Genomic DNA, 72,089 nt, shown 5'->3' on the forward strand with positions numbered 1-72,089 from the left:
TCTAGACTGAAACCAATACTTTAGCTGATCCAGTTGCTAAATTTAGGGTGGAGTTAAGATTTGCTGACATGAGGCAAAGCTCCATGCTAGTCTGTGGTTGAAGGTTGCCTCTATGAGACCCAGCTGTGGAGTGATTCCTGATCATTTATGTTTTGGAATCAAGTTGGGCATGGCCATCAAACCCTTGTCTTTCTTGTTCTTGGATAGAGAAAGAGGTTTGCCTTAGCCACGCTGATCTTATGGTCCACACAACATTTGCGGACCTTAAATGGGTAAGTTTTGACCCATGCTCAAATGTTGTGAACCAGAAGTGAGAAACGGGGCCCTCAAAACATATGGCAAGATGATGCCAACCCATTGGCAGAACATGAAGGAAAGAATTTTCAGTCAAAAAGACTAAATCCACTTATGGACAAACTTAAGGCAGATTTAATATTGGGTTTTTTTAGATGAACAATGAAATAAAGAGTTCTGTGTTGAAGAACAAAAAAAAAAAATGAAAATCCCATGAGGCCTCTCTTAAGAGAATTTTGCCCAGAGGCAGCATGTAAGGTGTGACTGTCTCATGTTTTGGTGACTCTATAGTCACACAAGGGAATAGGAGCACGTATTGTCTTATTTGTTTAATATTTATGGCAGTTGATATTTAGAAATTTTGATTTTTTTCAACTGTTCTGTGAATCACTGACAGTTATTCAACACTGGACCCTGCTCAATAGTAGGTCAAGAAGGGCGTGTGCTGCTCTGCCATCACATTCTTCATTCAGAGTTTCTCATTCATATTGTTTCACAGGGCATTGCTCTGTTAACCAGCTGCTTCAGAAACTTCTCATATGACAACTGTCAAGACTCAAAATCTTATTTTTTTAACATCGAACATAAAATCTCATTTGAATGAGTCTGCCTAAATACATATATGAGCGCTTTTGCGGTTCGCTCTAAGGCTCTACCTCAGGACTTCCTCAATCCTGGTAGCTTTTCAGTGAAAATTAAAAAAATAAAAAAGAAAAGAAAATCATTATCCTCAGAAATGAGTCTCTTCTCACATATAGTAGTTTTGCACTAGCCTCCATGGGAGGAACTGTAAATGAAATAAATTGCAAAGGTTTCCCAAACAGCCAGGCACAGAGAAAATAAAATAAATCAAACAAGTAACATTTCTGTGATGAAATATGTTTTACAAGCCTAGCTTGGAAACCGGGGGAATCAGTCAAAAAATAGTAAACATCAGCCTGTGGTTAGAAATATTTTTTGAAAAAGGAGCTGCTTTTCCTTTGCACTTCTTGCTCCAAGCTCCCCCATCACAGGCTTGCTGGCAGTGGGACTCAGGGATAATCTCCTGGAATACCTGAGGCGTAGAAGCCAACAGGATTAAAGCACCTCGTGCTCCTCAGCACGGTCATGTGATGACCTGCTGATCCCAGAAAAAGGCATCGTTTCCCAGCAAAGTTCTCACTTTGTTTGCTAATGTATTATTCCTGCCCTGTTGGGATTCTCCCAAAGCGTAAGGAAATAATACACAATGTTTTTTATAAAAAAATGAAACCAACAAAAGAGCTCCTACTAATAAGAGTGGTAGCTGAAGAAAACTGTGGATAACTCATGTGCAAATTGCCCAACAGCAAAACAATCACTGTCCCTTTGTTTCAAGGGACAACTTACCAGAATTTATAACTTCTAATGCCACGCATACAGCTCTCATAAGACTAATGTATAAGAAGAAAGAGGTGGGTGGTCTGAAGGCTGCTCAGTAACATATTGAGTAAAGAATGTAGATACAGTGTTTGTAAATTGCCTGATTGGAGAAAAACAGGAGTCAAGATTTGTTTTCCAGCTCCAGAGACAACTGCTTTAAGTGCTTTCACCAAATCTATTGGTAGATTGCCTGTATTCCCCACAAAACTGCAGAGAATATTTGGGTGCAGATTTCTCATTAACTGTCAAAGTGCTATGGATTCTAAGGTAAAAAAAAATTATATTTTTCTGAAGAGTTTATTGCTTCTCTTGTAAAGTTATTTTGCTGTGTGCTGGCTCAGGAAAGGCAGCTTACACTGAAATATAAAACTGCCAAGCCAAACCATTTATTCTTGTTCTGACCTATGTTCACACTTAATCTGACCACATATTATGTTTACCTTCTCTTAAAAAAATAGATAGCTTACTCCCACATTGTTTTGGGTTTTTTTCTCATTCTTAGGTTTACTGTGCTTATTTAAGTGATCAGATTCTTTTGGGTCTTTTTTTTAAACAACCATTTACTATAAAGCATACAATCAAACAAGGAATCCAAAGAGCTGACAATTGTTGCTCTGTCTAAATTTTAATTTTTACTTCCTCTCCAATTGCCAGAGGAAAGTAATCATGTGCTAGGCAGAAGATGAAAGTTTATAATAAATGCCTGTAGGGGGTGGGGAAGAAAGTCACTTGGCTTTCGCCCAGAACATGTGATAATCAGATTAACCCTGAAATGTATTTTGTGTGTAAATGCATCCAGGCTAGGAATGGGGAAGGACATTGGAGGGTGCACTGTAGCAGAAGTCAGCAGTGAAGCATTCCTGGTGGAGGGGAGGAATTTCTTTCACAGCCAGGACTTTGGAGGGGTCAGAGAGAGCACTCCATGCACTGAAGCGTAACGCCTGTGCTCTCCTGCTGCTCTGTGAGGATGTTGCTGTTTGCCATGGGTTTTCTGCTAGTCATCCTTCAGCCGTCCGCCAGCCAGTTTCCCAGAGCCTGTGCAAACACACAGAGCTTGCTGAGGAAGGAGTGCTGTCCCCCCTGGGATGGAGATGGGTCCCCTTGTGGGGAGCTTTCCCGCAGAGGGTTCTGCCAGAACATCCTGCTCTCTCAGGCTCCGCTGGGACCACAGTTCCCTTTCTCAGGAGTGGATGACAGAGAGGACTGGCCCTCTATATTTTACAACCGGACATGTAAATGCGAAGGCAACTTCATGGGATTCAACTGTGGGGAGTGCAAGTTTGGTTTCTCAGGACCCAACTGCACTGAAAGGAGACTGAGAACAAGAAGAAACATCTTCCAGCTCACCACCAGTGAGAAGGACAAGTTTCTTGCCTACCTTAACTTGGCAAAGAGCACCCCTAGCCAGGAGTATGTTATTGCTACTGGCACGTATACTCAGATGAACAACGGCTCCAACCCCATGTTCAGAAACATCAACGTGTATGATCTCTTTGTGTGGATGCATTATTATGCATCTCGAGACACACTTTTAGGTGGATCCAACGTGTGGAGGGACATTGATTTTGCTCATGAAGCTCCTGGTTTTCTGCCTTGGCATCGGGTCTTTCTGCTGATGTGGGAACGTGAGATCCAGAAGATAACAGGTGATGAGAACTTCACCATCCCCTACTGGGACTGGAGAGATGCTGAGGACTGTGAGGTCTGCACTGATGAATACATGGGTGGCAGACATCCCACCAATCCCAATTTACTCAGCCCAGCATCATTTTTCTCTTCATGGCAGGTAAGGACAGGCCAAGGTGAAAGGGAAGGGAAAGGCTGATTTTGCCAGAATTATCCTGCCAAGTGAGGTGCATTGAGCTGGGAGTTTAGCCATGCTGCATTCCCTTAGATATTCCTGGAGAGAAAGTAAGCACTACCAGAGAGCAAGCCAGATTTTATGTGAACTTAATCTTCATTTAGAGCTGTTTGTTTGTCTCTCTGCCTCTTCCTGACTGTAGGATTTAGGCTGCTTAATTAAGAAACTAAAGTTAAGGTGGAACTTATGTCTTTGCGTCCAGACATGGCCTTTAGCAGACTAAACAGGCTTAGGTCTGTTGAAGCAATCAAGTGAGAAAAACTAGGATTTATGTACACAAATTGCTAGCACACAACCAAATTGAAAGACAATTGGTGACTGAATGATGGAAATAGAGACAAAGAGTTTTCAGAGGTTCTACCCCTCTCCCAGTGCCTTCCTCTCTCCAAGAGTCAAAAACTATCTAATGAAGCTTTTCTGCTTTCAAATGAAAAAAAACCCAACAAACCAAACAAACAAATAAAATAAATCTTTAGATTTCAGAGGAAGCAGCTGTGTAATTCACATCAGTAGTTCAAAAGATATATAAGAAGTAATCTCTGTTGGTCAAAGGAACTAAGAAGTAAAGTCAACACCTATTCCTGCCACTTAAAAGCACTGCAAATTAAACCAAGGCAAATTTTCATATTTACATAGCTGATGTGTTCTCGTATAGCTGAACTATACTGTGCTGTTCTAACACTGAGAGTCTCTACATTTTTTTGTCTCTTGCTCATTACTGCCACATAGCCTAAAATATAGTGACAAAGGTCTATTGGCTTCCATAGACACACTCCATCATGACAATAGCAAGAGTCCCTTCTGGCACTGAAGTCTATGATTATGTTGGTGTAAATCTATCTTTGTTCTATTTATTTCTGTAGCAACAGCCCAAATGAAGGTTGGGCATTTTTAGTGATTTAATGGAAAGTGAAAGAGATACAAGCTCCATCTGATATTCTGGCATTACAAAACAGCAACTAACTGGGCTGTTTATACTGTATTTACTCTTGATTTGTGTCCTCTGAACAATATAAACTTTGTATGGACTGTAAATTCAAACATTCCCATATACTCTAAAAGGCCTATTTTAAGACATTCTCCCCGAAACAGGTACCTTTCAGGTATCATTTCCAGGTGAATGTCTGCATACAGCCACCATGCTTGGGAGGCTAAGATGGTCTTAGTGGCATAGACATAGACCGTTTCACACTGTTTGGCCTCACTGCCATAAAGTAGATATAGATACAAGCAGGTATGTTCATCCCGTTTCCCAAGATTCTGCTCATTTCTAGCAGCATGAATTTGGATGAACTCTCCTAACTTAATTAGTTTGCATTACCAGAATGAAGTCGATCTGATGTTGTTCTGCACTGCACTGAATAAAGACTTAAGTAAAAATGGTACAAGTGTTAAAGTGCATCAAGTGAAACTAAAATTGCACTGGTTACATATGTCAAGTGGAGCTAGCAATACAGGGTACTGGATGAGGTAACCAAGGCAGTAGGAGGCAGGTAGCATAAAAGAATCCGAAAGTTGCTAGCAGAATTTTCTAAAAGACCTGGAGGGGTCTGATAGTTATGTTTATCTCATTTTTTCTAAGGTACTGTTAATCATATCCAAATTCTTAGACTTGATCCATCCCGGTCAGTTTTATAACTTCTAATTTAAGGTCAGCTCCCACAAATATATCCTGAAAATGTAGACAATTCTTTAAGAAACAAGTTGCTTTAACAGATATTTTTTGTATAACTTTAACAGGTGCAACAGTAACAATTGTGCTATGTTTAAAACACATTCAGTGTCAACATATTTATGTAAAAGCACCTCTAAGTCCTTTGCTGAAGTTTTCCAAGTAATTTGTGAAAATGAGTGCTTATCACTTATATTTTTCAGCCACTTCTGGAAATGCTACACTGTTATCAAAATTTCCAAAAGAGGACTACAATAACTTGACCTTCAAAGGGAATTATTCCCCTTTAACATCTTCTATCTGTGTATATCTCTGCTGCCTTATCTAGAGAAGGAATGAAAGACATTGAACAGATCTACATTTTCAGTCAGTGAGTTTGGGGTGAAGATAAAACACAAACTGGTATTTCTTTATTAGTTTTGAATCCAAATTGAAACAATTGCTTATGATGGAATAACTTGGTGAATGCAATTACTTCAAGTAGCACAAAGTAAGAGATCAGAATCTCACTCCAGAAAAACAAAAATAGCCTTAGCTTGAACCGGAAAACAGCTATAGATCTGCTGCAGAATATGTTGATTATCCAAGCTCTGTAGCTAAACAGCAAGAGAAAAAAAAAAAAAAAAAACAAAAAAAAAAACCACAGAAAATTTGAGTACAGCAAAGGTCAATACCAGTCTAAGATCTGGCTCCAGAAACCAGGAGGTAAATACCCCGGGATGACTTTTGCCAGTGACTTCTCTCCTACCAGCTCATCTGGAATTCCACCTAAAAAAAAAAAAAAAAAACAAAAAAACAAACCACCAAAAAGATCGGGATTCAGAAATGTGATGGAATTTTTAGGCTTTTAATAAGCATTCAAAATAAAAAGAATGCAAGAGAAACCTTTTGAATAACACATCTATAATATGGTGTCCTTTTTAGAATTTTAAGTCTCTTCCCAAAGCATAACAAAACAATGCCTGCTATGTTAGGAAATAGTTATAGATTTATTGAAAAAAAGAGAAAGTGCCTATTTGCAGAACAGCATCTCTCCCTTTTTTTTAATCCCTAAAGAAAGGAGAAAATACTTTATTCCATTGAGAAGTTGCCATGGCAACATGGATACTCATGAATACATGCTGAAATTCTTGCTTTCGCCTTACTTTTTCTTCAACATGCTGCTGTTACCACTGAGCTGAGTGAATTATCTGTCCACATTTTTCTCATGTTTATCATCTAAGTGAAACTTTTGATTCCTGCCTCTGTTTTTACCAGCAAGACTATCGGGAATTTTTAGTGTTTTTATTTGTTTGTTTGGCTCATGTTTTAGCGTAGGTGGAAAGGATTTTCTCATGTTTTTAGTTACTTGTTTGTGATGATTCAAGTGTTGCATTCAGAATTAGGACTGCATGACACCTACTAATGCTTTACCAAATTTCACAATTCCATGCCGACTTAATGGAAGGTTATGTGGGAAATGGAGATCTTCCATGATATTTTGATTTTTTTTGTTTTAGTGCCCATTTCTATAATTATTCCAGATAATGGTTTTGCTAAAAAGATAATTATTATGTCTCACTTAAATAGTAGTGGGTGAAATTCTGCTTTCCTCTGCACCAGGTCTAATTTGGAGAAATAACTGAAGTCAGTGGAGCCCCAAATGCATAAAAAGCCTTCTGCAAATAAAAGCAGAATCTTTCTGCTGGTAGTTAACATTAGAGTTTGGGGATCCCCACAGTGTGCTAGGCAGACAGTGAAGAAATAAAGCAGGAGAATTTAAGTGCTGGTTTAGGTTTGCTATTGCGGCAAGCAGGGTTTACCACCAACTTCAGCCCCCTGTATCTTGTCTTTCCTACAAGAAAATTTGCTTGAGAGAAGTAATTGCATAACGTGGAGAGCTGTCTCTTCTCAGATGTGCTGGTGTAAGCCTGCAGCCAATTCTTTGTTGCAAGCACTGAGAATTTCCCTTAGCACTTCATTCTGTATCGCCCTGCAGAACCACTTACACAAATGCAAAGCTACTACAAAAGGGAAAGAAGTTGCACAAATAGAAAATGGACATAATACTCCTGAACTAATAATGACAGCACTTTAGAGCCATTACCTGAAAATACGACTTCATAAGAAATACAAAATTCAGCTAGACAGACACAGTTATTTAATTCTAAGCACAGTTTATCACGGAGCTGTATTGCTAGATGAATAGTCTGAGACGAACATTTGAAGCACTATTTTATGTCCATCTTGAAGAACTGCAGGAGATTTTCAAAAATACAAACATCAGAAGCCAACAATTATTGATTCTTAAATCAGCCAAAGTCTTATATCCATCTGCTTGTGGACTGTGGACACCCAAGTATCTCATGAACTCAATGACTTCATTTTTTATTGCAACTTAATAGGTTTTGGTGACAGCTACAGGCTGGTAAATTAAAAAACCAACAGCCTCTGCAAAAGAAGAGTTTATCAAGATTGGTCTCCTGATGATATGGTTACATGGATCACAAATTTGAAACATTTCCTATTACAAAGAGATGTGTTCACATGCCACACCTCTGTACCCCAGCCTGAGGGAATCGGGATCCGTGCACAGCAGGAACAGCCACTTGAGTATCCTCGACCTCTTTATGTCACTGTAATCTCATAGTAATTCCCCTTCTTCCACGAGATCATGAGTGGCAAACAGCAGAGCTTGGCCTGAGGTTGCTTGTCTGTTCTCTAGCATGTAGCCATGCTTGCTCAGGAGTTGTGTAGCGTAAAAGATAAACATCTTCAGAGGTGTATAAATTAATAGATAATGAATTTCCTAAAAAATTGGTTTTGTTAATAATTCACCAGAAAAAGAAACCTACCCGTGGAGAGTTGCATCTTCATGAATATGGGCTAGACATGGAGACAACAACACTAACATTACAGCTTGGAGACAGCCAGAGAGCAGGGAATCACGGTCTGCCAAACCAGAAAGTGTAAATGAATACTTCAGCAGAAATGGATAACCGAGTTTCCTACTCCACCCAAGCACCTTTTTGAGGTGCTGAGAGTGGTGTAAGTTACCCCTCAGTTCTGGGCTGTCTCTGAGCAAAGAGATGGAACTCGGCCAGTTTTTACTGAAGGCTGAGAAAATACCTTGAAGGCTCTGGGTTTGTTTCAGTGCTGTCAATTCATGTTTGTCTCATCTCCTTTTTGCCTGAGTTTCACAGCTCCTCCAGTTAATGCATGTGCTGTGGGGGTCAGAAAGATGATTAATGACCTTATCCTTGCACAAAGATGTTTCTTAGAATTTCTTTGAAGCTTTGTTTTTCCAAATATTTTTTTTCATTCAGTCCTCTGCCCGTTTTACCTTTCCATTCCTGCTAATATTCAGGAGTACATGAAGAACCAAATAAATATAATCAGCCTTTTAAAATTTTTTTGATCTGCTCTAGATACAGCACCTTTTAAAGTTCTGTCTATAAAAGCAAGTTCCCAAAGAACACTTTGTTCTGTTGCAGGTTATTTGGGGATTTCCTTGCATTTTCCCAGTTTGGTGAGTAAATGGCTTCTGGATGCCACTTATTAGGATTAGATTATGCCAAGCCCTAATGCAGCCAAAAAAAGAAAAATTAAACCTCTTTACAATTGCCAAATATTTTAAATCCAGCATGAGGGCTGTACTTCAATGCCATTCCCAAGGGAAAATGTGAGAGTAAGTGGAGAAAGACAAAGACAGAGAAAGGCGATGAATCAATGCAAGATCTCTTTTGGCCACATAGTGGGAGCCAAGGCTCAGGAGTCTAGACTTCACGTCCACGTTCAGGAGTCTAGGCTTCACGTAGGACAAACGGAGATATGAGAATGCATCGAGGAGGGCCATGAAGTGCCCACATCACACCCTTGGACAGATGGGATAGGCGCCCCAGATAAGCAAGTCTTGTGGTTGCTCTGGCTGTAATCTGAAGTGGTTCTTTTAGGCTATATTCATCTGGAGCACTATGAAAAACATGCTGATATAGTTTCTGGGCAGGGACAGAAGTCCTGCTCAGTGGGTTCAGAAAAAAAGCAGAGCAAGGGACCCGCTCTAAAGGAAGCGGAGGTGTGGATTAACCCTTTGAGTGGCTGTACTTCCCCAGCAAACTAAGGAACTTCAGGTCACTTTGTAAGTGAGTGGCTATTTCAATACCATAGAAAATTACCTTTTTCCAAACGTTCAAGTATATATTACCTGGATTGCATGTCCCTGTGAGTACAGATCTGATAAATCCAAAGCAATTAAAAAGAATTTGTCACTAAAACTCCTAAAGCTTTTAATTTAAAAATAGCAAAGGACTGAACACTGCTGAAGACTCCTGTAATGTAATTCACTTTATTTAGGCACAGGGGCTAGTCTGTGCAAGCAGTTGCATGCTAAAAGACAAAAGGGTTTCCCATTTCTGAAAAAGTGTGAGACAGCAGCAACGCTTCCACACATTTACAGTCTGTTCTCTAAGAAACGATACAGAGATTTGTGCTAAAGATCTCAGCTGCAGTACATGGAGGAATTATTTGCTGGGTGCTACAAGACCCAGGAGCAATGCTGCATATTCTGGACTGCCATCTACTGGCATTTGCTCTTCTAACTACTTACATAAGCTTTTCCTCTGGATATCTTCCTAGCAATTTCCCTGGAGCCGGTGAATTTATGCATGCAGAAAAGTAGGCATCGGGTGTAGTTTCAGCATGAAGCTTTGTCCAGGGTGAACTGAGAAATTTGCTCAGGACTGTCCTGAAAGGCAAAAAAAAAATAAAATCTTGTGTTAAAACAGCATGTTTCTAGTAGAAATTCCTCCCACTGAATGAAAAGAAGGCAATGATGTGACCCAGTTTGTGTGTGCTTTATGCAGATTACATCCAGAAAGAACCATTTAACCAGCCTACGTTCTGTTACCACTTACATATCACATGACTGATAAAACAGCAATTATAGCTTCAGGATAGACCTGTAATTTATATTGCCAAAGTTACACCTTTTTGGAAAAGCATCCTATGGCCTAAACTATCTTATGGCCAGACTTTCATTTTTAGTTCAGAACAAATAGCAGAAGGTCACAGAGAAGCATTTTCATTCTTGCCCCTTATGTTGGCATTTCTTGACCATGAGTTACCAGGTGCCTTATAGCATCTGGCTTTTGTTTAGAATGAATTTAATTATTCAGACAGGGCTACACTGAGACAAAATGGGAAAAATAATAACACACTAAGCCTCATACCATTAACAGCTGCATGAAATCTCACCGAAATGGGTAAACAGAACTAAAGGGAAATGTTCTTTTGTTAGATAATTTTGAGCACTCATTTGAAGATTCCCTGTCTGAATATCTGAAAAGTTGGTCTTAAAGGCAACATATTATTCCTCTTTAGGACTCAAGAGGGATGTATCCCCAGGGCAGTGGGGAGAGGACAAAAAAACAGAAGATGACAGGGCAGAGAAGGTAGAAGAAGACATGGACCTAGTTAAGAACCATAAGAAGCAGAGCCGAACAGAAAATCCACATGTATGTAGTTTCTGAGCCAGGTACCAACTGAGAAATAGGTTGAGCTCCATCAGCCAAGATGCATTTGTTTTTGTCACTAATGCACTAGGAACATAGGGCTGTGCATTTTTATAAACAAAGAAATTACTAGAGCATCTCCTTCAGCCTGAATCACCCCCCTGTTTTCCTTCTGACAGGGATAAACTCTCTCAATAACACAAAACAATCATAGAAACAGCACAGTAGCTATGTTTTGTTTTTATAACTATAGGTCGCTCCCCGTCACTACCTCTCCCTTCTTGGTGGGCATTCTTAAAAAAAGACTTCTTAGAGGCACAGTCCTGACCCCAACCCCTCTTAGAGGCACAATCTTGACCTACTTGGTGAGCTTCTGGGGGGAATGTGTACATGGAACTCTCTGCTGGACTACCACCTTCAGCCCCCAAGGGCATCTTAGTAGTTTTAATAGACTAGGGTAATTTTCAGATAATAGAGAAGTCTCTAAGGACAAATTTCACCAGCTCCGTCATACATTTTCTGTGAATTTGTGGTCAAATCACTTAGAAAAGGATTCATCTCATCTCATTCCACTCTTTCAGAAGTTAGTTAGGCAGCAAAGCAACTTGCCTTTGGCTCTGTCTTTAGTCACTTCAGAGGCATATTCATGCCTTCAGGGTGTGATTCACCCCATCCTAACGAAGAAGCAGAGCATTAAGTTGAACACTCTTAATTTTGCTTCCCTTGCTAACTGCAGTCCAGAGACAGTTTCTGCATTGATTTTTTACAAATTTTATTTCATTGCCTTAGTCAATGAAGAGAGTCAGGCACCTCTAGAGATAAGTACATCTCACCTACCAGACATCTGGCTTAGAAGGGCGGAATCACACTCTGGAGATGCCTCTCTCTATTGACTACAGAGATTGTCCTATAAAGTGTTGTTTCAGTCTGGCAATTTGTACGCAGCTAGTGCTGGTGAAATGAATCTCCCACTCATTTCCTTCACTAACAGAGAATCTTGTGTTTTTCCATCCCATTCACAGCGTATATGATTGCTTTCACTCACCTTCCCATTCCTTATTTTGGTCCATGAAATGGAAGTATACCTCCAGGGTGAAAGAAGTCTGGGGGTTTCAGTGTTATGTGTTTTCTCCCCTATGATGTTTCACTCAGTAATGAGACCTGTTTTTTCTCCACACAAAATTCTCATTAACCACATTGATTACCTGCTAACCACAGAGTCCTATATTTTGAAGAAATCTCTGCGCTTTGGAGTTTTATTTTGTTTTGGTGTGTTTTTTAGAAAAAACCAACCAAACAAACAAAACAATAGAGACCAGGTTTAGTTCAGATTGATTTTCATAGACCCATCAGTTATGTCACTATGCATACCTACCAAACCCTCTTGCCTGATCCTTGTGTCATTATATTTTTCTCCATCCTCCATCCTGTCTCTGTGTCAGGCAGGTTCCTGAATATAAAGTAGAAATATGATTTACTACTCGTACTACATCCCTGTAGGTTTATTGTACCAGAATATGAAAAAATCCTCCTTCTTCCAATCACTGGCCAAGCAGGGGATGCAGTGAAAACTACTATAAAAGCTCATAGTCATCAGAGGACCCACATCCTTATGTAACAAATAAGTTTATTGTGGCTTAAAAAGATACTGAGCAGCACCTTAATGACACAGTCTGTGTGGGCACTTCCAATCCATGGAAAACGTGGAGGACTTTGACTTGGCCAAATCAGATATGATTTGAAGTTGCATTGAGCTACTTTGCTCTTCCAGAAGTCTCAAATTGGACTGGTATCTTTCACAGATCATCTGACCAATAATGACTTGTTCTGTCAAAGTAACTGGACTTTGCTTGTGAACCCAGAACGTTTATATAAATGATGCTGGATTCTGACAGTATTTAATATCTGTATTCAACTCTCTATTTAAGGTGCTTTTCCGATACCCATCACTATGGTATCTCAGCTGGTGATATACGTTCATCCCCACAGCAATGTCTTTCCCCATTTTGTACATATAGGACCATCAACACATAGTGAAACTAAATGTCCATTTGGTCTGACAAAGCATAGACAGATATTTTCAGAATAAAAGATTTTTTTTTCATATTCTAAGGCAAAAATTCCCCCTCTTACTGTGTGGGGAGGAAAATCTGTGATTATGGCTTTGTTCAGCAGCCTGCTGCAGCCAAAAGCCTCCATTTAGTGACTGCAGCAGCAGATTTAACTCCATTTGTGTCCTGCTGCATCGGTAGGTAACACTGATTTTAGCCTCAGTGACTTTTCAAGGACATAAATGAGAATTGATGCCTTAGTCTACATGAGTAGTTTCAGATACAGACTAGTGTATTATTTCCAAAAGTGCACTGTAGTAGAGGGATGTCTTCCATGAAACAACCCAGTTTATATTAAAATCATAAACAGAAAATTTAAAAATTAATCTATATTCTTGCAACATACTTTTAACATTGTGCATTTTCTTTGCTTCTTTAAAAAAATTATTAATCAAAGTACCTCTTTATTTACAATTGCAACTCTGCTAATAGAAAGTGTTTTATACAGGTAATTTGTACTCGGTCTGAAGAATACAACAGCCAACAGGCTTTATGCAATGCCACAAGTGAAGGGCCTATACTGCGCAATCCTGGGAACAACGATAAGTCAAGGACCCCAAGGCTCCCATCCTCAGCTGAAGTTGAATTTTGTCTGTCACTGACACAGTATGAATCTGGATCCATGGACAAAATGGCCAATTACAGTTTCCGAAACACTTTGGAAGGTAACATGTTTTATTTTTATTATGCCATTGCCATCTGTAAATTGATTTTCTCTGGGGTTAAAGTCTTTAAACTCTGGGCAGTTTGAGTTGATTCCATGAAACACTACTCAAAAAGGAAGGAAAAAAAAAGATAAAGAAACAGAAACAGAAAAGAAAAAGAAAAAGAAAAAGAAAAAGAAAAAGAAAAAGAAAAAGAAAAAGAAAATGCTTTCTCCCGGAATAGCAAGAGATAGAAAGAACCACGTTAAAGGCATTCGATAAGAAAACAGAAACTATAGACTAGATCAGATCCTAAATCCATTAGGAGATATTGTCTCCTGCTATTGTCAACACCAGACAGAACAAAGGCATGTAGCACTGCATGAAAGGAGATCATGTAATAAGCTACTTAAACATGACCATAACAGTGTCTATGTGAGTTACAAGTTTGCCCTGGAATCTACTGTCTTCCGGAGGCAAGGCTGGACAACAAGATTGAGAAAGGATGCTGCCAGTTGGCATGTTATGTCTGCCTGCTGCCACCATGAATTCCATAGAAGACTTCTCACCAAAATCTAAGGATTAAGGATTAAGTTATACCTCAAAAATGACCCTTAGTATCATTTCCAAAAGAATTTAGTTATTTATCTTCATTTTCTAACTATCCAAAGTGTTATGAATGTTCCTAATTCGCTAGTAAACAAGGGTTCTTTGCTAAAGGGAATAGTTGTTCTTAATTATCTGTCCATGCAGTCTCTTTTGAATCTTACTAAATTGCTAATAAACAAGGATAGCACATTACATATTTATCAATAAAAATTGTTACAGTATCATATATCAGCTGAATCAAATATGACCTATTTTTCACGTCCCAGAGATTTTTGCTTGCAAGGAACTGTGCAAAGGCCAAAACCATGTGATATAGGAATATTTAAATGTTAGTGTGAGGATAAGAAAGCAAAGCTTTTAATGTGTTCTACTCTTAATGTAGCGTGGAATGCCATAAAGATTTCTCAGGGGGAAAAAAAAAAGTGAACTAGTTGCTGCTCTAAAACCAGTCAAAAATGTGGAATTTATCTGCTGAAGCCAACGGAGAACTCAGACATTAATTGACTCCAGCTCTGGACATAGCTGTGCTTTCTACCTTTGATAAAGGGAACCCCGTGAAGTTTGGGAAGGAAAAAGGTGACATTATTGAGTAGAGGTTTGTTTACATTTTTCTTCATTAAATATGTGGATAGATGAAAAAGGTGGAATAGGAGGAGTAGAGAAAAGGGAATTAAAGCAAACAAGCCATGAAATAATGAGGGTCTACCGTCATGCTGCTAGTATTGTAAACAAAAGCAAAGGCACAGTCTATGGAAATTATGCAGAGTCACATAGAGTCAAAACAGACCACTCACAAAGCCTAGAATTCAGTATCATGACTGCTCATTAAATAACAATAATTCATGAGTACTTGCAGAAGAAGGACAAAACCTGCTTTTTGTTAATGTTAAGTCTAAGCTGACAGCTAAATAGTCATAGATCAAGTATGCCCCTTTGATACAAATGGAGACATTTCCCTATTGAAAATGACAGTAACTTAGTGAAAAAAGGCGGTAACATAGATGTTCAACAGAATTGCGCAACGATCAGGAAAGCACCTACAGTTCCCAAAGAACCTGGAAGAATTTATTTTAACTCTAGAATCAGAATCAGTGTTTTATCTGATTAATGTATCAAACCCTTTCTCTACTGCTGTCTCTTTGTCACGTTAATATCATGGCTAGCAAGCACAGTCACAGCTGGTCTTTGTTAACATTATAGTGTCATCTGCCAATCTCACTGAAGAGGGCCACGCTTTAATCTGAATAATGGCAATGTCACTGCATCTGAAAAGGGCTCTTCTGGATCAAATTTTCCTCTAACTGAGTTCTTTTGTTCTGTCTAACAACTCTTCAGAAGCTGAAGAGTGTTCATCGTTCTCCTAATTGAAGTTATGAAGCTCCAGGTCACCACCTGTGGTTATTTGGAGCCCTCCAAATGCCACATAAGTCATATCATGGTTGCCACCAATAGACTCTAGTAGATTTCACGTGATTTAGATGAATCTTCCAATAAACTGAGGGAAAATCTACATATTCTTGAAGATGTATGCAAGTTAGATATGATACAGAAGCCATACAGCTTAGGTAGCTACAGAAGCAGCATATACTAGCTTGATCATAGTGCTACATGGCTTCTGGATGCTTCCAGTTAGCTCAACACAGGGGCAGAGTGTGCCTATTTTATCAGCGCCCTCCTTGACACGCACTGTCAAGGATGTTCTCATATGTCATTTGAGAAAGGAAGAAAAGAGATTGAGCATCTCCTTTTCTCCTAGCAGTGAAGGTGGACCTTTGCAAGTTCTATGATCCATGTGGAGGGGGCCTGGGAAGCTGAAGCACAGTGAAGAAAAGCTCAGTAGGCTAAAACTGAGGAAATGAATGTCCCCCTCCTTAGAAGCTCCGTAGACGTGAAACCATAAAAGCAAACGAGAAATCTAACATTAGATCCTTTTTAAACTAGGGGAAATCCTGTTATGAAAGTGACTGTGATTGTTCATAGTCCAACTCGCCCACATTGTTGTCTAACTTTCATAGCCTTGCTAAAGGAAACCTACAGTGCCCAAGTGCTGGTATGTAAGAGACTAAAGGTCAATAGAGTGATGTTACCTTTCTTTCCACAAGAATATGTCATTAGAGCCCGAGATCACTGAAGTGAAACTGTCTCCACAGCCTTCAACGATAAGGGGCTCTTTTAGTGAAGAGTTTCTCTGAATGTGAGCCAGATGTGGCTCAGTGGGCATTTATCTGTACTACTATGGAGATGGAGCTTATTCCATCAGACACAGTGTTATTCTGAGACAGCTTTTTTCTTTTTTTTTTTGAGGCTATTTTATTTTTTAACCTGAATTATTTCAACACTCAACTTTACACCACAGGACCACAAATGTTCCTGTCAAGAGACCATTTGGTTGCTCTCTTCCAACCCAAACCATTCTATGAATCTACAATTCTATGCTGCCTCCTCAGGATAAGAGATGGCTGAAAGACTTAGAATTTCTTTCTCTTTATGAGCAAATTCCTCATTTGAAATTATTTTATTCATGGAAACTTCAAATGAAAATCAATGCCTTCTAAGTTTTGTAGAAAGTGACAAAAGGCATTTAAAATAAAAATCTAGAACTCTATACCACTTTCATTATCCGTGTATTAACTCATGACACATGTTATCAAGTCAAGCCATGTCATAGCATTCCACAGTCTGTCAGAATTCTGTATTGTTACTGCTGTTCTGTCATGAAATAATGGAATAAAACATCAAATACTTCAAAATGTAATTTCAATTTGATAGGACATTTTCCTTTTTTTTTTTCCTGAGAGATTTCAATTTGGAAAAATTTTCTCAGTATTTTCACTGTGATCCATATAGCTAATGAAAAATGGTTTCTCAAAATGAGATTTGCCAACAGAAAACTTTTAATTAAAAAAGTTTTAGCCTGCAGCCCACATTCCTCAACCAGCTCAAACTCTCAGTTTCTAGGTAAATTTAATCTGCACATTGAGAAAGTTCTGTCAAGATGCAGAGGATCATTACCAGAGAACTAGAAAGACTGTTGAGCCCAGACCACAGTGAAGCTCTACAAGAGTTGTTTTAAGAAAAAAAAAAAAAAAAGAGAGATGGTGACATGATCTAAATTAGATAATCACAAACTTTCATTTGCTACAACCCCCTGGGCCAAATTCTGCAGATCTTGTTGCTACCTCACTCTAGAGAGATTACAGTAATAACATTGTGAAAATATGTAAAATTTAATCCTGAAAAAAATCCAGTGAGATTGCCAATGGCAGAAATACTCCACAAACATAAGCCAGAAGAACATCATTAACTTCAAAGACCAGCAAGGATATGGCCTTAAAATTCTTATATCTTATATCTTTCTTCCTATTTTAAAGTAAATGCACCTATCTTACTTGAAGTACTCTAAAATGTGAAATCCTTATTTAAAAAAATCCTCAGGCAGAGTAGAACTAAGTATATCAGCTGTTTGGACTCAGACATAGAATCATAGACTCTTTTACGTTGGAAAAAACCTTAAGATCATCAAGCCCAACCATCAGCCTAACACTGCCAAGTCTACCACTAAGCCATGACCCTCAGCACCACATCTACATGTCTTTTGAATAACTCCAGAAATGGTGACTCCACCACTTCCCTGGGCAGCCTGTTACAATGCTTTATAACCCTTTCAGTGAAGAAATTTTTTGTAATAACCATTCTAAACCTCCCCTGGAGCAACTTGAGGCTGTTTCCTCTTGTCCTATCACTTGTTACTTGGGATAAGACTGATCCCCCACCTCTCTACAACTCCCATTCAGATAGTTGTAGAGAGTGATAAGGTCTCCCCTCAACCTCCTCTTCTCCAGGCTGAACAACCCCAGCTCCCTCAGCTGTTCCTCATAAGACTTGTTCTCCAGACCCCTCACCAGCTTTGTTGCCGTTCTGTGGACATGTTCCAGCGCCTCAGTGTCTTTCTTGTAGTGAGGGACCCAAAACTGGACACAGTACTCGAGGTACGTTCTCATCAGTGCCGAGTACAGGAAGATGATTACTTCCCTAGTCCTGCTGTTGTTGTGACCTAAGTGCAGGACCCAGAACTTGGCCTTGTTGAACCCCATACCACTGGCTTCAGCCCATTGGTCAGTCCTGTCCAGGTCTCTCTGTAGAGCCATCCTACCCTCAAGCAGATCAACACTCCTGCCTAATTTGGTATCATCTGTAAACTTACTGAGGCTGCACTCGATCTCCTTGTCCAGGTTGTTGATAAAGATATTTCAGAGAACTGGCCCCAGTGCTGAGCCCTGGGGAGCACGACTTGTGACCAACTGGATTTAACTACATTCACTCTTTGGGCTTTGCCATCCAGCTATGCTACAGCTTCCTATACTGGCCAGATAATTTAACAGCCCACTGCCGTGAGGGACAGCCCTGCTTCTCCATGCAACCTCCTCTGTCCAGTGGTCAGTTGATCTCCCTCTTTTTTAGGTGCCAACACTGGTTCTCATCAGATCCTTGCATGAGATACTGTGTCTCAGTTGCCTGGGAAAAAATTGAGATCCTAAACTCCAGTGTAGTTTTCTGACAGATTAGTGAGTTAAATCAGCTCACAGAAGGACTGACAAGAGCTGCAGTTAACACACAGGAAGGCACAGCATGGGGCAAGGCAGGTGGGGAAAGTGGTCTTCCTCTAGCTTGAGTCAGGGAGTTCTTATTTCAGCTCACTGCACTCACAGATCTGCAGCATCACCTGTAGAGGTGATTTTACAGCAGCCACTGCAACAAAGTTTCCTGTACTCTGAAAAAATTCTCATGTTTTCACATATTCTTTCTAACTGACTCTACCCCATTTCATAGTATGTCTTCTTGAACAGATGATTTTGCTCAAGTCTTTTAAATAAAGGTCTGAGTGTAAAGAATAAGACCTAGGCTAATAAAATGAAGTGAGACCACACAATGCTTTTTTTTTCTCTTCAAACTTTACAATTTGTATGGAGTTTTCATAACAGGAAATCAGATATTAGAGCTTCTCATGTGCATGGTTAAACATGATGTCAGTTTTGACACTGATGGAATGTACCCAAATTAAGTTGGAACTGGAAGGTGAGGCTTCTAAAGCTCTCTCACTTACGGAGCTTTTTATTATTAAGATAAATTGCTTGTGTACAGATGTTCCATGAAAAGGTGTCCAGAGCCAAAATAAGCATTCTGTGTATTTTTTTATAATTACTAGATCAAATGTTCACAATACATTTAGAAATATTAAGTAACCCAAGTCTGATATAAAGCATTTAGCCTTCTGTCTAAACTCTGCATAAAGCCTATCTTCCCCTAAACATATTTATAATGCAGCTGAATATAAGTGGGACTGTTGCTTCAGAATGATATACAGATAGATCATTTTCAGTTAATATTCACAGAAATGTCCTAGTATTGTTACATCAACTGATGCCAATGATCACCCACTGTGGTCATCAGCAAAGAATGCCAAAATTGTTGCCATCAGTTCCTGTGAGTTCTAGCCAAACTGTTAATGTACATCATTCTTCATAGCACATTTGGTAATATTTTATTCTGCTGTTTCTCCCAGTAAAATCTAGGTAACACAGTATTTGCCATTAGGTATTTTTTTTCCTTTGGACGACTTCTGCCCATTGCTTTTTATGTTGCCATGCACTGTCTTCAATAGTCCTGGTCCACACCTGATGTACTTAAAACCTGAAGTTATCTATAGGCATCAACATGTTTCTTTTTCTCTCCTAAGTCCAGACGCACTCCACCTCCAAGTCCTACAATTTTCATCATAAGCCAACTGTACCTCCTCCATCCATCCTGATTATGTTTTCTTCTTTGGCTGCCCTTCAATTTCTCAAAATCTTTGGTACAATCAGAAAGGATGGATAGTTACTACGGTATATTGGCTCCTAGGTGCTACAGCTATGATTTGATCCTTATAATTATCAATGTTTTTATGCCAGAAGCTTTTCCCTTGGTTGAAGAGGTTAGCAGGCAAGGCAAAGCCCAATGAGGGAAGTCAGAGCCACAGAGAGATGCAATCATTTCACACAAAAGATTAGAGTACTGGTAGGGTATAAATGTCAGGTTTCCAAGTTCACGGAGTATGGCATGAGGCATCTCTAGTCATGTCTCAATACTTCATGTGACTCAAAAAGGAGTAAATCCAAAGAGCAAAACAATTCATGCTGGGGACCCAAGATCCATGTTATACCTGCAGATTTTGACAGGGAAGAGTTTCTTTTAGACTAGCTGTAGTTCAGTCACATGAATTGAACACCCACTGAATGCGGCACATTTTAGATTTCCTCCAAAAGGAATCCAGCTTGAAAAGTCAGAAATTGCCCTGTGATGTATGTCACAGCATGAAACAGAAGGATTATTGGGAGATTCGCTCCCAAAGTATATTGCTGATCCTCATTCAAATGCTGGTTCTTGTTCCAAATAAGTAACTAAAGGAAGTGATCAAAGTGTGTGAGGCATTTCCCAAAGAGCAAAGATCTTTCTTTTCCCCACCTTGCAGACTTGATAAACTGCAACAATTTTGGGAAAACACCAACGATCAGCACAACAAGCATGTGTTCACAGTACTTTTCATTTGGTTAATAATTTGTAAAGATGCTTTAGTATGTCTTCACTATGCTTCACTATGCTCATCACTATCCTGCAGCTTACAGAAATTGTGAGAACAAGATGTCTTCAGGAACCAAATCAAAGAGAAACAGCAGAGAGATTTGGTAGCGTGGGTTAAATAGTATGACTAACATCAGGTTAAGAAACAGATTGGGAAGACCACATATATTTCTGGTTTTATTCTCCTGGAAAATCCCAGAGAAGCGTCAGATGGTTGAATTGACTTTTATTTAGAGGCCTTACAAGTAGGGAGGAAGCTTAGCTGTCGGGATGCTGAGAAGAGCTACCAACACCAGAGCTGAGGTATGGACAAGCTACCAATATAAAACCTATTGTAGAAACTCATCTTCTGATATTTCTTATTTGAGAGTTAGTCTGTGTGACCTCTTCTCAAAGCCCATACTTTAGGTGCCCTCCAAAATAACAGCAATCCACAACTCTGATTGTGGGAGATTATTGATTATTTACCCAATACTTTTCTAAATATTATACCTTGTATTGTGTTGTCTCCTATCAATAAAGGAATGTGTTCTATTGAGACAAACAATATTAAATGACTGAGTATATGATGAGATACAATAGCTTGTTTTATCTTAGGAACCTATAAGTATAGAGATCAAAAATGAAAATAAAATGAATAAATTTTCTCAACATGAATAAATGTACACGCATAAATGTCTGCAGGGATTACGTTGCCTTTTAAGAGCCAGAAACAATGGACAAAGAAATTTAAAAATATAAAGCAATTAGGCATTACATTTGCTGACATGCTGCATTAGCAACACGACAGGAGTTTTAATTTAGCTTATTCTAATTTCATCTTTGCTACGTCTTGGAAATATATTAGCACTCCTTTACATGTTTTCCTAAGCCCTTGTCTAAAAAGCTGCACGCAAATGTAGTGAAAGTAGGTACTTTGATCTTCAGTCTTACTGGAAAAAGAATTATATGCATTGTCATATCAGCATACAATTTTCTCTTGCACATACAGGCTTTGCTGATCCACGGACTGCAATATCAAATATATCTCAAAGTGGTTTACATAATGCACTTCACATCTACATGAATGGCTCCATGTCCCAAGTACAAGGCTCTGCAAATGATCCTATCTTTGTGCTACATCATGCATTTGTTGACAGGTGAGTTTAATTCTTCTTGGTAAACTTAATTTATGTTATGTTTTTACAGTGTGCTTTTCACCCACAATTCAAAACCGCAAATATTTTACAAGCCATTGCATGCACAGCATTTTCAGACGTAGAATTGAGCTCTGCTATTTTTTGAGACCAAGTGTCTTTCCTACCCTGTCTATGTGTTCAATGGATTAAATATAATTTGAAAAGCTGACAAATGCATTCAATTCTTATTACCAAGGTAAAAATAGTTCTTAAATGATGTCATAATGATTAATATATATGGATGTGTATGTCAAGAAGTTTGGACCAAAAGTGCCTGACTCATTTTAACACAACTATAATCAGGTAGAGCAATTCCTTTATATTCTAAATGTCAGTGCTGTTTTAATTTCTATTCCATAAGGAAAAATCCAAGTGTGTTATTCATAAACAAAGAGGAAAAAAATCCATATTTCAGTGTGACAAACAAAACTGTGACTGTCTCTTGATGAAAGAGAAGAGTACAGCTGTGGAGAATGAAAGGAAAGCAAACAGAAGGATATCATGTTTCTTACTAAGAAAGGGTAGGGGAGCACAGTTTTCCAATAGTGAAATTGCTACATTAAGGACAGCATTCCAAGATGTAATGGTGACCTTAAAAATTTCTTTGCCATTATAATGTATGTGAATGGCTATAAACAATTTACTGTGGACTGCATTACACCAAACTCTGAGGACTGAAGAGCTATAAAAAAAAAAAAGTTAGCTAAGCAAAGAACTGTAAAAGCCACACAAACAACACTTCTTCTGGAGCAGTTTATATTTTCTTCCTTATCTTCTCCTACTTTCCCACCATGCAGTGACCATGACTTGGCTACTGCAATACTTAAAACAAAGGAACTATTACCCTGCACAAACATTTAGGACTCTTTCACAAAATTGCATGCTCAGATACCTACTGACTGAGACCCTGCCCGCATGCAGCAAGGCACTTATTCAGATGAAAATCAAAATGGTTCCTTTATTCAGGTCACTGAGGAGTAGAGCACAGGAGGGATGCAGATTGCGTCTTGCAGACATCATCTTGCAATGAAGTTCTTTAGTTTCAGGCAGTTTGTACCCAAGGTCTTAGATGAAACTTTATCGTATTCAACCAAAAAGCTAGTCAGTGTAAAAGAAAAATTTGAAGTTGAGCTTTTCCTCCTTAGTTTATATATTTAATGAGCCTAATGAATGTGTTCTTCATACTTTACCCATCCAGAAATAGGGTTTCAGGTCTGAGCAGGTCACCCAGGCATCAGGGGAATGGTTCTTTCAAAGGGTGACCCACCTGTCTTCTGCTCTTAATACCGTAGGGTATAATTACCCTCTGGAGGTGTCAGTTTTGAAACTCTTTTCTGTGAAAAGATTTTCTTCAGAACATTTTAAAAGTTAAATGATGTAGCTTAGCTGTGGTTTAGCATATCCACCCATTGACTCCTTCACAAGATGGATGCACAAAGGTTTCAGGTGTGGATACAAATTTAGAGTTTGGCACCTGGAAATTAACTTTCCAACATCTAGGTTATTAAAAAATGGATCAATTGAATATTCAGAGAAAAGGAACACAGAAGGGAAAGCATTATGTTCTGCAATATCAAAAGAATTATTTTTCTTAGACATTCATACTTGTATAAGACCTACGCATCTCTTAGCTCCCACTCACTGCAGGGCTTAAGTAGCACCTTGGTCTTCATGCCGACCCCTCCCACAGAGGAATTTCAGCTGTAGTCAATACGAGCCCCTGGAAATGCTTTTCATAACTGTAGTTGTTATCCATTTCAGAAGGCAAAATTATCTGCAAGAGATAACATCATTAAACCCTGCTAGTGCTGAGGAAATAAATCATTCCACAGTCACTGTGGGAGCAATAGAGATATCCAAGATGCAACCTCATCCCATCTGTGGCAGAAAGAACTTACCAGTGCTCTACAGCCGCTGTGTATATGGGCTTTAGTACACACAGATGTAAAAACTGATAATAATGCTGCCTTTTGTATAAGTGACAGAAATGCATTAGCATGATTAGGGTTACTTAGCAGCCTTATCCATGACAGATTAATCATGCTTTTAGTTATAATTAATAAGTAGGTGACTGATAGGTACATACAGTACATTTAAAAAAACCCTGTTCCTCTCCTACCCTTTAAATCTGAAGGGCTGTGAAGAAGTTCTTTTCTGAGAAGCAAGCAAGAATACAAAGAAAGAAGGAAATGGGAAAAACAGTCTCCACAGCAGCAGCAGTATTTTTGGGGGTCCATATTAACTTTTCTCATTTGGACAGAACACTTTTGAGCTCATTGCTCTAACTACATCAGGCCAACAGACTTTTAACCAACTTTTTAACTAAATCTTCTGCTGAGGACAGTCTTTCTTCCAGGCTCTGGTGAGGACATTGACAGTTGTGAGATGGGGGTTTACTGGCAAAGAGTGTAAAAAGACTGGACACCAGCAGCTACAGGTCTGCTGGGTCTTGTTAAGGCAGGGAATAGCTCTGTGTCAAGAAATCAAAAGTGGTCCAGCACTCTGAGCATCCATGTCGGACCCAGAAGAGGGATTCCTCACTCCGCTGCAAGCTCCTTGGGTGAATATAGTTTGTAACATGTAGTTTGCTCTCCCAAACTCACGTCTCCTGGAGATGTGTTTCGTTTCCATTGATTTCAACAAGACTTTTGGGGAGCTGTTGATCTGAGCTTCAGCTAACCCATCTGTAAAGTGGGTGATATTAGATGCCTACGCAACAGGGACGCTGTCAGGGTAAATGCATTAACGACTGTGAAATGCTCAGTTACGACCATAATAGGAGTGATAGAATTAAGGCAATAGATCATTGGAACTGATTTTACATAGAAACATATGGTACAGAGGAGGATAAACAAGTGTATACGGAGTCTGCTGACAGGTGTGAGCCAAATGTTAGGAGCTGCTTTCCAAACTGAGCAACAGTCAGCCTCCCATCTGCTACCCCCCCCAGCTTTTCCTATCTGGGCCTGATGCACAAAATGAGGGAAGGATGGACAGAGCAGAGTTGTTGTTGAGAAGATCTCTCAGGTGAAAACCAAAGCATTTCCTTACAAACGCTGCCTTTGTTTTTTAGGTCATTTTCTTTCAACAATGCAGAAGTATGAAGGTACCCAGGCAACAGCTTTCTTATCAATGACAAATCAGTCTCCTTACCACCTTATTTGCTAGCTAGAAGACCTAGGGGTCAGACCCCAGTGCTTGGTAAAAACAGGTGACCACTCTGAAAATCATTAATTGCTAATTGAACGTCTTAAAAAAAAAAAAAAAGAAAGAAAAAAGATGCAACAAAGTATAAATTCAGCAAAAAAGAGAGCTTTTTTAGCTCTGTGAAGCATTTCTTTTAATTGCAAATCTCTTTGCTATTCAGATACACTCTACAGTCAGCACAAGGGAATAACAAGGGAGGAGTCAACCCACTCAAGCTGGAAAGAGCAGCTGCACAAGCAGGAAAAGCAGGGTCCCACAGTCCCATTAGAGCTCACTAGGGTGTTTTCTTTGTTCAGAAAAGGAACTCTTTCCTCTTTGTCAAATTTTCAGTCCCTCCATCCCTATAATGACATAGTATCTTCATCTGTTCTCCCTGCACTTCTTCCCATTGAGTGTTTCTTCAAACTTTCTTCTCATTTGTCATGTACTTGTCCCTTCCTTGACTTCCACATCTCACCGCAACAGTTCCCGTCACAAACTGCAAAGCAAACTAAATTGCAACGGGAAAATAAGTTGCCATTAAAGATTGCCTTTCTACTTTATATCTGTACAGCAGCTAATGCAACAGGGCCCCAGTTCTCATCTCATCTAAGTTGTGCAGTAATGGACAAGGTTTATGGATGACTTTCAAAGGCCTGAATTTTAAAACAAGAAATTTAGAACTGATTTTCTAGAGAAACACAGTAGGGTGTAGACTTTCAGCCTCTGGCATCTCGAAAATCTAGATTTTTAAGATTAGCCAGACCCAGATTGTCAGTTCTAGTGGTGCTACCACTATAGCACCTTTTTCTCCAGCTGTCATGACTAAGCAGCTCAAAATACTGCTGCAACTGTCACTGCATGAACCCAATGCTCTGACCAGTTGTTTTTCTTTGTTCATACCCTTTTGCCATTTCTTTGCTCTCCTTCACATCAGGTGAGATGCTGGTGTCCATTTTCAAGGCTCTTCACTGCTCATCCCCAAATCACCCCATATTTATTGATAAGGAACTCACCCACCCCTTCAATAAGCCCATGATATCAATCTCTATGTTACATCTGGTTGGTGTTCAGACAAGTCCCTCCACACTCGAATCCTCCGGTTGAGGATTGTTCACCCTACACACCCACAGATTCAATCACTGTTCTTCCTTCAGCATGCTACTTGCAGAAAAGTTCACACATTAGGAAGCTGAAACCTTCACTTAATGGGTGGGCCGTTGTGGTCCCACTGCATGGTTGCCTTGTCCTCCTCCCATCTGTTGTCCCTTGTCCTAAGTGTATATTAGCTCTGCCATTGAGGGACTGTTTAATTGTGCTGGTCTGTGCAGCACCTGGCATATTTGTAACCTCTGACTATGGCTCTCAGGTGTCAAAGCAACAGGAGCAACAGGAATTAGCAATTGCTTCATTTATGATCATATGAAATGGAAATGGCAAGAAATGGCTAGATATCCTTACGCTGATCTTGTTGCTTTAGTTACTCTTTTGCTTGCTGTCACACAGGACTAAATCCTTGCTTAAGAGACAAACCTTTAGGTGTATGCGTATTTTTGTATGTGCAAATACACTCTGCTAAAAGTAATCCAAGTCAAGCATAAGTTCACATCAGAAACAGAGGGAAGGGATGCCATCCAGAGGGATCTGGACAGGCTTGAGAAGTAGGCCCCGTGTGAATTTAATGAAATTCAACAAGGTCAAGTGCAATGTCCTGCATGTGGGTCACTGCAATCCCAAGCACAAATACAGGCTGGGCAGAGAATGGATTGAGAGCATCCCACTCAGCAGGCTAGATTTAGATGAGTTATTAGGAAAAAATTATTTACTGTGAAGTTGATGAGACACTGGAACAGGTTGCCCAGAAATGTTGTAGATGCCTCATCTCTGGAGGTGTTCAAGATGAGGCTGGATGGGGCTTTGAGCAACCTGCTCTAGTAGGAGATGTCCCTGCCCATGGCAGGCGGTTGGAGCTAGATCATCTTTAAGGTCCCTTCTAACCTGAACCATTCCATGAAACAGAGACATCCTCATTTGCAGCTACTTACATACATGCACACTTCCAAGCGGATGCAGGAGAAACTCTCCTACGCATCAGCATCAGAGCCCAATGAAAATGCCACTAATTCTGCCTGATCGAGGCAAATGTCTCCATGCTGCTCAGCTACGTCAGCTGCCATAGAGTTCTCTGCAGGATGCTAAAATAACCCCTTCTGCTTCAGTGGCAGGCTGGAGCTGGGAACTTCAGGAAATGCCAGAGTCTGGCTTGTCTGAGGATCTAACAATAAAATGTTTCTTATCACATTGTTTATCAGGAAAGCGTTAAAATAAAAAGTATGTATGGAACAATCTGTTCAAAACTATATTAGAACCCAAAATCTACACATCTTGTTTTGCATGCCAGCAATGGCTCATTCCCTTAACCAGCTTTATGGACACTTTCAGTCCCAGTGGACTCAATATACTTACCTTCATGCCAGTCCCTTCTCTTTCCACTGCTAAAAAAAGTTAGCATAGTATCAAAAGTGATTTTGTTGGAAAATACTTTAACAAGGGTAAATTTGATTTTCTCTCCCAGGAGATGTCAAAATAAAAGCTTCTTATTTTTACTCTGTTTTTGAAACAGAACATTTTCATTTTCTCTTAAATGTCATCTCAGGTTTTTTAAACCCAAAAAATGGCATGAGAAAACCAAGTTGTTCTCTTGTTTTGAAATGTTGACAGGAAACAAGAACTTTTTTTAGCAGTTGAAAACTATTTGCTTCAAGAATTTGGAACATTTGGAGTGAAAGCACTTAAAAAGAATCATTAAAAATGATGTTGTAAGGCAACACTAGGTTTCCAGACTTGTTTAATACATGAAGTAAGATTCATTCCTTACCTTGAACTGTCTCCAGTGGGAGACAACATGGACAAACATGACGCCTAGGAAGTATTATCCCCATTCGGTATATGGAAACTTAGAGACACCAATACAAATGACTTAAGCACAGCTGAGCTGGATATTGTAATACAATGATATATCACCTAATAATAAAGCAGTGCAAAAATGGAGAAGTCACTGCATAAACACTAAGCATATGATTAATTTCCTCCCTTGATATGGGCACAGCAAGACTACAATTACTTTCTGAGGTATGTTTGCAAAAAATGGTGACACAGCCTAAAAGCCATATTTTTCTGGAGCTGAATGAACTATGGCTTGGAGCCACATGAAACCTGTTAGACAAAGGCAGGTCAAGAGGCTGCCATTACCAATATACCTCCTCCCACAGCAACAGTAAACCCACAGTGCTGCTTCTGCATCGTGTCAGCTCAGGGTCTTACTGTCTGTGCCAACCACTGTATCCACCCAAACGCCTGCATAAAAGTGAAGTCATCTCCATAATTATCCCTGGCATAAAGGTGAAATGTGGCTGAAGTCCTTCCACTCAGCGAAAGCACGAATATCGCTGAGCTACTGCTATGCCCAGGGGTAAGCAAGTACAGCTTTTATGAGTGAAACCCCTGGCGTTTGCTCCTGACCTAGGGATGTTTTGCACCATTTCCAGAACAGAGCTGGTGTGAAGCAGGACAGCCCCTAATACTCCCAAATACTCTTTACCTTAAAAAAGCTTTTGCATTTCACTAATATGTCTTTTGATATCTGGCAGTCAAGTGAAATATTGCAGAAGCTGGTAAGTGCAACAGTCATTTCTTACTCAGGATGCATGTACATAACCTTTAGGCTGTCTTTTACAATTAAACATCTGGATTATTAAGTGCCTTTGCAAAAAAAAAAAATTGAACCATGTTCAGCATGCAGTAGAGATGGGAGGGGTGGGAAAGGATTGGTGGGGGCTGTATGGTTTCAGTGGGACTGTATACAAATGTTGAATGCATACAAGAAGAATAAAGAAGGGGGAAAAAAAACACTTCAGAAGCAGACAGGGAAGGGAGCAAGAAGCCAAGGACAGCTGGAGAAGCACTTAGATGTGATGATTATGGAGTAGTAACACAACATACAAAGAAGCCACCCATTTTATCTGTAGGGCTATAAACAGTAAGGAGCTTTGCGTAGGAGATTACCTTAGACCTTAGTCCCTTGTCCCCCTGGCTAGTGAGAGCATCAGCATCAGAGCTGATGACCTGCTGTCATGTGAGAGAGAGGTTAAAGAGAGCATCTGTTGCTCGTTTGGTGGCCAGCACAGCCCAAACCATGACACCTTAACTACCTATTAACATGTAGGCCTGAATCAGCTCTAATCTTCTGGAGCTACAATGCAAACATCTTCTTTTGAGCCTCACTTATAGTCAGGAAAGCCTATAGTCAGAGACACTCACTAGTGACCAGCTCAGCTGCAAACATCTCTTCTGAGGCATCTTTTTCTCTTTTGATTGGATAAGTCCACTCAAAATATTTCCTTTTTATCTCTGTACAACACCTAGCACAAAGGTTTCATTTAAACTTAAGTTTAGAAATTGCTATAATACAAACACCCACAACACATGTAATGTAACTTGTGTACGTAATAAGACTGAGCCTGAGAAAGATACCTCCCTGCCTCCAAAGCTCTCAAGGAAAATAAATACATTCTTGCAATGCATCCTGAGTGGCAGTTGGCTATCAGACCTCTTCTCTGTGTCTTGTGTGTGTAATACACAGGTCTCACTGGGAAGAGAGCCCTGATCAGCATGCACAGCTATGTCCCATCAGTAGGCTCCGCAGCAAGGTAGCCCAGCTCTCACCCTTCTCTGATGCTTAACAAAATCACCTCATTAGCATCAGCTGCTGCGCTGGAAGCCACCAGCCACAGAAATCAGCTCTATTTTACCAGGAGGAACATCGGAGGATGAAAACTGCTCTCCAGCAGAGTGTTTTCTATGAGGGTGGGCCAGGAGTGATTTTGGTCACAAGCTTTATTGGCACACAAGTATGAGATACACAGCATATCAGTACTGAAGTAATGAGAAACTCAATCATGGAAATTTTTAGAAATGAAAGCAGGGAAGGATTTGTCTTAATTTTGTTACCCCTTGGGGACGTCTACAAATATGCAGGAGGACACATGCTCCCCCTGTTACCACAAGCCCTTGGCTGGCACCGAAGCTGCTAACCTTCCCCTCTTAACCTCTTAGGCTAAGTAGCATGTTAACAAGAGATATTCAGCTTGTTTGATGGAGCTGACTCACTCAAAGTGGGCTCAGTATGTGGGTAGAGTGAGTTCACATGTACTGCAAAATACCATATAAATATATCCATGGAAAACAGAGTGTAAGTGGGAAGGTTGGGGTGTTGCTGAGAAACACAGCTCCCCAGTATCTCTCATATCCCTGTGCTTGGGGTTGAAAGGAAAATCATACACCAAGATACTGAAGCTGGACTCTATCATCTATTTCAATAAGGTTAGGCAGTTCCTGCTATTGCAGTTGCAAAGCACCCAAAAGGATGTAGGAACAGCCTTGGAGGGTCACACCACAGGTCCATCTAACCTGTACCATGGTTAGAGTGGTGGTCAGAAGCAAAACCAACTCTCCTCCAGAAGACCTCCCTGCTTTGCCCATTGGACAGACAGGAGCTGAGTCTATATAGTACACTTGAGGTTGCATCTGTGTCTAAAGTAACCCACGCTCTTAAATAAGTAAGTCCTCTGGCAATCCACAGATAGACCATACAGAGTCAGAGACAGAGAGAAATAAGTACAAGAAGCAGGCTCTGGAGGCAAATGTTCTTTTTATCAATTAAACATATATAAAACCTATACTGCTGCTGATCCACCTTGCCTTTGGGGAATGGCAAGAGGAAGGTTAAATAGGCATCTTCTGGATGATATGTGAAACACAGTAGCTGGCAATCTCACCTGCCATGTCATTATTCAGGATAGATGTTTATAATGACCCATTCTGCTCTTAAAAATCAATAATATAGGAGGTTCTGTTCAAATAGTCTCATTTAAAGTGCATGTTTCATGTCACTCTTATGGCAAGATTTTAGTTCAGCCAACGCAGTTATAGAATGGATCGTTTTGTACACTACGTATTATGCAAGTGATTAGTGTTTTTTAAAAGGAAAGGTTACTTTGCCCTGCAACTTGGCAAGAGCCGCATGGTTAGTCTTCACCTATTCTCTTAAAGCTGGAGGAGGAGAAAGCTCTCCCTGTGACATAGCGATCAAGACAAGCTCTGATGCAGACAGCTAGCATAGCGTTGAATTTCCTTCCTGCAGCACTTCTGCAATAATAGCTGCTGTAATTGTTCAAATTGTAAAAAATCACAAGAAAACATGGTACTTTTCTCACCCACGTGTAGCTACCTTCTATTCATCAGAAGAAATTATCACTTTGCTGCCGTAGATGTGATTTATATATTACATGCCCTTCTGAACCTCAATAATGACAATCTCTCCGTCTCAAAAGAATTGAATTACAGAGCACGGGAGTGGGTTACAGAGAGAGTCCAGCTACCTCCACAGCAGTCCATTTTAATCGGCTTGTTATCTTTCTCTTCAGGGGAAACTAGTTATTAAACTTTGGAGCAGCTGGCATTTGTACTATCTCTTACTTCAAGTGATGTTTTTCTGTTAGCTGCAAACGGTGGAAAGGGTGAACCTGAGAACGTTAACACAGGGTACACACTCCAACAAACGTTAACTCTTTTTTTCCATGCAACACATGACTGCATTTATATTTCCTTATTTTCAAAGCACACAGGACACACCATCATGGGTTTTGCAGTGTTGGACAGTACTGGAGAGCTATATCTGAATGAGAAACAAGTATTTCTAGCCAAAATTTGCCCTGCTTTGACAGCAAGGTGTGAAACACACACATGATGACAGCTATTTTAAGGAACAAGAACGTCTCTTCTGCACCTCAGAAGAGTCATTGCCGGCTTTCATTGGTGTAAAACAGAGGCTGGCTTGAATAAGAAAAGTGATAGAGTTTAGATCAGGTATCTGACCGAATCTCAGCCTTGCGAAGCCACACCTAAACTCACCATTTCTCTCCAGCAGAGGAGGAGAATAAGCTTCCACAGCTTATTTAACAAAGCTTGCTTTGTTAAGAACTGGGTTACAATGAGGCCATACGTAGTCCTACGCTACAGAATACTGACATTCCTCTGCACAGATTCCTACACAATTTCCAACACTCAGCTGCTGCCTTTAGTGTCATGAGGGATGTGTCATGCTCAGCTCACCCATTATCTCCTTCTCCAGCAGGAATAAAACTCTTTATGTTGTAATCCATCAGCAGCTGATCAAACATAAACTGGGCTCAGTACTTGTTGGTTCATCCTACCCAATTTTCCAAGAAGGCAGAAAACAATAAGATTTCTGTGAGGTTCATTGACAGGGCTGCCCAGCAGGTCAGGCTTTGTGCTACTGGAGGTGTACCCAGGACTTTTACGCAGTGAAGTCAAAGCCCCAAGCAGCTGTATGGGTTTCCTGGGCAGAGTTAGGCATTTTGCAGTGTGACTCACGGAAATCGGCATAACAAAGGGGAACAGAAATGCAGGATTTCAGCAGCTTGCTGGGAGAGAGGAGTGGCACTTGGTCCTACACCACCAACAGCAGTCTCTGCTGGGGATAGTTTTGTCTGAATTCTCTGCAGGACTCAGGTTCCTGAGGACCTTTTTTTCACAATAGAGGTCAGAGGATCCACTGCTTTTTTATTCTAGAAGAGAAACACTTGGAGGACTACGTGATTATTGGAGCAATGACTGGAAGCTGTGTAAACCCTCTGCACCCAAACGAGCATGCTAAGTAGCAATGAGAGATCCAACCACATCTTCTCCAAGTAGCTGTGGATATTTAAATTGTTTGACATAAAGAGGAACATTTTCAGCTACAAAATCTGAAGAACCTTTCTCTTCCCCTTATCCTACAGAGGCGTTGAGGGCATTTTGAAGATAAAGGGGGGGAAACTGCTCTAAATCACATTAGTGGAGGGAATATTAAAAATATCTCATAATCCCAGCATCTGCAGTAACCTTGAAGCTTTCAACAAAGTAGGACATGGGCAAAAAAAGTGGTATCGATTGTCTCTTAGCTGAAATTGGTTGTGTGGAACTATACCCTTACCATCTCCCTTCCTCTTCTTTCCTTTATCTGACACTCTCCAAGCACCCAGTGTGTACAGCGCCATGAATGAGAACAAAGGAGATGGAAGGAAGTACATATGTTTGAAGTGGGATGGTGAAGCAGAGCAGTGCCAAGATCCTCAGGCACCACATGGTTCCCCAGCTCTGGTGGTACTTTGTAACGGGTGGGAAGGTACCAGCATGGTGCACATTATTATACCTCATTCAGAGAATGGTGCTTTAGGAGGCAGCCTGCAGCCAATGTCAGCCTGAATAAGTAAGGGGCTTGATGTCATCTGCACATTGTCCCTCAGTGTTGTGGGTGGTCTAGTCCACTGTGGTCCACAAAAACAAACAACCTTTTCATTCAGAAGGTGGAGTCAAGGGAAACAACGAAGTAGGCCAGACCTTTCCTGAAATTCATATATCAGAGACATATAATCGACCTACATGGGAAAATATCCTCCAAGAAAAAAATCAGAAGCTCAACTTTGCATGAGGGAACAGCTACACTGGCCTAAAACATCCTTTTTTGTCTGTTTTGTACAAGATTGTGTTTAAAGTGTTAGAGATTGTCAAATCTAGTTGCCCAACAGTGATATTGCTACCACAGCTCCACATTCTTGGGTCCAACCATTAGCGAGGCTGAGCATGTATTCCCAATAGGCACACATACACACAACAGTTATATCTATATATGCATAGATATATGTGCTTGACTAGCTACACAGATAAACACAAGATATACAGCACTCACACAAATTCCAGCACCGACAATCCCAGCCTCTTGTTGTCTTTGGCTGGCCGGGATGAAAGCCTGCTATGGGAAAATACATATACTTGTGTGTTTATATATATACAAACACACACATAAAGTCTAAATCACCACATAACTGTGGTTAGATACCAAATCTATCCATTGACTGCCCCTGGATCCTCTGGTCTCTCCAGTAGCTGGTCCAGGGACTGGCGGATGTTCCCCAACATCTGGGACTGGACACAGAGCGAGCACCGTAACCCAGGGCAGTCCTCAGCAGTGATTCAGCAGTAGAAGAGGCACAACCTCAGAGGCCTTGGATGTGTTTCCCACAATAATTGAGGGCAACATCTTAATTTTTAATCAGACACTTGCATTATGACCAGTGCAATTTGTTTACAACCTGCCTGAGAGTCCCTGTAGTGTCTTTAGCCAACTTAAAGCAAAAAGAAAAAAAATGACGCTGCAATATAACTGCACACATTGGCAAACAGTACAGTGCCTTGACTTTACAACCTCAGCATTAGCGGCTCTTCCAGGACAGAAGCACCAGTGTTTCTCCCAAATGCTTGGGATGGGAATTACCTGAGGTGACTTTGTAACACCAGCTGACTAGTGCCAACTTTTAAAGTGATGACTACTGTGTAATCACAGTCCTTGGACTGGCATTTCAGCTTTCCTCAGTTTGTTTCCTTTTCCCTTTCTTTCCAAATGCAAATACATGTTGCTTGCCAGATTTCTCTTACAGAATGTCAGATCTCATGATACTGAAATAAATTGTATAAATGAGCTCTGAGCAACAATGTTCTGCCTTCCCTCTGCCGTAGTAAGCCTGATCTAGTCTCAGTCTCACAACTGTAGGTGAAGAATGAACATGTGTCAACTCTGGCACAACTAGAGACATGGCTTCATATCTGAATGTGTTTAAAGTTATTAGTGGCTTACAAAGTTGCCATCTAGCAGCTGAACCATTAGTACTGACTGTGTGCTAGCTTAGCCAAGGCATGGATTTACCGGGCTACAGAGAAACAAAGCACACAGTTTCACAGTTGCTTTAAATCAGCTTAATCTCACATATAGGTAAAGAAGAAGAAACCATCCTGCTCACCAATTAGTGTTACCCAGAGGTGTTCACCTCTGCTCCTCCCTTGTGCTGATACTGGTCACCATGCCAAAGCATGATGAATCAGGTCTGTGACTTTATCTCACCTCAGCTGTCCCAGAACAAATGAAAACAAATCAAATGTTTGGTTTTAAACCAAGTCAGTTCCTTAATGCTGTTTATGGCATGGTTGTGCAACAAGAAAAGTGAGGACAAGAAGGTAGGAGGAAAGCAGGACTGTGCTCTCCATAATGGTACGGACCCAGAGGGACCGTGAACCTTCACCATAAGGGGACTGTAGTTCTCTGACTCGGGACACCAGCAGTGTCACACATGTTCCTGGTCGCATGGCAGAGGAATTCATATAGAGTTACTGAACCCTCTCCTTCCCCCTTTCCCTCTCTCCAACTTTCCTTAATTGCCAGATGGAACACACCGGATTAAAGTCATTCTTAGTCCTAGAAAATCTTCCTGAAGGGCCATTTGGGTTTACATGATGTGTCAGTGTCTCTGTGGTAGTTCAATACAAGGAAAGCTTTAATAACAGATATTTAAGGTCTGGTTTCTCCTCCTACACTGCAATCAGTCAAATGTATCTGATCATGGCTGTGGAGGCACACTGTTGGGAAACAGCTTTTAGGAGAGACACTTTTCAAAATGATAAAGAAAATAACTATTCTCATTGTTTTACCCTACTTTTTTGTGGTTTAAAGATTTCTTTCCTGTGAGCAACATCTTTTTTCAGAGCACACAACACTATCTGGAAAAGTACTTATCCAGCCTATATAAAGAAGTGCTCTTATACTCTGCTTGATATTTCCCACTGGCAACATAAACCCATTTATTTCTTGACTCATCCTTTCATTAGCTATAATCCCATTGCATATATTATTCATAAAATAATATGAATTCAGTAATATATATTGGTGGCCTTTTTTTAATCATCCTCAAATCAATCTTATTTTTCCCTCCACTCTTTAAACCAAGGGTGGTTTTTTCTTTTCAAATTAATTTTCCACTAAGGCTCATTTCATTTCAGTTTGTATAATCTGGTATGTATGGAGCAGAACAAGGAAAATATTCAGGTCTATTTATATGCAATTAAATGGATGTGATATATCCGTGTCTTTTATAGATGGCTTTAATTTTCTCTGTAAAAGCACCTTACCACACTAAAACTCTTTGCAAAAGCAAACTACATTTCCCTTGAATGAAAATTTAAACTGCCAAAGTATCAACATACTAGGTGGGATTCTTTATTACTTTTTACCAGATACCAGCTCTTTAGACCTATCAGTGCTGGTACACACAAGTATTAAGCTCATTAACAGTTAGAGAGATCTATATACAGATTTATAGCAAAAAACTTAAATGAAATTGAGACTCCATGCTTTGCAGTGGTATAACCTGGCTCCAAGAGGTATCATCATAGTCTCATAGGCACAAAGTGTCCCCATAAGTTGGGGTCCCACTCCACTGCAGTGTGCCTGGGATGAACTTAGACAAGTCATTTTTATTCTGTGCATATTTTCTCTAAAGTAAAACAGGGCCTCTAATTTCTAAAATTTCTCTAAATATGCAGGAAGAATATACTTTGCCTCTATAAACTTTTTGCGAATCTTTCTGACCAGATAGATAACCTCCCTTAGATATTTCTGCATCAAGCATGTGGCTTCTGACTGAACCAGAAAGTTTAAGCGACAGCGAATTTATCATGTCCCTAGATCAATTTTTTTCTATCCCTCTTGGTTCCTTAGCCTCTTATTTGGGACATGCAATTTGAGCACTTTGATTTCTTCAAGCAAAGGAGGACGTCTTCCAGACAGAAACAATCTTTGCTTTAATCTAGGTAGAATTTTTTAATCTGTCCAAGGCATTTTTAAATAAAAGTTCTTTCTTCCAAGCCACTTTTGCTTCCCACTAAAGACATAAAAAGGTCATTAGGGCTACCAGGAGACTGATCTCCATTTCAGTTAGTTCATTTCCATATTTTGAATTGCTATTTCATAAGCTCTGATTGTCTGTGACCCTTCTAGGTAAGAGTCATCACCCTGGAGGATTTACGGTTTATTCCTACTAGATCCCAAACTGGGTTCTCCTCATTTCTATTCCCTGAATGAAATTCCCAATGACTTTTTATTAGCTCTTCTCTTCTTTCCTTTATCCTGCCTTGTCTTCCCCAGCACGATCACATCCCATCTGCTCTCTTCAGCACTGCCAACATCTCCCAAGTGACGCCAGTCTAGCTGGGACTGCAATTCTAAAAAAGTCTCCGTGTCTGGAAAATATCACTCCTACATATATAAATAAATAATTGCCTGCTTTCCTCTTTTGTCTAAATGCTGAGGAAGAAAGTAACCAACCAGACTGCTGTAGGAGTCAGGCAGATTTCTCTCTCACTGAACTTCTGCCCATTGGTCTTTTTGCACAGAAGAAATATGGAGACTGGATATCACAGAGCCCTGATCTGATTCTTAAGTAGTCTTTTTTTTAAGTTTTATTCTCATTTCAAAAAAAAGAGGAAAAGAGGAATAAAATGGTCCTTCAAACATCATTTAAATCATAATGCTACTTTCTTAGGCTCTCAGGTCCAGAGGAGGACATAGATGTTCATATGAAGAGAACATAATGGCAGTGGTTTTCCCAGTTAACCAACATTTATAGGGAGCTCAGGTGTGTGGCAGAGCCACAAACCTGGCTTTTCTGCCAGGAACTTTGTCACTTCACAAAGGGACCAGCTAATTGCATCAGCATTTTGTCTCTCTGCATGTAGTTTTAAATCTGCAGTCCTAAGCTCTTCCAAGTTTGCAGCTACTGAGCAAAGCACAGAAAACAAGGTACTAAAAGGAAATAATTTAAAATGTGGCTGCTTTTAAGGAAAGAAAAGAAAAAATTCTACAGTAAAAAAGAAAACAACTCAACAGTAAGTGGATCAACATTGGATGATGAGTACTGAATTCTCTTTGTCACGGAAACCACATGCCCATTATCGAATAAAGCAACTGTTTCTGTAGATCAAGGCACATAAAAGAATTGTCAGATGATCCATCGTAGCTGTTCAGATGTGTTCTCTTTGCCTACAGGAAAGGATAGCACTGCACGAAGGAGAGCACATTTAAAATTAGCTTCCTTAAATGTAGCCAGAGATTGAGAAAGTACATTGTTTGAGGAAAAAAGTGTCCTACAATGTGTAATTCAGTGGTCCCAGTACTCCTGAAAAAAAAAAGCAGTATGATTATTTTCTTCAGATATACGTTTTTTTGGGCCCAAGTCTTTTTAGTTAAGACAAGTCCCCAAGGATAGGAGTATTGTGTCAATGTCACTACCTGGCTGATAGAAAAAGCCACATGTTACTTCTGGTTTTCAGTTTTCCTTAAAACTGTATGATGAGAGTTAACAGCCTCATTTGGGGAATCATAAAATGTAACTCTCTGATATGAAATGGTTTGTGCTGCCCAGGAAGAACTATTTGTATTTCACACCAGAGATACAGCTTAAGTCATACCCTGTCCAAGGATTTTCTTTCCAACTGGGTGGAACTGGGAGGTTTCTATTTCCATTCAGCTGGGAAACCTTTCTCTAGAGGCAAGGATAAAGTTCCTTCTTTCATAGGTTTGCTTACAAAATATGAGCAAGGCAGGGAAATGGCAGTGCCTCTCTATTAAAAGGAGAAATACAAACAGATGAGGATGTAAAAAATACTACTGATATATTAAATCTGTCAGTTTTATCAGGCAAAAGAAGAAAAACATGAAGATTCTCATGAAAATACAGAGCATCATGCATTATCTTGCCAAGGAAAAATGAGTATTGTGAGTCCATCTTACTGAGTGTGCTGGGAACAAGCCTTTAAAGTGGAAAGAATAAATGCAACTTCACACAATTTCTTTACAAGGAAGCAGAATATTATCTTAATCTTTCACAGTGTCCAAAAAAAAAAAAAAAAGGCAAGATAAATGCACAGAGCCAGCTATTCAAGAGGGACTAATGGAAAGTGTGGCTCTTCAAACTCTAAAGGATGTTTCTCAGATTTCTACAGTGGCACACAGATATCATAGAATCATAGAATGGTTTGGGGTGAAAGGGACATTAAAGATCATCTAGTTCCAACCCCCCTGCCATGGGCAGGGATACCTCCCACTAGACCAGGTTGTCCAAAGCCCCATCCAGCCTGGCCTTGAACACTTCCAGGGATGGGGCATCCACAACTTCTCTGGGGAACCTGTTCCAGTGACCACCACCCTCATAGTAAAGTATTTCTTTCCAGTATCTAATCTAAATCTCCTGGCTTCCAGTTTAAAACCATTACCCCTTGTCCTGTCACTACACTTCCTGACAAAGAGTCCCTCTCCAGCTCTCCTGTAGGCTCCCTTCAGATATTCAAAGGTCGCTATAAGAGATTTCAGTAAAGATTATCTGATTTTATGCTGGCTAAAGGAGAGAACTGTTCATAAACAGCTCAATGAATTGTGCAACGTATCTTATGCATCAGCACAACTCATCATATCAGTAATTAGAGGCATACAATTGAGTCTAAATCTAAAGATCAGCTGCAAGGGCAAATAATTCAATGCTCCTGCTACTGCTAAGAAAAGCTTGATATCTAATGTGGGAAACACACTGCAAATGAAGGAATCCAAAAGTACATATGTTCATTTCCATGGAAATGCTTTGCATTTGTATTCTGTTTGAAAGATTACTAGCCTAAGGATCCTTCTTGAAACTGCTTATGAAACTGCAATATCTAAGACACCCAGAGAGGATGCTGCATTTCAGGCCGTGTTACAGGAAGCTATTTCAGGTGAATGACGACTTCTAGTTCTCAACTGTATGCTCATCAGCCCTCCAGATATTCAGAATGTGGTTGCTCAGTATTTTCTAAAAACCAGACAGTCCTGTACTGCAGAGAAGAACTGTCTTGGCTCCCAGCTACAAATGCAAGGAAAACGAGGCATTGGTAGTCAGGGTGCCTTGCCTAAGACAGTAGCAAAAGCCAGACAGGCAAAGGGTTGGAGTCCAATACACACCTCTACCGCCCCTACCTGCCCCACAAGCTAAACTAATGCCTTCTTTTCCTTTATATTTTATGCCTTTTTTATGATTACTGGATTTCTCCATGCTGTTCTCCAAATATATAATCTGATTACAGAATTTATGTTCAAACTTTGTTGTGATAACTGCAGCTGAAGCCTTGATATCATTGTTTAAATTTATCCATCTGAAAGCTTCAGCTGAATATTATTATTCTGACGAGTTTTCTGGACAGGGCTGATGATATTAACTGAAGATGAGAGCCACAAATGAAGATTTTAATCAAGATTAATATCTGCATTGTTAAGAGTTGACAAGGTGTGTGAACATAGTGATATTTTCATCTATTAGATCTTTTGTTCTTAAAAAAAAAAAAAAAGAAGTCTTTGGCCCTACTTCTGTTTTGATGAGTGTGAGGCGTCTTTAATTTGGTGGGGTAAGCAGAGTGTTTCTCAACATTTCTGCCCAAAGACAGGAGGTAAAATTCTACCGGCAGAATCCCTGGATGCTTTGCAGAGATCCTGATGCTGCCGATCACTTGCATTTAGGGTCTGTGTTTCTGGATAATGTGATTCCCTGAACAGGTGGTTATTAATTAAAAGAAGGGGGACGGATGGACTGTCTGTCCTCCAGCCAGTGGCCAGTGTCAGGGAGCAGCAGCTGTTGATTCAAAATCTCAATTAAAGTACAATCTACTGGCCTCTTTAGATCATTTCCATCCCTTGTATCTAATAAATGAATTCAGTTATCACTCCCTGAGGTTGATGCTGACAATCCCCCCCCAGCAATATCTTCTGATCAAGCATGGGTTCCTCTTTGTTTATACATAAGAAAGTTATTTCTGCTCCCCTTGAATCATCTTCTCATCTCCTCTATTCCAACTCAACACATCCAGGTGTCTGAGGACAAGCCAAGGTCACCATGTAAACACCAGGGGATCAGCAGAAGGAATGAAGCGAAGAGTTGAGCAGACAAAGCCCAGACACAAAGAGAAGAGAACTGACAATGTTTTGGAGTGTTGTTAATTCTGCTTTCCAAACACATCCAGTAGTTGACTTGAAAATACCAATACAAACTCTTCCCATTTTGCAGCCTTTAAGCTTTATGCCTCCAAGTTAAAGAACAGACGTGCAGCCCTGCACTGACAAACAGTTAATGGGAGAAATTTTGGCAGAGAAAAATGTAAAGGAGCAGCTGAGGTCAGAGGAGCAGGTTACACCTTGTGTTTGGGTTATTAGGCAAGGCTTTGGTAGTGAAGGGGCTACAGGGGTGGCTTCTGGGAGAAGATACCAGAATCTGCCTCCATGTCAGATGGAGCCAATGCCAGCCATCTCCAAGACAGACCCGCCACTGGCCAAAGCTGAGCCCATCAGCAATGCTGGTAGCACCTCTGGGATAATATCGTTAAGAAGGGGAAAAAACCCACTGTGCAACAGCAGCTGAGAGATGGGAGTGAAAATATGTAAAACAGCTGTGCAGACACCAAGGTCAGTGAACAAGCTATGGCTGGAGAATGACTCTTTCCTGACAGCTGACTTGCTTTATCAAGTTTTTGGATTCATGTAGCTTATCCCTTCTTCTTTTGCTGCTTCCACTTCCTTGGTGACATCAAACCAACCATGGTGTAGCCATACTTTAATGCAGGTGTGAAAACTCTTGGTAAGAGTAGAGAGCAAATGGAGGAAGGGGAACAGGACTGATCAGCTGGCAACGAGACTACCCAAAACCAGCCATAAATGTTTCTGAAGACGAGGAGGAAGGACTGAGGTCTTTAATTCTTTTCCCTCTATCCTTCAAAATCATGTAAATTACTGAGCAGAAATTGTAGTCAGGTCACAGCGAGACAGCAAATTGCATTTACGGAATTTAAAAGCATATTCAGTCTCTCTGCAGCACTGCAGGCTTTTGCTTTTTGTAGGTTTGCATAGGAACTCAACACTGAAGTAGCTAGCCCCAAATGATTTGGAAAGCATTACAAGCACACAAACACAAGTCATTGCATGACACTGTCTCCATGGTTCACAAAAATAAAAGCATTAATATATTTTTTAATCTTTGAGAAGAAAATTTCTGCCAATCTCCACCATAATTGACATGCTTTTTCTTCCACAGCATTTTTGAACGATGGTTAAGAAGACACAGGCCTATGCTAGAAGTTTACCCAGCAGCCAACGCACCCATTGGGCACAATCGAGAAAATTACATGGTCCCTTTTATCCCCCTTTACAGAAATGGAGAATTTTTTAAACCTTCAAGAGAGCTGGGATATGACTATGAGTATCTGCAAGAACCAGGTAATGTTACTATTTTGGGTAAATGTCATTTTTTTTGCCTATAACCTGCAATAGGTTTGTAAAATGAAAAGATATTAAAAATGCCTTCCATTACAGATTTTTCCCTGAACATAGTCCCAAATTGTACCTGCTTGTTTTCACATTTCTGATCTGATGAAGAGTCAATATGATGCCATAAAAAAAGTTCTAACCAAAAATCAGTCACTGACATCAATTTTATCTATCCTAGACTATTAAGAGCAGAATCTGACCCAAATGATCAGCTCATGATCAGAGATGGGAAGAAAAAGTGCTGGATTTTGAGTCTGCCATTTGCTCAGCTCAATTGTTACAGTGCAACACAAATGGGAACCCGTGGGATTTTCTGGTTTCTGGACACAGTTTAAAGGAGGGCAGATGCAAAGCTCTCTTTCTGGTTTACAAATATTATCTGATGTCTTAAATATCCAGAGTAAAACTCACCTTGGTACCAAAGGCCAACACAAGGTCTGTGCAGCACAGTCCATTGACTTTGTGCTTGCCTTATGATTTTTCATACAGAATGCAACTGAATAATTCATAATGCCCATTTCACTTAATCAAATTAATTTTGCACTATTTAGTGACGGTTTGACTTGCATTGCTGTTCAGAAGTGGTTTTAACTTGGGCCTCTCCGCCATTCTCAGGTACAGGGAGTACTGAGGCTCTTGGGGCTGTAGCTGCTGGGGAACCTCATGCAGATCAGTTCTTGTGCTCAAGAGGTAGACATCATAGTTTTGCTTGAGTGATACAGGTTTCCTTACTGTTTCTATACATACTGTTATTTCCTAACTGTCATACAATGTCATAACACAGGTAACCTTATCCAAGGCCAGGCTGGATGGGGCTTCGAACAACCTGGTCTAGTGGGAGATTTCCCTGCCCATGGAAGGGTTCTTGGAGCTCAATGATCTCTAAGGTCCCTTCCAACTCTAGACGTTCTATGATTCTATGATTATCTAAGGGAAGGGTTAAATCCTGTTAAAGATATCATGTTGCCTGGAACTGAGGATTTCTCAGATACTTTGGCCCAACCCTTTATAAAACCCACCCGTTGGAATGATCAGATGCATCTCTTATGTCCACTGCCACCAAGAGCTACCTGGGATGCGGGATGCAGTTATCCTTGCAAAGCATTGGCACCATTGAACAGGCAGGTTCCTGGGCACGTTTGCTTTTCCTGATTGAGGCAGAAAACTTTCTATGAATACAGCTCTTCATTGATAAAGCAATTAAGAGCTAAAAGTCCAATAACGATATACCAAAAGCACCAGGGACAGTTTAGCAATGCCAGCATTCTTAGAGCTTGCTTTTTGTCTTTATCAAAATAACAATAGTGGTTCTCAGGGCATCCCTGCTTTTCTGACAGAGTTTGCTTACTAATGGAGGTGCACAGTTTCTGCATACTTGATACAGTCATGCATTTAGCTTGTTCATTCACTTCTCAGGTAAGATCTAGCTTGATTCACAGTCACCCAGAAAATGTGCTTTTGACTATTTTATCTGTAATGAAAGGAATCTGCAACTCTCCTGTATAATTGTTAAGGCTGTGTTAGTTCTACAACCCAGAGACAGAAGTCAATATTTCTCCTAACAAGCCATAAACAATTTGGTCAGCCCCAGGTATTCAGACAGAGAACAATTTAATAAATGTTTCAAATGTAATCTCAAAATTATTGTTTTCATCTTATTAATAGTATTTTTGCCTTCTTATTCACATTTCCATAATTTAATTTCCAATGAAATCCAGAAATATTTATACACATTTTAAATTAAATCCACTGCTTTTCTAAAACCACATTATTCCTAGTATTTTATCACTAAAAAAGCGCCAAACACCATGACTTCCAGAAGTACCAAGGAAACTATTTATCATTAACAATTCAATTCTGTTGCCTCCTGGTCTTTTCCCCTTTCCCAGGGGAACACACGGTCTTCAGAAAATGAAATTCTTATTAAATTCTGCCCACGTTCTTAACACAGAGGTAAGGAAAGTAGTTCCTTAATTATTTTGAAAGATCAACACAAAGACTGAAATTCAACCTCGTTTAGAAAGCCCAGATAATCCTCAGATGTCGCTCAACCCCTTGTTAATCTCACTGAGAGGAGGAGAGCTTAAGCTACTTGTCTAAAGCGAAGAACTAGTTATAAACGGAAAATGGCTGGAATCTCAAAATGCAGATACAGATTTTTGTCAGTACTCCAGTGTTTAAACACAGACTTTTCTCCAGATAGGAATGCTGGATTCCTGTTTAGAGGAACACAGGAGTAAACAGGAACTTCTTGGTAGAGGAGCTGAAGCAGGAAAGCCTGCTGACCTACTCTGAAAGCTCCCATGAACTCAAGGGAGATGAGAAATTCTGTGACTGGCAGCAAGGGGTTACTAGAGAAAAAGGAAAAAATTACAAAGGGAAAAAGAAGAAATCGTAGCAGTGAAAATCTAGGTGGTAGCATTTCTGAAGATCTTCCAAATGAGGAGGAAGAAAAAAAGGGAAAGGACAGGACAGAGTGAGGGATGAGTACCCAAGCCAGGTCTTGTTTGCTTTAAAGGAAGTAGTTGGAGGAAAGCAGCAAGGGTAGCAGTTCTGAGTTACAGCACTAGCAACTCAGTAAAGATGAAGCAAGACTACAACGAGCATGATGAGGCTGGTTACAAGAAAAAAAAAAGATCTTGGAAAGAATCCAATGACAAAATGGCATTTTAATGCTAAATTATATTGTTGCTGTTTCCCAGAGGAAAAGCTCATGCCTGAAGCCCTGCTTTCTGCTGAAAAGCAAATCGGTGTGTGACAGTATGTGGTTATTTTAATTGCAGCTTCATTTATTTTTATACATATGACAGCCCTAAAGCAGAAGTGGTCACAAGCAGCGTGTGTGGAAATCCTTCCCTCAGGAATCAAAGACACATGTCGGAGTCTAGTTACTGGGGAGCTGATTTGAGCACAAACGAGAGCAGACACCCAACTTTCCTTGACATGAGAACTGTGAACTGTAAAACTACCACAACCCGCATGGCTTACTGAAAATGAACATTTGTTAGCATCAATAAAAATGATTTGGAAGACTAACGGCACCACCTAGCAATAGCTGTCAAAACAATTTTCTATGGCAAGAGCTATTCCAAGCACTTAAATTTGAGGGCCTGGACTAAGTCTTTGCTATTTTTTTTCTTCCAGAAATAGGAACAGATAAATCTGCAGACACAGCCCTGACTTTTCCCCAGAAAATCCCTTCTCTCAGTGGGAAAAATGTGATGACCGTTGTATGTGTAGCTGGGTGATTGACAATTTTTTTTTTATAAAACAGGCAGCTACTCAATTATAAACCCAGGAATCTAACCATCAGTTGTAATTTTTGGACATCTTAACTAAGGATATTTGACACTTAGGGCAAAGCAAAGAATGAGTGTTGTGATTACAATGTAGAAGGCCAGGTTGACCATGGATCTGTTGCAGGAGGAGAGCTCAGACCCAGAGTGTGACTGCAGCTCATTTCTATTTCTGGCTTTTCAGCAATTTGGTCGTAAAATCACATCAGGAGAGTAGAAAATGGGGCAGCTGGCAAATATGGTACCAACACGGAGGGGCTCTGCTGAGTCTCCCAACTCAAGAGCGCACACTGTTGGCCATAATGTGAACAGGAGATGTTATACATGCAAGAGCACACGATAAAATAGTGACATGCACAATAAAGTGTGGATGCCGAGACAATAGAAAGCAATTTAAGGTGATAATGCTACCTTGGAAAGAGTTTATGAATTAAATTCATTTATGAATTAAATACAAGATGAGACGAAACCTTTTTGGTCCCTGGGTTTTATACAGGCAGCAATAAGGAGGTATAGATTAAGGTTAATTAAAACAGAAGGAGAGAACCAAAGAAACCAGCATACAAAAATACATTGTTCTGAAAGAAGAGTATGAGCAGATATTTTGACGGTTACATAATGATGCTTAATAGAGGAACAGAAATATGAATTTTAATTCTTTTTTTAATTTTTTTTCTTTTTTTTTTTTCATGGGAGCCACTTAGGGGTAGGAAACCATCTTTTGGTGAGTTATAAACAGCCTATTAACATATAGTGTGGTGATATCAGGTATCCTATATTCAGATCTCACCTCTTTTTTGAGAAATGTATATAAGCAAACCGGGAAAGACCAGTTACGAAGTGCAAGTGTTAATTGAGGTTGTAAAAAAAAAAAAAAAGTAAACAGTATTGCTCTATAAATACACCCAGGAATATTTGACTTATCTCCTCTCAATAATCCAAAGTAATCAATTTTTGCCAGTAATCTACTCTGCGGATGTGTCATCATTGCCAGTGAGTGGGCAGGACTCCACAGCAATGTTACTATGCAGAAGTAACAGGGAGTGACTTCAGCACTGAAAAAATGACTTTAAAAGCTGTTGCTAGCCATGCAGAAATGGTCTGATCACTGTTTCTAGAGACAGCCACATGATGAAGGGTGGGTCATATCTTCCCGATTTACCCACCTTAGGCTGAAAGCAGAACTGAGAGGGAGTGTCTTGAATTTATATCAAGATTCTGTAGCTCTGCCATGAACAACTCATTACCACCCATTGCACAGGATCATTGCAGTCCAAAGATAGTGCACTGTGGCTGACAGTCTTCTCCAGACTTTCTCACATTGTTTTCAGAAGATGATATTACACAAGACTTTCCAAACTATAATAATGAGGAGACTCGGATTAAGTTAGTGGGAGCTGTGAAGTTTCCATCACTGTATAGACAAGTGATTCTGCCTTAAAACAGACTGAGGGATTCAATAACTTTAATCTCTCTCAGTTCGTCTTCATAGTTTTTGGTTGTGGAAGTCTCACTGGTATTTCATTTGACCACCCGGTGGGACACAGTGAACCATACACACACAAGAAATGTCAGAAAACAAATGGAAATAATTTACTCACAAGGATAAGAAAAAATTTGCAAGGCTGACCTGGTAAATATGTTTGTGCTGCCTCAAGGGTTGCTTTAAAATCTAGTGCCCATTAACTACCCATGTTAAAAGTAGAAAAGTATATAAAATGGAATAACCAGACCCCTAATGTATTAGTAGGACATACAGCAATAGATAAATGATAAAAAATTTGTTTTGTTTATTTCTTGACTGGCCAGAGTTTTGACTTCTAATTTCTAGAATTAACCCTGGAAAGACTTTGTCATCCTCTACTTTACATAGAAGGAATATCTAAAATATATAATTAATTCTTTCAATTTTTTTTAAATACTAAGGGGTTGGTTTTTTCATTCTTGGGATCCATGATATCAAAAATACGGGTTGATATTGCCATAAAATTTCAAGATGCCCAACAATAGATTGACCATAACACGTTTCTTCAATCGTCATGGAAAGTCCATGTTGTTACCATAAACGTAGGAGACACACATTGTTTTACTTTAAAATTACACTGTTTTGATTTCCTGCCCTCTTAATGCCATCCAGCAATCCACACAAAATGGACTGCTTGATATTTTTAAATTACATTTAAAAAGAACTATCTGACATATTAAGAGTAAGAAATTATTTGTTGCTATTAGCTAGAGCTAACACTCTCTTTGAGAAGAAAAAGTATGTCAAGAGTTAAATGTTAAGACCGTGGCTGAGGTTGATCACTGCTATTTTCCTATCAGAAAGAGCAAGATGAGGACATATTGTTGGTATTAGTCACTAATGGGAGGGTAGATATCAAACACCAGCCCGACCTGGCTTCCTCTTGTTTTGTCATGAACCTATTGACTGAAAGGGCAGTTTTAATCAATGTTCATGGTAGTTTCCAAGAGGATTATCATTTGACTCCAAACACTGATATAAAAGGAAAGCAATTGGCATTGGCTAACGTCTACCACAAAGCAGGTTTGTGTTGGTGCTGCCCAGTACCACCATTCTCCTGAAGCTTTTCCCAGGTAGCCATCAGCAAACACAGCTGCTGCACTCTTGGGCCTTTCACAGTTAGAGATTAAAGAATTATGGTAATGGAATACTTGAAATCCCAGTTTGCCTGATTTTGGCTGGGCAGCCAGTTCAGCCATAGTTTACTGTTGTGTTACAGTCACAAGTTAACAGATTATAGGGTGTCCTGGGGTGCTCCATCCTCCGACACCCAAGAGTTGCCATGACAACTTTATGATAGCGATGCCAAACACCTTTTGTGCAGCAAAAGAAACAGCCAGTGGATGCTGGGAGGTGGATTTTTGCTTTGAGCAAATTACAGAAACTGTACAGACTGAGGCTGAAAGTGACAGAAGGGCATGTTTGACCGATTATCAGGATATAATAAAATAGATTAATCCATTCAGAAAGAGCATGCTGTGAAATGTGACATATCACCTCTAAGTCATGTTGTGTTTTACGTGGGAGAAGATAGCTCAGATCCCAACTAATATGGATGGAGGAGATGGTTCAAGGACAAAATATGAATTTAAGACATCACTTAGAAAACCCACATATCCCAGATAAATTCTGGAAGGAAGAGAATTTTGTGATAATGCTCTTTTTCTATAACATTAAAATAGTATCAAGTTCCTGTTATGTATCAATTTTCTTTTAACATATGCATATTCCAGTTTAAATAGCCAGATTGCTTCTAACTTAGACATGTCTGCAATGTAAACATTTGAGTTACAAAGCATTGGTGTTACAAAGTCAAGCACACAAAGTTAAGAAATGCCAGCATTAAAGTTGTCTATATACCCATAATTCACCCTCCACCTCCACATGTATGTATTATCTTTAATTGCACATAATTTTTTCTCCAGACCCACACCTCATTCACTACAGAGGATAGACAGATGCCAAATCGTTCTTACTTTTGACTTTTGTTTTATCAGTTAAGCAGTGTGTAGCCTAATGTAGGATTTATTGCACGCTTTTAAAATGCTATCCTGAAGGTGTTTCCTCTAACACTTTTCTTTGGTGCTGAACACTATATCAACTGAGTCCTGCAGAAATAATAATTTATATTCATGATACAAAGGATCCAGTGGATGGTACTGTCCTTATTTGACAGATGAGAAATGAAGGATTAAAGAGATAATGCACCTCATACACAGAGGTTTGTGGAGTTCACTCTGAAACATCAAGAACCTAATTTTTTTTCGTAGTTCTTAGTGTTACATAGCATTTATATGTCTAATGAGGTCACAACAGAAGGCCGAACATGCAAACTCTTGCAAATACAATCTCAGAATACAAAGTTGGGTTAACTGGAAAACAAGGACCAGAGGAATAGCAAAGAAACATTCTCCAAAGTGAAGCTGAGTTGTAGGGACAAACAAACTATATTCAACCTAAACTCAGACTAAATTGGAATTACATTTCAGAAAGGGATTCAGACATCAAGTGCTTAACCTTAATGGTGATGCAAACCAAAAACATCTTTTCAGAGCACAGTGCACATAACAGCACAGGTTCAGAATCACCATGATCCAAGCAGACACATGGGATTACTTCTCTGGGCACCAGTGAAAATGCAAGATGGCAGAAAGACATTCATAATCTTTGGGGGGATATACCACACTAAATATCACTGATTACATCTAAATCAGTCCAGATGCAGGAACACTATTCAAAAATGAACCATCACAGCAGGTCCCAGAGAAGTTGCCCAGAGAGGTGCTTTTTTACCCCCACTAATAGCTAGTAATTACAGTTAATAATAGTAATTACAGCCAGTAATTGGAAGATGTGGCTTCCAAATCTTCCTTGACCCAAGGGGACAGGTATTCCCCTTTCTCAAATTCAGGTCAGTAGGTTGTTGGGTGCATTGTGAAGAGGTCACTTCCCAACATCTATCATGAAGTGAGGGCCCTGTATGGCAAGGTTTTCATAACTCATTAAGCCACAGTGAGAAAAACAGAAAAAACGCATTCATACCACAAAGTAAGAAGGCAGCTGATTATCTAACCAGTGAGAAGCTGCCCTGTATTCACCAAAGAAAAAGATCTCCAATTCTTTCCTTAAAGATTTCTTGTGAGTGACCAGAGAATAGTCTGCTGCCTCTTCCCACACAAGAACTATCAAATAAAACGAGCAGGTGGCATGTTCAAAATTAGTGTAAGAAAGCTTTTATTTTTTCACCCAACATGTAGTTAAGACAAGGATCTCCTTGCTGCAAGAAGGTGAGATAAAAGTTCAAAGAGCAGGTAGAAAAGCTGATGGAAAGAAAAAAAAAATGTAATCCTCCAATAACTGTTATACAGAATGACACCATATCTTGTTCAAGAAGTCCCTGAGCTGCAAATTGTTGGAGGCTGGTTAAGTATTTTGTGAAAGGATCCTAATAGGTTTGACCTGTAGTGAAAGTCTTTCTAGTGCTCTGCTTCAGTTATTGTTGCCAAAATGGTGCTGAGCTAGCAGGACCTTTGACCATTCTGTATCAAACTTCTTGGGTTACAGTCTTACAGTTTTGACAAAATCATAAAGAGCACTGGGGACAGTGAACTTTATTCCAGCCTTTAATACAAAGATTGAGAAGCAGACTATATGGACTGAAAAGATTTGTGACTTTCAGAAAATTTTTACCAATGTATCTTTTTTCACTAAACCTTCCAGTATTATCTGTTATGCAACTTCTATAAACTGTCAGTACATTGCATCTTATAAAAGACTTTTCTTTTCTCTGCTTTTTTTTTTTTTTTTTTTTTTTTTTTAAAAAAAAAAAAAAAAAAAAAAAAAATTTTTTTTTTCTTTTTTTTTTTTTTTTTTTTTTTGTCTTTCAGCACTTGATTCTTTCCATGAGTTTTTAATACCCTACCTTGAGCAAGCCCGTCAGATCTGGGCTTGGTTGGTTGGAGCAGCTGTGATTGGAGGCATAGTCACTGCTGTGCTCACAGGGCTCATTCTGACCTGCCAGAAGAAAAGAAGAGGAACTTCTTCAGAGATACAACCCTTGCTCACAGAAAGTGAAGATTACAATAATATATCTTATCAGTCCAATTTCTAGAGGCTTCCAGTAACTCAGTGATGTTACTAAGGTGCTAATCAAGCATGCAGTGTTTGATTCATGTTTACAAATACCTTGCTGAGGTGTGCTGCATAAGCAGGCTGGACAGTATTGCTCCTCACACCTCTTGTAACCTCCAGTGTTGTAGTATCTTATCAGACCCAGTCCTACAAAAATCTCCCAGATCCAACATAAGTTACCACACCACCCAAAGAACATCATGTATTTCCTATGCTTGATTAAATAAAGCTCCTATGAAACCAGACCGGCTTGTGTGTTGGTGGCTTTAATGTATAATTCTCTGTAGTCTCCTGCAGCTCAATCCATGTGATTGGTGCATGGATTTATGGAGAGGTGCCTGAGTGCACCATTAGTGCTATATACACTCTGTGTTGAATATAAAAAAAGAAAGAACCCTTTAGTTTAGTGAGCAAAATATGCAATGTCTCCAAGCAAAGTGAATGACCCATAGATATATTTTTCCTCTAGGATAGAAATATTTTCCTTCCAGCTTCCGTAATGTCCTGTTTGTCCTTCATTGAATGCTGTCAGCAGCAGAAAACAGGCTCACGTGTCTCAAATGTTCCAGTTAGTCTTCTATACCATCTTGCATTCATCTGGGGAAGTGAGAGGTTTTTAAGACACGAAACCTAGTCTTACCATGTTCACCTCTGTTCAGTTTGACTTTATGATTGCTCATATTATGGCTGACTTTCGGTTGTTCAATATGCATATATTCATACATAACATATTCATGCATAACAAAACAAGGTGTGGTGGGTTGACCCTGTCTGGCTGCTGGGTGCCCACCTAATCACTTTATCACTTCCCTACTCAGCTGGACAGGGGAAGGAAAATATAATGAAAGGCTGGTGGGTGAAGATAAGGACGGGGAGAGATCACTCACCAATAACCATTACAGGCAAAACTCAGGGAAAATAATTTAATTTATTGCCAATCAAAAGTCAGAGTAGGAAAATGAGAAATAAAATCAAATCTTAAAGCACCTTCCTCTCCACCCGTCCCTCTTCCCAGGCTCAACTTCACTCCTGATTTTTCCACCTCCTCCCCCTGAGCAGTACAAGGAGATGGGGAATGGGGGTTATGGCCAGTTCATCACACGTCATCTCTGCTGCTCCTTCCTCCTCAGGGGCAGAGGACTCCTCACACTCTTCCCCTGCTCCAGCATAGGATCCCTCTCACCAGAGGCAGCTCTTCATGAACTACTCCTGTGTGGGTCCCCCGTGGAGTTGCAAGTCCTGCCAGCCAACCTGCTCCAGTGTGGGCTCCTCTCTCCATGAGGCCATAGGTCCTGCCAGAGGCCTACTCCAGCACAGGGTCTCCACAGGGTCACAGCCTCTGTTGCATTTTTCCCCCTTCTTTAATATGTTATCATAACATCGCTACCACCATCGCTGATGGGCTCATCTTTGGCCAGCGGTGGGTCTGTCTTAGAGGCAGCTGGCATTAGCTTTATCAGACACAGAGGAAGCTTCTGGCATCTTGACTTCAGCAAGGCTTTTGACACTGTTACCCACAACACCCTCATTAGAAAATTAAGGAAGTGTGGGCTAGATGAGGGGGTAGTGAGGTGGATTGAGTCCTGGTTGTTTGACAGAACTCAGAGGGTTGTCATTAATGGAACAGGGTCAAGTTGGAGGCCTGTAACCAGCGGTGTCCCCCAGGGGTCAATACTCAGCCCAGTCCTGTTCAACATATTCGATGACCTGGATGAGGGGACAGAGTGTATCCTCATCAAGTTTGCTGATGATACCAAACTGGGAGGGCTGGCCAACACTCCAGAGGGCTGTGCCGCCATCCAGCATGACCTGGACAGGCTGGAGAGCTGGGCAGAGAAGAACCTAATGAGGTTCACCAAGGGCAAATGTAAGGTCCTGCACTTTGGGAGGAAGAACCCCGGGCACCAATATAGGTTAGGGATGGATCTTCTTGGAAGTACTACTGAGGAAAAGGATCTGGGAGTCCTGGTGGATGGCAGGATCTCCATGAGCCAGCAATGTGCCCTTGTCGCCAAGAGGGCCAATGGAATCCTGGGCTGCATAGGGAGAAGAGTGGCCAGCAGGTTGAGGGAGGTCATTCTCCCCCTCTACTCTGCACTGGTGAGGCCACAACTGGAATACTGCATCCCCAGAGACAGGGAACTACTGGAGAGAGTCCAACGTAGGGCAACCAAGATGATTAAGGGATTGGAGCACCTCCCTTATGAGGAAAGGCTCAAAGAGCTGGGGCTCTTTAGCCTGGAGAAGAGAAGGCTGAGGGGAGACCTCATTTTTACAAGTTTACAAGTTTACAAGTTCCTATAGGGTGGGTTGAAGGATGATGGAGCCGGACTCTTTTCAGTGGTTCCCAGCAATAGGACGAGGGGCAACGGGCATAAGCTGGAATATGGGAAGTTCCACTCAAATATGAGGAAGAACTTCTTTCCAGTGAGGGTGACAGAGCACTGGAACGGGCTGCCCAGGGAGGTCGTGGAGTCCCCTTCTCTGGAGATTTTTAAGACCCGTCTGGATGCAGTCCTGAGTGATGTGCTCTAGGCAATCTTGCTTAGCAGGGGAGTTGGACTAGACAATCTCTAGAGGTGCCTTCCAACTCTGTCAAATCTGTGAATCCGTGAATCTTCTGACAGAAGCCACCCCTGTAGCTCCCCTGCTACCAAAACGTTGCCATGCAAACCCAATACACAAGTTATCTAATGACATGACAAGCCTTAAGCAAAAATAATCACTCTTTTTTTGGGGATGGTGACTCCAATTGGCTTTTGACAGTTCCAAAGCTCATCTGTCAGCCAATAGTGTAAATTCACAGCTGTCCCAAAATGTTCTATACCATTTGTTTGGTTCAGAAGATTCTCATAATTTTTTATTTTTTTAAAAAATTACCAGAACAGGTCAAGGGCCATGCCTTTGGTGCATGTTCTATTGATGGCAATGCTGCCATTTGGGTTTATTCCAGGTACTCAGGATTATGGTTAAAGTGATAGGTTCAGCTTTTGGGAACTGCAGACGATGGCACCTTGAAGAATGGAAGGAGCCACAAGCAGGTTCAGGAGGGCTGTGAGAAGGCTGAGGGAGGGAAGGTGAGTGGGAAGGAAGGGACAACACTACATCGTTTGAAAATGGGGGAAACATGTATTTTGACCATTGGTCTGAGTGCTCTTTCCTAGTCAACAAATGCCATGGGACCTCTCAGACGAGCTATTTTCTCTCACAGCTGTCTCCAGTGAACATCCTCATGGAGCACTGAAAGGCATTATTTTGATAGTTTTCAACTGCCCAACTACATGGATTCATTTCCATTTCAGGGCCATTGCACTGGAATTGTTCTCTGAGCTGCAGAAATTACATCTCTTTACAGAGAAGAAGAGACATAAAACAGTAAGAGACCTGTATGTCTGTCTGGGAAGGGTCCACTAGAGCAGATTTTTCTATAGGAGGTGTCCTTCTGTGATTTTTCACATCAAAGTGTTAATATCTGTCTCCTGCTGTGGAAATTCTGCTTTCAAGGGTCATACAAGGACATTTGCAGTCTCCCAGCTATCCTTGACTGAACAGTAATAGTCACAAAACCAGACAAAATGGAAGGTGGGAATAAAACTACCCATGTATTCCACTAGCAATTGAAGGAAAGATCTACACCCTCAAATCCAATCATATCCCATCCCCAGGAGCTAAGTGACTGACCAGTGCCTGCTCATCTGCTCCACTGCCCAGGCTGAGGAAGGCATGGGCTCAAATTGCCTCCAGCTCAGCAAAGCGTAGGCCTTTTTTTTCCAAATTGAAGCTGGACTCCCATGTGAAAAACTCTGGTCTTAAATCCAGAAGAGCTGTGTCTTTTCCCATGGCTTCTGACTGATCTGAAATACTAGTAGATGAATGTTCTCCAGTATCTTAGAAAGTATTAAAAACAAACATAATGCATGGGATTTTAAATGTTTCTTGGCACTGAGGCATAGGCAGGAGGAAAGGAATGATATTATGATAATATTTCAAGTGGTGAGTTCAGTCATTTAATTTGTATTTTATGTAACCCAGAATGTTCTATTGGTAGAAATAAATACTAGTGGCAGAGGAAAAACACCCATATTTAAATTTTCACTTCATAAATGTTGATTGGTTTCAAAATCAGATAAAGACAAAGGTTTTTATGTAGTATGTTTGAGGACTCCACTCAAATTCTACAACTAGTAACTATTTGTTAAGTTCCTCTGAACTACTTCAACTAATTAAAATGGGAGGAAAAAGCCTCTGATAGGCACGTGGTGAAATACACCCTTTGGTGCTCAGTGATTCTTTTAAACCTTGTTTGTTGTGTTCAGTAACCATGGTTTGGCTTAAATATTTAAAATAATTGTGTAATTCTTATTCTTCAAAATTCTTCTGAACACATATGAAAAGAGAAACAGAAGAACTTTGAAAGGGAAACCTTTGGGGTCAGAGATGGATTTAAATTTTAAAGATTAAGATCAAAATAAAAAGTGCTTTTTATTCCATAACTGTTCACAGAAATTTCAGTTGCACAATTACCTGGGAATCTGACTCCCTGCTCCTGCTTGGCTGTACTGGGCAGGTGGAGAGCTCTGAACACACAAATGGTGGCAACCGCAGTGGAGCTGAGATATAAAGACACATTCAATCTACGGAGAAAGAATTCACGAAATTCCAAGATCTTCCCAGGCAGAGAAGTATCTCCTGTGGGAGTCTGGAGCTGGTACGCTTCTGGTGTCCCCAATCCTGGAGTTAGAATGTGACAGGAATATGTTGGAGCTGTGCACCTTCAAAATCCCAAATGTCCAGCTTTGGGAGAGTCTGAATGACTGTTGCAGTCTGAGACAGAATGCAGCAGAGCCACAATCGCTGGTTGGGTGGATGCCCTGGCAGGAAGACAACTCCTGTGTTTCACTGGAAGTTTGTTGAAAACAATGCTTTTCTGCAAAATACTTCATGTCAGTAAAGCAATATTTTCCTTTGAAAAGTTGTTCTGATAGCAAAAGCCTACCTATTTTAATCAAGTTTATCTCAGTCTTTGCAATATTCCATGGGTATTTCACTGTCTCTGGTCAAAGTGCCTCATTTTCACACCTGCTAAGGTAATTTTTACCATATGGCACCCCTCATAAAGGACATGGTCAACAAGTCATTTCTGATTCAGCTTTTCAGCTGTTGCGATCTTCTCCATAGAAGATCTTCAGTATTTTTTTCTGGGCCTCCCTTCTTTGGCCACAGCAATTTACCATTGGTGGAAAGATGAAAGTGGAACTTTGGTTCATCAGGTCTCCTAAATCCTACTTTTTGCCAGCTCTTGATCTTCCTTTCTTCCCCAAAAGTACGGAACCTTGTGAGCAAACCTTGTGACCTATTAGTTAAAGCCTCTTTATGCTCTTCTCAGAATATCTACCAATTCTCAGGCAAGCTTCTTCCTCTCCCTTTTCTTCAGTGGAGGATCTAACACCCTATTTTCTTCCCCCAGAAGTTTCACCACAGAGACCTCAACCTAGCTCTAGCTGATGAAAAGGAATTTGTATCCCATTCATACTTGTAGACATATCCCCAAGCATTTTTCCCCTTTAACTCCCACTCACCATATGACCTGGAAACCATGTCTGCTTTGAGAGGAATCAAAGAACACAGCAGCAGGGAATAAATAGTACTGTGTGTATTACTCTTAGCAACTATACAAGCAACACATACTGGTTCTTCCATCTTGGGGTTTCTACTGAGAGACCACTGGCTGGATGATAGTCTGTGGTTAAAACTCTTCAGAAGTGTATATCTGGCTCTGGGCACATGAAAACCCAACTGGTCCTCTTTTCTGAGCAAACTATTTAGGTTCCTCCAGAGTGGGAACTGGGGACTGACTGTCAGGTGGGGATTGACTGCACCAATCTTAAAGCATCTATTTTGAGACAGGAGACATTGTCCCGTGGACATACCTAAGCCTCCCCATTGACTTTTTGGGGATCGTGCATGTTATCTTGGACCAGCCACCTCATTTTTGGATGGATCAGAAGAAGGGCGAGGACTCTTTCAGTACCATAGGACTAAATGTTTTCTTGGCACACCTCGCCTGCACTGACAGGAGATGTTGTGCATTCTCTCTGCAGGCTCCAAACGCAATAGCACATCATTTTTTTTCTCAGTGTTATGTTCAGGGTTGTGCTTACTCCTGTGCTCAGACATATGTAAGCTAAGTGTTGAAGGTCATCTTTTCTTCATAGGTGCTTCCCTGAGATAGGAGCTGGAGCTCCTGCATTTCTCATTTTTGGGAATAATGTAATGCAATGAGGCTGTGCTTGCCACATAATCTTGTTGAATCAGAGTGGGAAGATCTCAAATACAACCCCGTCTTCACTTTTTCCTCTGTCTGGCCAAGATGACTTGAAACTAAAACTTTCCCATTGGCATTAGGCAGTTGGCTCAGGCTGAGGGAATTCATTCTGTCAGGATCAATGAAAAAAAAAAAAGGGACATTACAGTGCCTCGTGCCATAACATCTAGATCCTGTGTATGAAGAGCATGCAGTCACACAAAACTCCATCCCAGTGGACATTGAAGTCAGGCTTATCTGAAAGTACTTGTTAGATGAGGATCCCACCAGCTTTGGTATCCAGGGACACGTTTGCACCATCAGCACCATTTGTTTCACATAATGAAACAAAAATACCGTATGGCTGATGTTTAGAAATCTTCTACAGGATACGTGGCAGCTTCATTATTAAGTGCTGAGTATTGTATTTCTCTTGCCTCTGCAGCGGACTGTTACTTTTTTTAACCCTTTCATTTTCTTCCCCAGACTGTAAGAGTCACATTTAGTCAAGGCAGGACAATGAGCTGCTGCCAGTCTTTTTCATTCTGTTCCCCCCTCCCACATTTTCCCCAAATTTGTATTTTTAGCACCTGTCCTCTCCATTGAGTTAAATCTGTAATTCACCATCTGTGTATACACATGTAGGGATGCAAGTCATTTTGAATCAGTCTCCATCGTGAGCTGTAAATTGGCAGCAATGAGACCTTGTCATTAAAAATGGCTTTTTACTGTAATTTTTGTAATAAGCTCTGAATTAGATTTGAAGTCGCTATTACAACCACAGAAACCAACTTATTTCTGATATCCATCTTGCTTCCATTAGGCTTTCTGATGTCCCATTTTATACACGGACATTTTCCCAGCCTGTTACCTGCTTCTCTTGAGGGTGTCAGGCATGCAGAACTCACACAGTGCCAAAAAGTTCTGGAAATCTGCTGGATTAGTAAAAGATGTGGAGAAACTAGTTCTTTCCCTGCATACAGACAAAATCCCCTTTGAAGCAAGACCTCAGCAATAAACATTAATTCTGGACTCTAACTGTGGCTTGGCACTTCAGATCACTTCCCTTCATGCAACCTGATTCAGCCTTACATGATTTCCCTCTCCTGCCACCTGTCACTGCACTGTTTTATCCATCAGGAAAAGGGGGCCTTGAGGGCTCGGTGGTGAGATTGTCCCACATTATTGAGGCTGGTATAGTGATGGTAATGCAAAACAGCCCGCAGGGGTGGTACCTACACTGTTGCTGTCTGAGTGCATCATACAGATTTTAAAGCAACTTGATGTATATAAACACCTCCCTGTTTTTTAGTAAAAGAAACATGCTCAGAGAATAATAAACAAATAAGGTATTTTCAGGTCAATTACATATTGTGGACAAATTTTCACTCATTATCCTGCAATCATAACAATGTTAAAATGTGCCAGGTTTGAATTGCTTCTTGAAAAATTCAAGCACAACCAGTTCACTGTGCTACACTTTCAAACTGCTGTACATCTTTCCAAGCACTTCTGACAACAGTGCCATAAATATGAATAAAGGAAAGTAGTCTACAGAGCCTCTTAACTCTTAGGGCAGAGCCACACACCAGGCTCTCCTTCCCTTGCATACCAATACAACCCTCCTTGTAATCAGATTCTGTTTTTCTCCACAAGTGACTGATGCTGATGAGCTTTTTTTGCAACATTAATGTCATTAGTCACCTTCACTCCTACGTGCAAGCTATTGCAAATAAATAGTCCATACACACCACAGAAGAAAATATATTTCTGGGACAAGTTCTTTGCATATGACCCCTTCACACAAAGACAAGAACATTGCAAAAATCTGCTGGCTATTTTGTCACAGAGCTGAACATGTCAGGAAGATCTGTCAATAAGGACTTAAAGGCCTGGACCATCTTCTCATAAATTTACTGGGAGATTGGCAGGGTGGAAAATACTGGTTCATTAATGGTGCTCTGCTAAATTTACTGTGGACTGATTTCATTGTCAGATGACCCGGCTGTATAGAATGATGTATATACGTGGTTAGATAGTTAGAAAAATATCAAAAGACCAAGACCGTGACAATATCTGTATACAAAATTATTTATTGGTGTAATTATGAGAAAATGTGATTTTTTTTTTAAACTGAAGCACAACACACATCCCAGAGTGACAGAGCTACAGCCATTAGCTGATAGCAAAATACATAAACTCATGGCAAGAGAGAGGTGCTATATAACTGTCTTCTTATACTAGAGTAGTAAAAGTTGTACAACATGTGTGTATATGTGTGTAGACAAGCCCTATAAGGACTCTTTTTCTTGCTCCCCTTTCATTTGGATGACATTACATTTATACCACAAGCCAGTGAATATACGATTTGTAAGTCAGAACAGCAGCAATTTGTTTTAACTTTGATCTTGCCAATTAACGCCACAGTGACCATGGAAGATACAGACCACCAGAGAATCCAGACACCATGTCCTCTTTTACACCATCATGAACTTGAGATGCTTTAAAATTAATTTTAGTTTTTTAATTCTATAGCCTATGGTCCCAATTATTTAATCCAGAGGGTTGACTTCCAAAGCACCAACCTCCTATTAACATTCAGGGAGAATCAGGCTCTTGACAACTCTCATTTAAGAGCCTAAATGAAAATGAGGCTTTTCTGTCTTCCCGACTGCTCCCAGAAAAGGTGTTCAACACTTCAAAAAATCAGATCACTTCTAGTCAGAAAGACTTTTCTCTTTCAGTAGAAAAAATATGCTTAAATCCTCCAGTCTAGATACTAAGGCTTAAAAATAATGGCCTCTCGCCTCATCCTAGGAGCCATGGCACTCTGGAGCATCGAACAGGGATGTCTGCAGAGAGGCTGTCACTTTGGAAGTTGTACTTAGAGGTCTGGATACAGATGAGAGACAAAGGAATTGCTATAGTGATCATAATTAAGGTGACATTCTCCCACAAGAAGACATACTACTGTAAAAAGTTACAGGAAGGCCCATTTGGAAAATTAATCTGTAGAGGGTTCAGAAACTTTGGGCTAACAAGATTAATTTTCAGGAAAACCAGAAGAATGGTTTTGGGGAGGGAGACAGGACAAGCTGTTGGTTATTCAGGCCATCAGTCATCAGTCCACAATGCACAATTTCAGATTAGAAAGTGCACTGGTATTAAGCTCAGTCTAATGCTTATGCATATGCTAAACAAGACACCAGAAAGAGTAATGATAAATCATGGAGCCATTAAATTCGTGAGAATTAAATTTGGGAGGAGTTGGAAAAGGGAAGTGGATGAGAAGTGCAGATTATTTTAAGTCATCTTGCATACGCAAATGATGATGGGTTCTCAGCAGAAACAATCCAAGCTGCATTGATTAGAAATTATTCCAATGTGCTACTCTTCAGCCCTCACGTGGCTGTAATGCGCTTTAGGGTACATTTAAGGGTAAACATCAGGTTCGCTGCAGTGAACAAGGCTCTAACTGGATTGCACAGCTGCCCCAGCTTCCAGGAGGCTGAAGGGACCAGCAATGGGGCACCTACCCCTTTTACGCCAGAATTCAGAATCAGGAACAGGTAAGGAACCACCTATGTGTGCTCCTCGGATGGTCTCAATTTTGTAACATACACTGTTTTTTCAAGTGGTTCTCCAGCTGAGACATTCTAGGAGAGAGGAGCCCGATCGCACCAAACCAGCACCCGTGTTTGCAGCCCATAATGTGCTGTATTCTCAAAAAAGCTGAGTACATTCCCTATAACACGGAGGGAAAAAGGCTCTTTTGAAACAGATTTTGTATGCCGAAATGCAAAAATCCAAGTCAGGTGAGTCAAATCTCCCAGGAGGTCTTCAAAGCCTTTCCCATCTCCCCACTGATTATGTGAGAAAGGTGTTCATTTACTTTAGGAGATTTGGTTCATTAAATAACTGAAATTCATGAGAGGTTGGTGCCTGGATGGGGCAGACAGCTGCTGCTCAGCCCACGGCTGCTGCTTTTCTCTCTAGAAAGGCTCATCTATTAGCGGGAGCAGCCTTTGCCTGCCATTGCCCACCCTTCTGCTCACCTCGTTATCAATAATTCATCATGATCAATGATGCCTATATAGCGCTGAAGCGGGGAGGAGGAAGCAGAGTTTTTGCTAGGAAAACAGCAGACTGAAATACTTTGCTTGCTGCCCAGCATAAAGAGATTTTCTTATTTGCTGCACTGTTTTTAGCCGGGTTTTGTCAAAATAAATAGCCGCCTTCCCCCCCAAGTTTTTGTGCTCCCCTTCCCCTACTCTTCTTGTACGAACAGTGAGATTTCCCTCTTGATCAAATGCATTTGTGTTACGTATCGTTTCCCATAAAAGCTCTCCAAATATCAGACAGAAAATCAAAACTCCTGAGCCAAAACATATTTTGCCAAACCCCATTACTTGGCCAGGGGAAGGTGAGTGGGAAAGGATATTCCTCTTAATGAAAAACACCATAATAATTTCTGAAAATATCAATTTTTCCTCTGATAGCTCTGCCCAGCATGCCAAGGACCCTGCATTAAGTATAAATAAACAGCTTTTATATTCACACAGCTCAGGAACTTTTCTGAAGTGTAGACATTGACTTTCTTTAGATGTTTTTAACCTAACAAGTGAAAATAAATGAGAAGGTACACACAGTTGTGTTTTTTTTTTTTAAATCTTACTGCAGTTAAACTCCTAATCCTGGAGGGATGGTACCTTTTGCCATCACTGTATCAACAACACTCTGGAATGAGAAAGCAAAAAATACAACCCCAAGATTAATAAATGCTGTTTAACTGTGTATCCTTACTTCTCAAGAATAGTTACCCAGAACTTGGAAGACCAATTCTGAAAAATCTCACTGAAGTCTGCACGCTTGTATTAATCTATGTTTCATGTGTAGTTTTTCTAAGAAAACCCACAACCCTGGCAAATGCAGAAATGAAGATTAGGCAGACAGCGACCAGGATATTCTACGTCTTGCAGGAAGATCGAGTGGCTACTTTAGTCTGTAGAGCTCCAGAAAGACCCCTAACCACATTACAGGGAAGTGGATTATGAGTTTTAAAACAATTATTTCAGATTGGCCGTAGAATCAGCAGTGTCTTGAAGATGATAGTAAAATATCAGCTCCCCATGAAGACCTATCAAAAGCAGTATGGTCTGAGCAAGTACTTCAAATAAAACACACCGTGAAATACTTTACCAGACTGAGCAGACTAAAGCAAATGCCCAGATTTTGTTTCACTCAGTCAGGCTCTCAAGTGCTCATCTTAAATGGGAAGGACTTCTGGTACGGGAAGGAACTTTTTTCATCATTTATTTGGGTATGTAAAGGTCAGGCAGGTGTTGTTTTCTGTTTCCACTGTGCTCTAAAGGCAGAGTGCAGAGGACTGATGTCCTTCCAAGTCCCAGTGGTGGGACAACTGTGTATGAGAATCAGATAATATATTCTGCTTCTGAGATGGTCTCATAGACGTAGATACAAACAAAATGTATTTGGCACAGTCTTTCATTTCTAATGGTCTGGATGTATCAGAAATTTCCAGAGGTGACATAAGAAGTAAGTATGTGCCTGCTGTTTTGAGTCAGAAAATGACTCTGGGTGGCTAAACAAGGGTGCCTAGAACAATTTTGTTACTTTGGGTATCCTACCCTTCTTCCTGCTGTTGTTCCAGAGGATCCTGTGACTCCTGTAGCATATCATCAACCCTATGTGGATGCTTCAGCTAGTTTAGGGCATCTCAAACACTATTAGAGACTCTATTTAAGCAGTGAAATCCCAGCTTCCCCTACCAGCAGTAATACATACGCACATATGCACATACATAATGCTTCCACGATTAAAGCAGTATGTCATTAATTAAAACCAGGTCACAAACAGCAACTCAACCATGTTTTGCTCAGTCTTGGAACGGTTGTTTATTCCAAAGTCATGAAGCTTCCTGTAAAGTAAATACGTTGAGAGTACAGTGCCATAATTACATGATGAATAAATGTATGGTGCTTTGTCAAATACAATAAGAGACATAAACTCAAGTTAGGGTGTCCTGCTAATATAACAGAATGTAAAAATAACATCTGAACAGCAACAGAACTTAGTAGCCAAATACTTTACTTGTCAGGATTGGAATTAAGATAAAATGGCTAATTGAGTCTAGTATTCTTACAAAGAAGCTTCCTTTCCATACTGCAACCAGGATTTTGCAATTTAACTAAGCAAATTTGAAATAAAGGAGCATTTGCCAAGGAAATCCATAAAACTCTCTTCAGGTGTGACTGTCCTCATTTTCCAGGTAGGCAAAAAGAATGTGGGATTTTAGAAAGAAGCTTAATGCAGACGGTATCAAAACCTCAGTAAAATTGAATTCTTCATGTTAGTCTGAAAATTCTAAGCAAAGAGACTGCTTTCAGAAAAAACTGTAAAACCATGAGATAAAGCCCAGAATTTCTCCCTATCTATCTGATCTCCTCAGCCAATGGTTTGCACCTACCCTTACATCACTGTATAATTAAGAAAGGGACATTATGGAAAAAGGTTTCTGCACATGACTCAGGAAAAAGAGAAGAAGAAAAAAAGCCCCAGAGGACTCAGGAAGAAGAGAGAGAAGGAAAAAAAAAAAAAGAGCTTTTTTATGATCAAATTTCTAGCTCTGCCTTATTATACAGCTAACTGGCAAAAGCTTTGCTTCATTTGATGGGAACTAACAGAGTTGAAAAGCTTATTGCTTACTCTTTGAAGGTTTATGAGGCTTGCAGTTACAATAGTGACCTATTTAAATCCTTCCAGCCAGTGAAACATAGTTCCTCTGTTGTCCTGGGGGGCAGCAAACTGAAGTTACAAAATGGGCTGTTTCATATGACAAGAGTATGACTTGCTATGGGCAGGAACCCACTAAGTACTATTCTTGTTCTTAAAGCCAAGCCTGGGGGGAAAAATTAAATATGAAAGTTCAGGACCAAATTTTGTGTTCTGTTCCACTTGGAAACTAAGCAGAGATTTCACTTCAAAGAATTGTACCACATCCTGATCTATAAAAACATAAGAACAGATTGAAATTACATTAATGTAAACAGGCATCTCTGAAAAGAACACTGAGTACTCAAAAATTGTGGACGTTTATGTTAGTACTTTCCAAAATGGTTATCTTGCACATTGTATAGAGAGATAAAAGTAAATGCTGCCTTCTTTTTTAATACATTATTTTTATTTCAGCTCTAGTGGAAAAAATATATAATTACAGAATTGGAAATTCAGAACAAATATTCTGCCGTCTTTCTTTTGGGACAGGAAAGAGTGAGGAAAGAATGTGGTCAGTAGTGAAAAGTCAAGACCTGCAACTACAAAAAGACAGGGCATTCATTTTTTCTATCACATGGTAACTGGAAAGAAGTACTTCCAAGACTTACTTCTTAAAGGAAAAAAAGAAAATTTGAACTTAGTTTATTGTTTTTTCCAAATTTTAGGGATCACAATGATTTCATCTGGGGTCCGTATCTTCTTTCCTGACTGAATTTTGATTAATTATTTTCTGTCTGCATGGCACTCTGGTTCAAAGAAGTCCTTTGACTAGTGGGAACACAAGCTCAGGTCTCTTGCAACCTGCTCTAGGTTTGGCAGGGGGGTTGGACTAGATGATCTCCGGAGGTCCCTTCTAACCCCATGTGATTCTGTGACTCTTTTCAGGATACCCACGCTCATTCCAGTGTGATCAGTTCCTGGACATTTACCATTTCAAACTCTCACATGGCTTATGAGACCCAAATAATTACCCAAAGTGAGATAAAATAATGGATCATTTATCCTCTTCCTATCTGAGATAATACCTAACTCTATATATCCTCATAACATAAGTCATGGCTAAAGAAGGCTAAATGCCCACATGCTGCCTGCCCTCAGTACACACAGCTCTCTCACGGAGGGCTGGAGGAGCCAGCTTTGCCTCTGATCTCAAGTTATGGAGCAAGGCAAGTCTAGACCTGCCACAGAAATTGCCTTGAAGATTCAGGTGACAGTGCAGATGTGATCCCAGAGAAATGCAGAAATGCTTTGCTTTAGAAGGAAGACAGTCACTTGTCAAAACTCAGATTGTGGTACTATTCCTTAGTTTGAACAGTACTTTTCACTAATGAAGGTTGGAAAGAAAAAATAAACCAAAGAATTCTCTGCCATTAGAAAATAATAATGTTTTTTTCCAGATGGTTTCTACTCTCCTTCTAAGCATCTTCAAAGGTATGTTTTGGACATGCGTACATTTCCCAAGTTAAAAAATGTCCAGGTCTTTTTGTTCTGAAATGAAAATATATTTATATAAACTATGCAAAACCATAGAATCTGAAGAAAACTCCATATGCATATTATGGAACTAATAGCTGGCCCGGTTTGACATCAGTTTGAGAAAAATGACTTTTCTTCTAAACTATTACAGCCCAAGGAAACCATTTCGTACCCAAATATGTTACATCAAATTTTCTCTTGTATGTGATTGGAGGAAACACAGGGAGAGAAAAACTCAGTGGGATTAAGGGTTTCACAGCCTGGCACGTACTGGGTAAGGCTTCTTCTTTCAGAAAACGTTAATTAATAAGCCCAGAGTTTCATCAACGTATGAATCCTGGAAAGGGCTCCTGGTCACATCTGATTCTCAGAGAAAGCTCTGCTCTTCTGTGCTTGCAGCACTATCAGTGTCTCCTCAAAAACGCAGAGCAGAACATATGCGTTGGGAGTGGTCTGCTTAACAGCACAATCCTTCTTCTTTTCCTTTATAAACAATGAGCTCTCAAGCTCCCTGAAGCAAAGAAACCAGGCAAGGAAATATTTAATCAGTTAGAGGAGGAATTTATATGCAGTTGATAAACTAGGGGCTGTATGGAAATAGAAAATGTGATTGAAAAAAGCAACCCTTTCCATCACTGCCCGCTGTCCTGAAATGCCTACATGCAAATAGAGTAACATGACAATTTCAGTGATGGCTGCAAACGATCTGTCTTTCACAAAAACAAATCCCCAGTTCTCATCCAGAAGATGACACAATCATTGCTATGATAAGTCTTCCCCATTTTCTACACAGCTGTCCTTGTGGCACTGCCCATCCTCTCATTCTAATACAGCATCTCCAGGACCAGGATGCTGCAACCCATCACTTTCTTGAAGATAATCAAAGTGATTACAAGACCCACATTGGCTTGTGTACATTAGGAGAGTTATAAAGGCTGGTGTATGCTTATACAGGCTGGTATATGCTATGATTAATACTGAGGAGCTCTGCATGTCCCAAAGTGGCATTTTCCTGAGCTATGGGAAGCAGAAAGTGGGAGTAGCCTCTTGACACAACATGCACTCTGGAGAGTGAGAGAGAGCACAAAAGGAGGACTATGTGACACATGGGTGATGCTGTTTCCAGTGATCCAAAGGTTAGGGCACATCTCTGGATGAAGGCTGAGGATGTGCAGAGAGGAAGAGATCAATCTGAAAGCTTAGCTCCCACTAATCTTCTAGGGAGAGAGAGTAGATTGAGATTAATGAAAGCACCAACACATCATCCAACTCCAACAGACATTGATACTTCACTATCAGTGGAGACCATTTGCCAAGTTGTATATCAGATACTGTTTTAAGCTTTGCTTGGGGACATTATGTTTTTCTCAAAAAGCATATAACAGTTACAAGTGCTTAAGCAATCAAAAAGAATAATGCCATAGGTGAATCTTCACATTCTTATAAAATATTTTTTAAATGTTACTTATGTTATTCTGACACCATAAAGGGAAAACACAGCACTTGTATCTTCTGTGCAGAGATTTTGCCATTTATTCCTCATGAACCCTAGTGCATATATAGGCAGGGTATATTCAGCTGGCAGTAGAACGCGGCATTCACCATCCTCACCTGTTCTGGCCAGCACATGCTTTGTAGCATCTAACACCTAATGAGGTACAACAACATACCCTGCTCCACAGGTCCTGGACAACGTGCTTCTGCAAAGCTACAGAAATACAAAGGGTATGCCCATACCCTCAGCTAAGCACACAGCTGAGACTGCACTAAAGAGTCAGGCCAGCTCATTGCCTACAGAATTCACCCTCAGATGTGACAGGTCTGAGCTCCAAGCTGGAAAGTGCACACCAGTGGCTCATCTGGCTGCATTTAAACCTGCTTTCATCTCACATTGCTGACTCAGTCTGAGAGCCCTTGACCTTCTCTGATACCAAAGTGTACCTTTAGGATAGGCTCTTACTCTGCACCATTCAAAAAGGTGATGGCCAGTGTTGTGACACGGCCTGCTTCTGACTACAGATCACATACCACTGCTGTTTTCCTCCTTAAAACAGTTGTTTTCCTCTTTGCCTTAAACCTCCCCTCTTCCCAGCAGCTTGCAGAGTTTCTGTGCAGCATTCCTAACCAGGCTGCACTGAGTGCAGCTCAGGACACAGTCCACTCTATATGCTCTCTGGTATTTTGCATTTCTCTCAGATTATTAAAGGGAGAAGAAAGGCTCAGAGGCATTATTTATTCAATTCAGAAACAACCCGTTATCACTGTGTTACATTTCTAACATGCAAACACCACTACACAGCACCAGGAGAGAATCTGTTATCCCTGAAAAAGAAATTACATGCTCTTTTGAAATCAAAAGAAATGCCCTGCTGTCGATGAATTTATTCTTGGTTACAGCACAAGGAAGTTTTTGCTTTTCCTCCCCCACCTCTCATCCAAATTTCTTCCCCAGGGTTGCGGAGCACGAGATGAGCAACGCGACCTTGCAATGACAGAATTTTAATGTGTGGCTGGTGCACCAAAAGCAATGCAGCAGCGTCTCCCCTCTCGGAGCTGCTATGTGCACCAGACATTTATGTAACGCTGCTTCTCATCCTGAAGGCTGCCCTCACCTGGGGTCAGCAGCAACCAACACAGAATCTATTTAGTCAACTGTCAAAGCTACTTGCAGCTGGCACAGAGACCTACACGCTCCAGGATTTTGGTAAAGAGGAGTTAACAGGTAAAGCCATTCCCAACCCCAAAGCTTCAAAACAGAAGTAGATGTTTTTTTGAAACAGGTTAACTAGAAAGTGTCAATGGTGGATTTATTTCAAACAAATTGCTTATTTCCTAGGTGTTTACTAAAATATGCTAGTTTTCTGACATGCTTTATCTCTGAGTTGTGCTTAGAAAGGCAATGTCTTTGCAGATATTAGTTCTCAAACCCCAGGGAGACTTTGAATCCACATCCAGGCAATGGGGCTTGCTTGTAATTTCTAGAGCTGAGGAGCCAGGAAAAATGTCTCACTCCTTCCCCTTTGCTCCCAGGTTCAAAATATTTCATCCTGTTCATTGCTGGCATTCATCATGCTCTCCTGCCCTCCTCAGTTTTCTCAGCAAACTCAGGTTGACAGCAGTTTACCTGGAGCTTCACGAGCTGCTCTTGGCTTCCCCCTCCTGGTTGAAAAGTACAGATGATTAGGAAGAAAGTCCAGATTTTGGACTGTAGAATGGACAGACTTTGCCAGGAAGAAGCAGACAGCTTGTAAAAAGTTTTTGCAAGGACCGACATCCTCAGAAACCCAAGGGCTTTGTTAAGAGGCAACCTACAATTGGCACGGTGGCTGTCTCCAGCTTTCTCTCCTTGCTCCTGTACAGCTCCAACAGCCGTCTCTTCTATGATCCTTCTAGAGAATACAACACTTCAGGCAGAGCAAAACCTTGAGCATCCACTACAAGTTTGGAGATATCATAACTTCAGAGGAAGTTCTCAGCATTCCATGCTACCATGACAGATCCCATCCCTCTTACAACATGGGTGATATAACCAGCAGGATACTAAACCTTCACAAATATTCATCCAGCCCTTTAAGGAGCAGCATTTGTTACTCAAAACCTTTGCACAAGAGCATTCGTTACACATCAGTCCAGCAGAGGACTCAGGGTTCAACCCTAAAAGGTGCTGGTTAATTAATCTCCTGTACCTACAAAGGACATTCCAGAGCTTCTGAGTTTTACTATGTTTAGTATAGACACTAAAATATCAGGCTCTTTATGAGAATGAAGAGTCTCATTTCAGCTCCATGCGTTTCACCACTGCATCACTACAGTGGCCTTAATGAAACACACCAGCAGCAGAGACGATGCAAACTCCAAATCACCATTCAGAGTTCAGTCCTCAGCTGTACTCCATATATCCCTGAAGAATGTACATTCATTGCAGAAAAGCTCGGTTCAGCATGGGCACCAGTGGCATTTTGATTAAACATTGCTGCTAAATCCTCTTTGTTAGAACAATAAAAACTGGTGTTATTTGTGAGGGGTGGGAATTCTGCAGACAGATCAGACGCATAATCCAGAGAAGAACAGATCCAGCTTGTCTTAAATCACACTGGCATGTTTATGAAATGATTGCCAGGCTCAAGTGAAAATTAATCTCCCTAGAAGCCCTTTTATATTTTTAAACAAGTAAACATTGCATTTTAATAACAATGTCTCTTCTCTGATTTACAGGGCTTGAATTGCTATAGGCAATGACTAGTTAGCCTCCTGCCTGATTCTCTGAGCAATATCTTGTAGTTGGAAACTATAACCTGGTACGTTAGTGTTGAGTAGTCTTTTCTCTTAGGCAGCTGTTCTAAAAGCAAATTTCTTACCAAACCATTACTTCTCTGCCCTGTTAGGCTGTTACAGCTGAATTACTGTTTCCAATGTGTGCTCACAGGTTGCTTTGTGCTTATACCTGACTCCGTGCATGGATGTAGGCACAGGCAGCAGTTCCCTCACCTGCAAGGCACATCTGCTAACCTGCTAGGCGAAGATCTGCAATCAAAGGAAACGATGAGGATTTGGGCCCACAGTGGGGATGCAGTGGAAGCTGAATGTGCGCAGTGCTTTCATACACACCGTCACATCAGGCTTGTGTGGGCAGGAGTCTTCAGAGAGAGGGTTTATCTCTTTTCCCTCTACAGCAACTGTTCTCTAGTCCGTTGTGGCAAAACAATCAGCATTTTGCAGAAAAATGGATTTGGCTTAAATTTTCTACCCTAAGTAGTGCAGTCACTGGTGAGGTGTCTGTGGGTATGCACTGGGGTCCTCTCCCCAGCCCAGGTTCAAGGTTGTGATCTCTCATTCTCCTTTCAGTTTCGTCTCCTAGAAAAGCAGATAAAACACCAAAGAAGAACTCATATGCTATTAGTACCATATGCTGCAATAGGGAAGTGTTGCTCCAAACCCAGGGCTGGAATAATCATCATGGAGAGATGGACTGTCCTGCAGACTTCAGAGGTGAAGGTCTCTCCTCATCAGCCCTTCCCATGCTCCCTCAGGTCTCACCTCTGCAGCCCTTTGCTCCAGCAGTGAACATTTACTCACACAAGTAATATTAGAGTTATGGGAACAGAATTGCCCGGGTAAATCCAGTTAATCCAGCTGTTGGCCGTGTAAAGCTCCGAGCCCCACACTGCTGTACAAGGGCTGGATTTGGAGGGAAAGGGAATTGCAGGGAAAGGGCTTGGTTCCCCTCACGGCATGAAAACACTCCTGTTTTAAAGAAAAGTCCTGAAACGTTATGATGAATAAAACACAGAGTTCCCGCTGAGCAAACACTGAGAAGTCTGCAGCTTTGTGACAGACTGAGCAAGAAGTGGCAGAATACATGGTGGGATCCTTCTCCTGCCAGCAGGACACTTATGACAGACTCACTTACAGGACTCAGTTTAAAGCATAAAGAGACATTCAATTATGTAAATCCGGTTGATCTGTAAATGTGGAATTAAGTGCTGTCAGCCTTCACTTACTTGCCTGGCACAGAGTTATATTTTCATGTATGCTTGGCTTACAGATAAAAAAGCTACGGAGTTTAAAAGAGAGCTCAGCTGGGTTTTGCAAGCTGGTGACACACTCAGAAGCAGCAAGGACAATGCAGCCTGTAGAAAGACCATGTTTATCATAACATCTGCCACTCCTGAAGCTAAGTCACAGTCAATAACCCTTAAACTTTTTGCCCCTCTAAATAGCACAGCTCAGGGAAAGGGAAAAAAGCAACTGAGGCTTTTAGCCTTTCCACAAACTCACCCTCACCTGGTCTAGCAATTAGTCATGTGAGCAACAGAGAGGTTTGGTCAAATGGAGCTTAACACAAAATAAAACACAAATACAGTTGCATAGCAATTAGACCTTTTCACTGCAGGTGCACTGAAGTGATCCTGAAACATTAATGAAGCCTCACAACACTGCAGAAAGGTAGGGAATCCCAAGCCTGTTTTACAAGTGGGTCAGCTGAGGTTGGTACAGGACAAAGGCAGAAAGAGGAGACCCTGGCTCTGCTTGCACCTTGTCTGACAGCACTGCCTAATAGAACAACAGGCACTGAGCAATCCCACACCCAGCGACAGCTCCTGCTACAATGCAGAGCAAGAGCACAGTACCAGTATTATTATTTTAATTATAAAGCACTACCTATGCAGAGGCTGAGCCAGAAAATATCATCTGTTTTAGCACAG

At 40.5% G+C, this 72,089-nt stretch overlaps 2 protein-coding genes across 3 annotated transcripts in view; one reads left to right on the plus strand and one right to left on the minus strand.

The window, feature by feature from the left end:
- The first annotated feature begins 2,564 nt into the window (after positions 1-2,564).
- Positions 2,565-51,548, plus strand: TYR (tyrosinase). Of its 2 annotated transcripts, none has more exons than XM_014958273.1 (5): positions 2,565-3,481; positions 13,277-13,493; positions 21,694-21,841; positions 42,124-42,305; positions 51,065-51,548. In XM_014958273.1, exons 1-5 carry the CDS (start codon positions 2,663-2,665, stop codon positions 51,286-51,288), a joined length of 1,590 nt encoding a protein of 529 aa, XP_014813759.1. In that variant the 5' UTR covers positions 2,565-2,662; the 3' UTR covers positions 51,289-51,548. The 2 variants fall into 2 exon arrangements, with proteins under 2 accessions (XP_014813759.1, XP_014813760.1); XM_014958274.1 differs by having other exon boundaries at positions 2,606-3,481; positions 42,241-42,305; positions 51,065-51,503.
- Positions 51,549-71,722: 20,174 nt separating this feature from the next.
- NOX4 (NADPH oxidase 4) overlaps positions 71,723-72,089 on the minus strand; it is a 106,294-nt gene continuing 105,927 nt past the window's right edge. The window contains exon 17 of the mRNA XM_014958253.1: positions 71,723-72,089. This exon is cut by the window's right edge and continues 2,607 nt beyond it. The gene's annotated coding sequence lies outside the window, so the exon portion shown is untranslated.

The sequence above is a fragment of the Calidris pugnax genome, unplaced genomic scaffold (genome assembly GCF_001431845.1).
Source record: "Calidris pugnax isolate Ruff unplaced genomic scaffold, ASM143184v1 scaffold252, whole genome shotgun sequence".
NCBI classification, from domain to species: domain Eukaryota; kingdom Metazoa; phylum Chordata; class Aves; order Charadriiformes; family Scolopacidae; genus Calidris; species Calidris pugnax.

What these genes read in the sequence shown, in the direction of transcription:
- TYR (XM_014958273.1), top strand. Translation starts at nt 2,663, where the DNA reads ATGTTGCTGTTTGCCATGGGTTTTCTGCTAGTCATCCTTCAGCCGTCC. An exon ending in TTTCCGAAACACTTTGGAAG is followed by an intron (nt 13,494 to 21,693) that starts GTAACATGTTTT and finishes TTGCACATACAG; the next exon opens with GCTTTGCTGATCCACGGACT. An exon ending in TGAGTATCTGCAAGAACCAG is followed by an intron (nt 42,306 to 51,064) that starts GTAATGTTACTA and finishes TTTGTCTTTCAG; the next exon opens with CACTTGATTCTTTCCATGAG.